The 72,089-nt window shown below is 36.4% G+C and overlaps 1 protein-coding gene across 1 annotated transcript; it reads left to right on the forward strand.

The window, feature by feature from the left end:
• The first annotated feature begins 20,812 nt into the window (after window positions 1–20,812).
• Window positions 20,813–22,885, forward strand: LOC142224592 (uncharacterized). The gene has a single exon (XM_075294375.1). It carries the CDS (start codon window positions 20,813–20,815, stop codon window positions 22,883–22,885), a length of 2,073 nt encoding a protein of 690 aa, XP_075150490.1.
• The last annotated feature ends 49,204 nt before the right edge of the window (window positions 22,886–72,089 follow it).

A 72,089-nucleotide genomic window follows, 5' to 3' on the forward strand; every position in this document is an offset into this window, starting at 1 on the left:
ACATTTTTGTCGAAAAAATAGTATTTTTTCGGTGAATATATACATGGTGAACGTCCAAAAATTGCATTTTGTTCTTGAAACTTGTTTGGGTTGACCATATTCCTTTTATAGGTATATAACGACAAAACGACTTCATTGAAAAGTTAATCGACTTTTGGATAAGGAAACAAAAACTTGCGTCTTCTACGCTAAGCAAAATTGGTGTTCGTATTTGCAGGACATGAAATCTTTGGTCTCACGACAATATTTTTTTCAGTGTAGAGAATGATTAAGAAAATAAAGTTAACATTTATTATACTTAGTCGTGTGTAAATAAAATGTCAATATTTTCAAATGCTAGTACACTCAAAGAAAAAGTTTTCTTGGATTCAAAGATTTTGACTTTGCCTTAAGGATTTTGGTATTGAAGCCAAAGCGGCTTCTTTAAAATAACGATATTTTTTGCGACCTATAAAGGTTTATATCTAGGATCAATAAAATTAAAATATGGATAGATATCTCATTGGATTGGATTTTTCATTCTCTTTTTGCGATATATTAATAAGCTATTCTCGTACAAATAGCCTTTAAATACCAGATTAAAAATCCAAATTATAACAGACACTTCAAAGTAAAAAATATTTTCGGAAAAAAGCATTAAGCCAAAGATGCAGAAACTTTAAAATAAGTCTTTGTCTATACTTGAAGGGTTTTTTATCTTAAATCTAAGGAGTCAATATTTCTGTTAATTTAAGAACGCCGTCTTTAAATCAAAAAGGTTTTTCTATGCTTTAATGAACGTTTTTCATAGCTCAAAGACAAACGACGATGAAATATTAGAAACTTTCTTTAATTAAACTTTCATTATATCAAAGAAATTTGTCCTTAAATTTGTGTAATTAGCTGATGGCCTCTGTAGCCAATGCTACTATTGTAATATTATTCTTATATTATACTATAAGTCTAATTTTGTAAATAAATAAATAAATAAATAAATTTGTGTAAATTGCTTGTCCTTAAATGTAGGTTGCGTAATCTTTAATATCACGTTAGTCATATCGTAATATTTAATATCACGTTATCATGTTAGCATATGTCGCTAACAACTATGCAAAAATTGGTCCATATTAGTCCATAGCTATATATCGATCCATATAGACCCAGATTTGACCTCAGAGCCTACGGTCCCGTTGAAATTTGGTGTGCGATGTTAGTACATGCCCTCTAAGGACCATACAAAAATTTGTCAACATCGGTCCAACTTTTGGCCGTACATACTTAATATCTTTTTATTTTTTGTAAAAAAATCAGTTCAAAAAAGGAATTTTTACGCCAAAAATGTGGTGGAAGTTTTACTTCAATAATTTGATAATATAATTGTCTTCATGATAGATTAGGTTAGGTTAAAGTGGCAGCCCGATTTATTGTCAGGCTCACATAGACTATATCTTCATAGTAACACAGTATCATAGTAGCACCCTCTATGTCACAGAAATCGGTGTGGTTTAATTTTGGGTGACTTTTATTGTAGTGAACGTATTTTGCTCCCCTCTCACTAGACCAATTTTTGCTTGTGTGACTGTAATGGTGCTTTCTCTTACCCAGCGGGAAAATTGCGAAGTACCGCAAAAATCATGCCTTCTTAACCCATGATTTTGGGATCCTTAACACCTTCCCATATGCCTTCTCCTATCATGCATGCTAAAATGCCTTGCACTTCCTTTCTAAAAAATGCCCGCAAACATTATTCTGTGCCTTCTTTTGGAATTGGAAAAAGAAGGCCCTACATTGTTGTTATAAGAACGAAAATTCAGTTTTTTTTATATAATCATCAAACAAACATTTATATCAACATTTTTAATAGGACACGGTTTTAATCCGATTTGCATCAAAACTAGAATTTGCTGTTATTTCGCAAGATGATTTATATTTAGATATAGTTCTTGATTTTAGTTCTAGAGCATGTAATGCGCTATTCTCATCCATTTGGCAGAAATTTGGAAATGAGTATCCCTCCCCGCCTTCCAGTGTATTTAAAATAAAATATATCTTTATACCCTCCACCATAGGAACAAAAAAAGCAGTAGAAAAGTGAAGTTTTGTATTCGAAACAGCATTTCTGACGATGTCTTAAAATTTACTTATTTTTGGGATTAAGTTGGACATATAGTTAGTTGTAGATCAATTTACCCACATATTTTCCATTGGTTTTACTTTATACGTTTGTTTTGATCGTGATATTTTTCTATTTGTCTTCTAACATATATTATTTGTTGTTGTTATATATTATAAAAAAAAATAAAAAGAATAGCACTTGTTGCATTACATATCAGCCATCCTGTACATATGGGTAGGTATATATAACTCCGATCACGTTTGAACTGAATATAGTAAAAGTGTTTGCCACTCAAAAAAAAGTTTGTTCAAAATTTCAAAAAATTGGCTGAGTAATATGGGATATAAACTCAAATCGGACGATTAAATATACAGGCGCTATATATATACCTGACACGATCTCTTTGAAAATTGACAGAGATACTACTATTAACAAGAGCAAACGTTTTGCCAAATTTCATGTAAATCGGTTGTTCCCTTGAATTAATACCAGTTTGGGGGTCAAATACCCCACTGTGCGACAGGATACTTTGTACAAGTAGCTACTATTTATGTAGGTCGGATGGTATTGCAAATGAGCTATATCGGACCATATTTAGGTGTAGCCCACGATCCTCTTGGAGTAGACAATTTTATCACATCCGTGGCCTGTAACAACCAGGCAAAAATTAGTCCTAACCGATCCCCCGATTTTATTTCCTGCGCTTTCTGGAGATGAAAAATTCATTCGATCCAGTTGAAATGTGGTACGTGGTGTTAGTAACTGGCCTCTAACAACGATGCAAAAGTGGCCCATATCGTTCCAAAGATATATATAGCCTCCATAAAAAGCAATTTACATTATTTATTTATTATTTAATTCATTATAATTACAAATTACAATAAACTTATTTATTCGGGCACTAGCAAGTAGAGGCTATCTGCCTAAGCAATTTCCATATTTGGTTTCCTGCGCTTCTGCAGGGGCATATTTCATACGATCCAATCGAAATTGTAAATTTTTATGTTAACCGATCAAGAACTGATTTAGCTTATATAGGTATTTAATCTACCTCCATGTACATTAAGGCAATGTTAAGAGGTTTTAAGATACCTTGTCTTTAGTAGAACTTTCTTCGTAATACATGGTGGATGGTCCATAAGACTCGGCCTGCCTGACATTCCGGTCGTATTTACTTATTTTTATAGTGCGGTTAAATAAATAAACATAAATCTTTCTAAATAATTAATAATTAAATTAATAATAACAAAAATCTATAACTTTGCCTATAGTAGAATCTGTTCGAACCCACCAATGATCCCATACTCATTATTTGTTGGCTGCCAAGCTATTAATTTGCTTATGTCTAGTTACTCCTAACTTTGGCCTTCTAGAAGTCATTCTCTGTAACATATAAAAGATCCGATACCCATTATACGTTCACTTCCAACAGAAGGGAACGCGGAATGACCTCACGTGTAGCTTAAGTTCACCTTTTGGCGCCCACATCACATAAATGTGTCGTAGGCCAGTGGATGAGTGTAGGACTACCAATAACGAGGACCCCGGTTCAAATCCCGACGGAGCAGAAAAATAAAAATACACTTGAGGTAAATATTAAAATCAAAAAAAGAAGATAAACTGTATAGGAAAAGTAAGTCAAATTAAATTCTAACGTAAAATGTATGAGGGCAAATGTTCAGTTCATAGACAACCTTGCCTTCAAAATATTTATTTTTACACGCTTTCTTTTACGCCTTCCTGGCCAGGCCTGTTTGAGGGCCTTCTTTGGAAGGCATGATTTTTGTACTTAGTATGAAGGCCTGATAACATGACATCGACGACACCACCTCTAGAAGGCATACGAATAGAAGCGAGAGGCAAGGCCTTGGTCTCCAATCCAATCCAATGTTATTTTGAAATGAACACGTAATGCAGCGCCCAGGCCTTATAGCTACCCGGACAGCACTTCCATCATCGATTCCACGTCGCTTCCATTTCCCGCTGGGTATGTATAACAAGTGCATGTTCTCTTAACGTAAACGTATTCTATCTTAATATTCTTTATGTTTCATATCACTGACACAATTGAGAATATTCCAAAGGCATCGGCAACATGCACATAGATAACTTCGGAACGTTTGCAGCATATAAACTTAAATACATGGCAGTATCATATTCAGCTATTTAAGTTATGCTGTTGGTGTTTCGTCAGTTAGAGTTTTTCGGAAGTGAGTGTGTGCGTTGAACCTTAACTGTGTAGTGTGTCCATTTATTTGCTTTGCGATTTGTATCAAAAGTTTAAGTGTGTTCATTGTTCCAAAACAACCCAGCATGACAATGGTTGAGTAAGAAATTTTTGAAAATGTCCTCCAAACCCAGGTCTCTTTGAAATACCATCCGACCAACATCCCAGCAAAAAAAGCGTCGCCAAAAAAGTAGTGAAAATGTTCTTTTTGGATCCGGAAGTGGTGCAAAATTGACGCAGAAGCGATGAATTTAACATGGGCTTGTCATAGGACGGATGCCCACCATTTCAATAGCCGTTGCACTGAATTTCCATCACTTCTTAAGGTGTGATGCGAATGCAGTGTTTTGGATGTGAATTAAGAAATTTTGTGATATTTTGACGAATAAATATTTTTAAAATTTTTTTATTATAACGTTTGTCTGGAACGTTTGACATCAAATATTTTCAAAAATTCGCAATTTTTCTAGAAAGGATTTCGTGTTTTTTCGGCAAAATTTAAATAATTTGCACTATTTTATTAATTCTCAATCTGTTTTTAACCTATTTGAAACAATAAAATTTTAAATTTCCCATTGAAAATATGACTCAAATGAACTTCCTGTGTAGTTAAAATATTAATGAATGTGCATGAGTAAAATTTCTTCCAAATCATGCTCATGACAAAACGCACGTTGGCGTCGAAAGTCACACTCACTTTAAAAATTCCCATTCCGGAAAAAAGATTGCGCTCACAATAAAATATCACGGTAAAATATAGGCACACAACAAATCACAATCACGAACAATATCCACTTTCACGATTAAAAACATGCTCTTGGTGAGGTTTTGATCATGCCTAAGAGTTCAATAGTGTCCATTGTTTGATGGTTCGCTGATGAACCATACGAGAATTATCGTGTCCCGAAAATTTTTGTGAATCACGCTAAATGTCTTGAATCGTGCTGCAGCGGTAGGCTAAACGTTGTTCGTTCGTGAGTATGAGTTTCTATTTCGTGAATAGGTGTGTGAATTCCTACCCACATTTCATACGTGAGTACAAATATTTTTTCGAGAATGTGCGTGAGTAATAAGTCACTCACGCGCCCTCCTCCATCATATATTGGTAGTGAAGCCCACAACCAAAGGGATTGGTCTAAAGCCATTGAAATTCCAAAAGTGTAATAGCTCACCGATGCATGAAACAGCCAATGAGTTGCTTCACTTGCATGAAAGTGGCTATTTACCAAATTTGGATTTCTTGGAAATTGAGCAGTTTGAGAAGAAACAAAATAATCGGGTTTACTTTCCAAAGATACATTTACACCTCCGATTGCACACCATAAGTGAAGCGCTGCCGAAGATAATGGTGTTGTCTACACCCAGAGAAGGAATATGATCACCTCAAACATGTTTCAAGAGCAAAATGTTATTTTTGGATGGTGACCATGTAACATTTTTATCGGAACCATGTCATTTTCTCGGAAATTATGTATCTGTTCTCGGAAAACATGTTATGTTTGGCGAGAAAACAAAATTTTTCCGATAAACATGTTACATGGTCACCGTTCAAAAATAAGATTTTGCTCTTGATACATGTTTGAGGTGATCATATTCCTTCTGTGTGTGTACCATAACTGCCGATTATGGCTCGCGGTGTCGATCATACCAAGACTAAGCTTCGACTGGAATAGGCCAAAGTACCGTAGAGCCACTTTCGTGTAGCTTGTAGTAGCTTTGCCAGCCTTTTGAAGGACATAATTCGTACCAAGTGTAGCCACCAATTCGAACAAATCCAAAATGATTATAGGATTTGAACCATTAAATTAAAAAAAAAAAAAACAAGTATATACAGCAGTAAGTTCAGCCGGGCCGAATCTTAACCTTTAACCGGTGAGGTGAAATTTTTTTGCGTAATTTGCGACGTGTGGTAAATTTTACCCCCTCTTTTACATTAATATTTTTTCTGTAAAAAAATGGTTTTTTTGTATCATTATTATATTTGTTGATTAGTAAACATTGTATTTAACGAAAATAAAACAATATTTCGAAATATTATATGTTCTTTCAATGATTAACATATACTTTATTTCACACGTCTTTTTTAAAATATATGTAAACGAGTGTTCGAGGTGGTAAATTTTACCACCACGTACCCAGTTAAAGGTTAAATACCCACCACCATGAATCAAATATAATAGTTTACTTTGACAACTCTTTGTCGAAGCGGGTTACTTGATAATATATAGAATTTCAGGGGGTTTGATGACAAATATTCTCCCTAGCAAATCAGTTCAACCAGTACGCTTCCCGAAGATAAATTTAAAGATTTTACCTACACTGAAAAAAAGCATGCCCGGTTCCAAAGATTTTATCTTTAATTTAAAAAATTTGGTATTGATTCCGAGCCAAAGAAGCGGAGAATACAAGTTAGGATACTTTTAAGACAAAATTCTCTTTTAAATTTGGGTTTTGTGTATTTGCTTCTAGGAAGCAAATTTTAATTTTTCGCTTTTTCAGCTTTTTTTTCTTCATATGCTATCAAATTCCTTTAAAAACTAGTTAACGACAACTTTATTTTCAAAATTAAGACTCGACTTCTAGTAGTAATTATGCTATGTTTCAAGTAAAAAGCGTCTTTAAAATGAAGTGTTGAAAAACATGTCTTATATTTGAACGATTTTTAGCTTTGGAGTCAAGATGCAAAAAGACAACAAATTTAAAGACAATTTCATTAAATTTAAAGAATTTTTCTGAATTATTAAAGTCAAGTTGACGTTAGCCCTAACGTTTTTTCTTTCATGTTATGATACCCATTTTTAAGTGAAATGACTTAATTATAAGGATAATACGACTTCATTGAAAAGTTTATCGACTTTTGGACAAGGAAAAAAACTTTATATTAGAGAAATGCGTCTTCTATGCTAAGCAAAATTTGCATTCGTATTTTAAAGACATGAAATCTTTGACCCCACGACAATATTTTTTTCAGTGTAGGAGGACTAGATCAGATTCTGGATTTGAAACAACCAATTTTGATTGAGTTTTAGAGAATTCATAAACATATCGTGTAAATGATGAAATAACGCATCGATTTGAAATCTTAAATCTGTAGATTTTTCCGCCATTATTTATTACGAGGAGTAAAATCTGGAAATTTAACTTACAGTTTAAAGCAATTTTCATAATCAGTGCGCCTGCTATACACTGAAAGAAGAGCTTTCTTTTCTGAGGAACGAAATTTTAGACAAGCAAAGTTTTCTTTTGACACAAGACAAAAATTCGGATTAATTTGCTGTAAACGAAAATACTTTATAGGAAAGGGCAATTTAGATAAAAACCATGATTTTTATAAGTCTAAGACCCCAAATCGGGAGGTAGGTTTATTTGGGGACTATATCAAACTTTGACCGATTTAGCCCATCTTTGAACTTGACCTGCCTGAAAACAAAAAACGAATCTGTGCCAAATTTCAGGATGATAGCGCCATTATTGAAGGCTGTAGCGAGACAGACAGACGGACATGGTTATATCATCTTAGAAATTTTCCCTTTTCAAGAATATATAAACTTTATATAGTCGGAAATCGATATTTCGATGTGTTACAAACGGAATTACAAACTTATTATACCCCCATCATGTAAATGGGGGTATTAAGAAAATAATTCGCATTATTTTGGTTATTACATATCAGAACGGAGACTATATTTATATAGCCTCCTTTCAAATTTATTTAAATGTTCTACACTTGAAGAGATGTATTCACTGTTTTGGTTTGCATGACATTGTGTCTACACTTAGCTGCTTTTTAAATTATCTCAACTGGAAAAGTTACTAAGGCAAAAAAACTCAATTTACACCACTGGCTGTGTCATTCAAGTATTCGTACACATATACGTTTCTCCCACACATACATACACTGTTCCAACGAATATATTCATGCGAATACAAGAACCATTCTTCACACAAGAGCAGTGACATTTTTATGATACAGTTTCGTATGTGTTCTCTTTTGTTTCGTTGGCTTTTTATGTCAAGTGCTTTGGTATGTCTTTCCGTTTCCTCTTTTTTACGAGAGTTCATCCTTGGCATCGGAATAACAAAATTTGAAGCAGAGCATCTACGTGGGAATGTGAATGTGGCTTTCCAAATTGAAATGAATTATTGTGGAAACACTTTTAGATTAGGTTTATCTCTGACTCAACTGATGAAGACAAAGAAACGAGCAACCGCACAATAATAACCCAAGTCAAAATGTTACCAACATTACAATCTTTCTTTCACCCCTCGCCCTCATAAACATATCCACAGTTTCATAGTACTATGAACAACAACAATTCGTATTAAAATGAAACATTTCTTTTTCTTCACACATAAACTTGATTTATTTTTTAAAATGAAATAAAACAAAGAACTCAAGAAATGGAATATTCCTACATTTTAACTGTTTTCTAAGCCAGTCTAAATAGGATTTGGCAGCAACAAAGTCCTGGTGTTAGAACTTTCAACACCAATGTTGTGATGGTGCCGGCATGGCAATAAATGGGCGTTGAAGTGGAAAAAAACTGGTGATTTGATTTTTATGTTTTTCCATGTGTGGGAGAACATAATTCTATCATGACAATTGACATTTAAAGGTTGTGAAGACTTCAAAGACGATGAAAGGTTTGGTGTTCTAGGAGTCCCTATTATATCATACGATGTTATGAAATAAGGTCTATACGAATATAATTCGTAAATGGAAAAGTTTTAAAATAATAATATTGTCATAGTTCTAAAATATAATATGTCTACATTTGAGGTCAAATCTATTTTAAAATCTGCCAGCAAACATAGAGCTTACAAAAAGTAGTTTGGATCCCAAACTTTTGATGCGAAAATTGTGCAAATTTGGATTATCATGGATTATCTTCCATGATTATCTTGACATTACTTCAGAAGCTGTGCCTTGGAAGTTCAATTGAATGAAGAAATCTTAAAAACTAAACAAGTAAGGATTAAGATGGACGGAAACATAAGTTTTATGGCGTAACTTTTAAGTGTAGAAAAAGAAGTAAGGACACAAACTGTGCACCCGGTCGCTATCAAATATCACAAAGTTCACGAGCATCTTTAAATCGTCACAGCGAAAAGTTCACGATTAACTCGAAATCGTTCAACACAACAACAAGAACCAGTACCCGAATCAGCACCCAACCGCCTTTGTTTTACGTTTTCCTTCACCACAATTACAAATTATAATAATTTTTTACCACCAATAAACGCTGTTTAATCATTTACCCTAATCTGGGAAACCAACTTGTATTCTTATTTAAGGTTTGTTGGTCCATAGATCGACCTTGGGAACGACTGAACGTACCTCAACCCACCACGTCACAAATTTCAAAAATTTTACTAATGTTAGTAAAGCTTAAATAAATTGTATAACAAACGCCGTATACAAGCAGATATCACAAAAATAACAAACTCTAGAAAATTTATTAGACTTAATAAATTATTTTCCTTTTTAAAGGAAACTTTGTAGTTTTAAGGAAAAAATTGGAGGTAAAAATTTTAAAAATGGCTTTGCGCTATATGAAGTTCACGATGGCTGCATTTGTGGAAAAATGTATAAGTTTTAAGAAACACATGAATTTAATAAATCTTTATCTTTCATTTGTGAATAATTTTTCCGCCTTTTTTGATTCATTAATTAACGTAGGCAAAAACTTATTAAAGTCAATGAAAATTTCTAAATTGGGCGAAAGATCTATATCTCCAATAAATATACATCTAAATCTTAAATTGCATAAATTTGGTTTGTATAGTTTGAATGTTAATTCAACTACCCCTTTGAAATTTCTTATAAGTCGGAGTAAAATTTTGGCTTCTGTCGACATAAAAGTGTAAATCGAGCGAAGGATATATAGGGAGCTATATAAAAATCCGCTCCGATTTAAACAAATTTTGGCACACCTAGACAACTAGAGTTGACCTATCGCAAACTGTGACATTTGCTACATACATTAACGACGATATATAGGTATGTTGCAAGAGTCGTAAACCTCCTGTAGAAAACATAATTTTGAATAAAAAAATTACGAACATGTTTTAACTTGAAATATGCTATTATATTGTATTTCATTTCATATATTTTTATTTGATAATCGAAAAGCCAGGTACAGGCCAAATATTATTATGCATAGCTACAATTTAGAAAGACACTATGGTATAACAAATTCAAATTCATATACAGTATACTTAGACATCTATTATTATATTAAAATGCAGTAAATAAATAAATGGCATCAACATGGGTAAATAATAAGAGAACATTTTAAATTGGACGACCATTAATGTCAGTGTATAAAATGGTTTCTCTTTCCTTTTTTCCAAAGCCGCGAAATTAGTATTTGCCTATATTCATGACAAAATGGGGAGAAATGATCTCTGCATCACTAAGGTCTGGTACCTTGGTACCACCAGACAGCGAGTTCTATTCGAGTCTCCAAATTCAAAAAGCGCAATAAAATAAGATGGATTACAATATTTCATTGTCTTGTAAAACAACATCATTAGCTTTAATTTAATAAAGTTCTCAAAGGTACACCCTAAAAGTTCCACAGAGCTGCTCGTCACATGCACTGGTAGAAGAAGTTTCTTTATATTAATGAAATGCGTCTTTAAAATTTAGCCAAAGAATTAAAATTTTCGTTTTTATAACGAATTTTCTGTTAGTCAACGAAACGTTTCGTACTATTAACGATCATTTTTATTGTCTAAACGAAAATGTTTCGTTGTATCAATGAAAAATTTTCGTTGGCTCAATTTTAATGAAATTTTCTTTGTGTGTGGTCATGTACCCTCAAATGGTACATATATCGAATAATTCGATTAAAACAAACCTTGAAGCGATGTAGGCTACTCGAACTGGTTCCTGAAAATACTGCCAGGCCATACATAATGTGTGGCATTAGAAGACCAAGTCCTATGCGCGTTCGTATAGCAAAAGGGAGACTTGATCCTGCTCTATAAATTCTGCGCAGTTGAAATGTAATATTCGAAATGACCTTCTTTATATGCCTGTCGAAATTAAGACGGTTATCAACGTAACATAAAATCCCGAAACCTTAATGCAATCAACATTGTCAATAACACTATTGTTAACAAAGAAATTCAAACTAGTACAATTCGAAAGTAATGCACCTGGATTTAGCAGCATTAACCTCAATAAAATTATCCCTACACCATGCAGACACCGCCACCAGTTCATCATTCATCCGATCCTGAAACTGGATGCACTCCACTCCACTACCAACTATTTGCAAATCATCAGCATATGGCCGAGCTCTTCCAAAGGATTAAACCTGATTAAACCTCATTGATATACATTGAGAAAAATAAAGGACCTAGAATTGAACCTTGCGGAACACCGCGTAAGCGGGAGGTGGAACCATTACACTCAACGTACTGAGTTCTACCTGAAAGAAAGGATTTGCATAGACGACAAAGAGGAATAGAAAAACATTGTGTTGAAGAGAAGTTCATGACTAATAGAGTCAAACGCCCGGCTAAAATCGAGGCTTACCAAAACCGTAAAAATTCCTGCAGTCTAAGTGTAGTGGTACTGTGCCCTTTCCTGAACCCGAATTGAAATTCCGAAATCAATCTATTCTCCGATAAGAAATCCGAGAGCTGGTTATTTATAATTACTTCCAACACTTTAGAGAATGCGGGGAGTATGCTAATAGGCCGAAAGTCGGAAGGCCCCCGCGGATATCAATCCTAGCACAAGTTCAATGACTCAGAAACGTTGAAGTGGTGATAATCGTGTTGAATATATGTGCGATATGATGTGATATTCCCGGAAATAGCATCCTAATAAATTTTAACGGAACTCCATCACTTCCGACGGCATTCGATTTTATGCTGCAGATAGCAGACCAGATCTCATCAACGTCTACAGTCCTCAAAGAGAACCCAGAATAGGACGAATCCAAATAATCTTCGAATGCAATAGATGGGGAGTGTTCTAAGTAGTAAAAAAATCATTACATAAATCAACATCCCCTTCAACTGCCCCTAAGGAATCATCCAAATAGCCCAGATGTCTCAACTCTCTCCACATATTTCTGGGCGACGATGCTAAGCCGTCTACAAAACTTTGCCCTGCATTTTCTTATAGTCGTCTTCAGCCGATTCCTATACCTGCAGTTCTATCGATCCTAAAGATACGATAGCCATTTATGCTGACCGCGGCATCCAAGATATCTACACGCAAAGGAAAAAAAAAACGTTTGGAAAACGTGTACCGAAAACGTTTCTATTTTGTTAGAGTTTTTTGAATTGCTTCGAAAAGTATACACTTTTATCACCAAAAAAATTCGTTTGTTACAAAGTGTTAATTTTTTTAATAAAAAAAGTTATTTTTGAACCAACAACACAGTCCATTTCGTTTATATCAAACACTGTTCTTTTCTGACTTTAGGTTTTTAATAAGGCACATTTTACAGTTCAAAATTTAATATACTACAAGTAATGTTGAACATTTTTTTCGGAATCTTCCTAACATATCTGGAATATATGTAAAAAAAAAAAACAAAAAAAACTTTGGTCGAAGCAAGGATCGAACCCACGACCCTTGGCATGCAAGTCAGACGTAGCAACCACTGCTCCATGGTGCCCAACTAAATGTATTTTTCTGTGAAATAAACTTTGTTTAATCGGCTCGCAAGCTATGCTATATAAATATAACTTATATGGATAATTATCTATTGATGACAATAACGGCTACATAGCTCAGTGGATAGTGTGTTGGCTTACAAATTGGATGGTCCGCGGTTCGATTCTCCGTCCAGGCGAAAGGTAAAAAAAAAAAATTTAAAAATGTATAAAATCATATAATTTATTTCTTCTACATTGTTTGTATTACAGAAAAAGGTGCTAAGAACTAAAAAACTTCGTGGAAGTGAGAAAGATGTGAGGGGAAAATGCAATTAGCCAGAAAAAAAATTTTTTGAGTTAGTCTTTATGAAATTGTTTTTACATCCTGGAAAAGAATATACGTTTATCACAAAAAGTATATACTTTTCTTCCAAATAAACTTCTTTTCAACGAACAGCAAATGATAAACGAACTTTATTTGTCTAAAATTTCGTTTGGGAGGAAAGAATTATTTTTTTGCGTGTATCTTCAGCCAAGACTACGATACCCCTATAACATAAAAAACTCCACTTGAAAAAATTAACCGAATTTCACCCATTTTACTCGAATTGTTTCCAGGCGCAATGCTCTGCGCATTAATATGTATAGTATTTAAGTGGTTTGAACTCAAGTGAAGGTCAGTAACAGAATTGACATTAATGATAGGTCCAAGGTTACTATCCAAACTCATTTTTCATGATAAATACCCATATAAGTGTCAATTTATTTACATACAGAATTATCTTAAGACTAAACTTAATATTAGGAAAAAAGGAAAAAAACTTGTAGAATATAATTGAAAATATCATTATCACGTAGAAAAAGTTAACGCTTCGTAATAAACTATCAAAAACAACAAAATGTTCTCAGAATTTAAGATATTCAAATCAAATTAATGATACCGTATTGAAGTTCACAATACCTCAACTGCAAGGAATGAAAAAGATAAAAAAACAAAGAAAAAAAATAATTAGTAGTTAATGTCACTGCCACAGTACCTAACCAAATTAAATGAACAAATAAAATGATCTGAATATAAGTATTACAAATGGAATGAACAACTATTTATATCCTAATCCTATGGAGGAGAGTGTATGAAGCGATAAAAAAAATAACAATGACCACATACTTACTGATCTTAATAGTTTAGTAAAAATTTTATTTCACATGCAGTTACCGTATAACATATGACATTAAAATAAAACTGGAGATCTCTTACACATTATTATGTTCTCTTAGTGCTTATCAAATGCTTACAACACTTTTATGATATGCAAAAATTAAGCGGTACTTTAAAGCCGGTGGTGTCCTTCAATATTGGAGAGTTTATAAAAAAAGTAACTATGTTCACAGATTTATGTACCAACATGCTTCACAATATTCACCTCAAAAAATCGTTATTATTTTGTGTGGTGAATATCGAGAACATTGTGCTGAGAGGGCCAGATTGACTATTATTTACAAACAGTAGATTCAAAGCAGAATAATTTATATGTAGAATGTTATGGTAAATATATTTCATAATAGGATGAGAAAAAATAGATATTTTTACCAAACACATGAATGCAACTGAAATATCGTGACTTTATGCTAAAATTTCAGAAATTTATTGGAATGAGAAGAAAATACTTTTATACTGAAATTAAAAATATATACACGCACAGAAAAAACATGTTTGGACATGGTTGCCGCATCCATTTAATGCTTATTTAGAGTATGTAATTGTCGCGAAAACCATGTATTTTGTCTTTGTAAAAATAATTTTCGAGCGGAGAAAAATATATGTTGGCAATAAGCATTTAAATGGTTCTCAAATGCCGCAAACATGTTCTATTATTTAAATGATAGAATTTGAGACCATTATATGGTCAGGAAAATCATGTATCTGACCATTCAATTTTTTTACTTTTTTGCAGAGAAAAAAATATTTTTATAGTTTACGTATAGACATGTCTACAACCATTACATGGCCATAAAGACCATGTACATTGTTTTCGTGACCATTTGATTTTTTAATTTTTTTGCAGCGACAAGAATTTTATAAAAACATTGAGCAGGTACACACGATTTTCATTTTGCGCGTCAGTCGTGTGTTGATTGTTTCTTGGAATGGACGGAGAATACGGAATTATTGTGTTTTGTGTTAATTTATTTATTAAGAAATGGCACGTGGTTTTATGTGAATACAAAAAAGGAAAGTGTAATTGAAAAAAAATATACCTGGTTTTTGTTCTGCATTTTGATGGTATAATTTATTTTTATTTGCAGTTATATGATGTCTGCGTTTGTACATTTGATGGGCACGAAGTAAATATGGAATGATTACTTATTGTTGAAATTGAACCAAACTAGAGTGTGTAAAAATATGTGAAGTTTGCTTGCACGACATTATAAATACAAATAAACAATGAATTAGTTTATAAATAAATAAAAACAAATAAATAAAGTTGATTTTGTGTTTTCTTTTCTCAAGTGGCGTCTTTTTTTCGACGACGAAAAAATTTTTTTCATAAAAATCAAAACATTTTAGGTTGTGACCATGTTCTTTTAACTAGAAGAAAAACATTTTTGACGAATAACATAACATTTTAGATCGTGACCATTGTCTTTTAATGGAAACAAAATTCTTTTTATCAATATAATAACATTTTAGATGATGACAATTGTATTTTTCTTAGAACCATGTTCACTGAGCCAAAATGGTTGCAGGTTAAAATGTTACATGGTCGCCGCAAAAATAGCTGCTATCATATTATTTTGCTCTTCGAATATGATTGTGGCAATCATGTTTCTTCTCTGCGTGTACATATCAATACCGTTACCAAATCAAAAATAAGTAAAGAATTTCTTACGAATACTTTAATTAATTGTTCCCAGGTTCTGATGTTTTTATATCTATTTTACACCAAATGAAATTAAATACAGAATTACTTAGGAATTTTTAAATTAATCTTTTCCAGGTTTTGAAGTTTGTTCTTTAAAAAATGTAAGCAATTTTTCGGAGTTCATCATTTCTTCTCTACCATCACTAAGATCCACCTTCACCTCCGGCTGATTTTTATTAATTGGCATAAACTTTTTGATTTTCTTGTCTCTCAGCAATCTCCTACAAATGTAGTTCATCTTTGAAGCCATTGGTGTTAAGTTGTCATATATAGAGATTCTATAGTTAATGTCAGAATCGATGACGTCACTCAATTTAAGGACTCTATTCGACATGTAGCGTTTAAAAAGTGAGTCTCGCTTATGAATACTATTAAATTTAGCAATCACCACCTTTTTGGTTTTTACGTAGGTGCATAAGTCACTATGATGAATTTCAATATCGTAAAGGCTGCCAATTTTAAGAACAGCCGTATGTAATGCCTCAGATGACAAATTAGAAGGCAATACGCTTATTATGACATCACTCCTATTCAACTGCCTCCTTAAAGTATTATTTTCGTCTTGCAGTTGTTTAATTTTAATGTTTACATAATTTTCCAATTTCTGGGTTCTTTCAACGCAATTGTGAACTTCATTTTTTTATATCATTGAGCTGCGACATCATATATCCAAGCTATGATCTTGGATAGATTATTTACACTGGCTTCTAACGCAGTAAGCCCAGCAGAGATATCTGCCGAGGTTGACTGCGACTGCTGGGCATTCATGCAGGTGTGAAATTTAAATACCACTCAACCTTTGCTTGCTTTGATTAATTCAACCATAGTGTCACTCAGGCCAGAATTTTTTGATGCGGCACATCTAAGATGGAACGACATTTTGCATGTCCCACAAGCAATAAACTTAGCACCCGCAACTTTATTTTAGCATGCCTCACACTCTGCAACCATTTTTACGCCAGCAACTTTAGCCTCTGCGATCAGCTTAACAATTAATTGGGGCATTAGAGGGTTAAACACAAAATAGTGATACCTTGCAAAGCAAAAATCAAAAGTATTGTCAATCCTGAGACGAATAACTCTTTTTCTTTTCTGTTTTATTTTAGCGATATTCTTAAACTCTCACTTCAGTATAGCAGTAAGCACATGACATCCAATTATTTAGAATCTTTTACATTTGAGAGAAGATTGTTTTTGACCACCTCTTAACACATTGTTTTGATCTTCACGTTTGGTATTGTTGTTCACAAAAGAAGAGACTGTTATATTTCTCTCATTTTTGTTTTAAGCACTCATATGTTAAGTTTCGAGTATAAGAGAGAGTTTTACTATTATTTTTATCACGTTTGGTCACAAAAGACAAATAATTGATTTAATTGTTAAAATACGAAGCAAAAATCATATGTCCAAACGACTGCAAACTAAATTACACTTCTTTGGCAAACAAGAATTTAGTGGGTACAATTTTTCTGAGAATTAGAATATTAAATTCACTACTTTTTCAGTTTGTGTCATTACTTTTATTGAAAACTCTGAGAGTTTTACAACTCTCATTCTATTCTGGGTTTTGGTGGTCGATAATATCCATCCAAAAAATGATTTTATAAAATTCTCTCCAAAGAGCAGTTTACTTATGCATTTCCTACAGGGAATGTTCCAAAGAGCAGTTCTCTCCAAAGAGCAGTTTACTTATCCAAAGAGCAGTTTACTTATGCAGGACTTAAGTAGTGGTGTTCCTTTCTGGAGAAATTTGTTTATTTGTGAAAGATTAATTCTGAGCGAGTACGGACCGGCACATTTACTGCACCATCAAGTAGTACATATGGATTTTGGCTTGGAGTTTCCCATTTTTTTACTTTGTTAATTTACTTTTTTTAAATTAGAACTGAAGACCCTATGCCAAATGTGGGGACGATCCGAATTAAACTGCGAGCTGTACTGTGCACACAAAAATACATAAATTATAATTATACCGAATCATAATATGATTCAATATAATTAGCGGGACTGAGACTGGTCCTTCTTGGAGTTACATACAAATGCACAAACTTATTATACCCTTTACCGCAGTAGTGGTGAAGGGTAGCATTACAATCCGTCTTTGGATGCATAACCAGACCTTTGCTCACACTCATTGACATAAACAAAATGAAAATCCTTACTGACACACACCAACAAGTGGAACATTCCCTGTAGGAAATGTCAATAGTGAAACAGTACTGATTTATTATTGACTGTGTCGCCAGTACTACTGACCAAATATACCCCAGACAATGTAAAATTCTATTGACATTAAACATGTACTTGTCATTGAGAATGGACTACTGACACAAGAACTACTGACTAGGTGGTACTTTTGGAACCATATGGAGACATTGACAATGGACTACTGAATCAGTAGTCCATTGTCACCATTTTGTCAACACTTGTTTACCAAATAAAAAGGCGTAAAATTAGATATTAAAATCATATTTATTATGTATCTTTAATTGAATTAAATTAAATTAATTATGTATATTTATTTAAATAAATTTAACGTCTAGGCCTTCCTCCTGCAATATACTGAACAGCTTCTCCAAACACTTTCTGGAAGGCGATGTTTCGATGTACCACTGCTTCAGTTTTTCCCTCAAATTCAGAGTTGGAGTGGGCAAATCAGCTAACTCAAAATCTTCAAAATTTTCACAATTTTCTTCTTGCAGCATAAAATCACTGAAAGTGCTCTCTCTAGAAATTAACTCCTCTTCAGCATTTGCTCTATCCTTGTACAATTTTAATTGCTTTTTCACAAGTCTTTTGTAATTTCTTTTATTCATTTTTTAATTCACTTATAAAAATTACTTTTGTCTGCGTGGGCAGCCCTGCATAATGGTATAAAATCATTGTTTGAATGAAATGATCCCTTCACACTCATTGTGAATGGATCATTTCATTTTGTTTTGTGGATTTGCCCTTGACCTATTTTCGGTGGTTGTTCTCTCTCTCCTTCGTTAATGGCCTCGACCTATGACAAAAGTGGTGACATAGAGACACATGTCCCCAGACTTCCTACAGGATTGTTATTCATGCATACTCACGATCAGAAGAAGGCAATAACACACAGAAATGCCATGACTTCTTACGTTCTAATAGCGTTTGTCCTTGTGTCAAAGAAAGCTTTGATTTCATGTAAATCTGTTCGAAGGTGTGGTGTGAATACAACCTTACCACTTTGTATCTTTGGGTAACCCAACTGTTCTTTTAGTATCATTTCACCAAACATTTAATTTAGACTCAAAGGAAATCGTTTTTTATATTATATTCATGAAATAAAAACTTTTCACTGGACCATGAATTGCGCTATGAGCCTACTCTAAAAGGTCATCTGTCGTTGTCTCATTGATTTATGCTATTGTATCAACACTAAAGTTAGCAACCAATTTTAAGTGAAAATTCATGTCCAGCGTAAAGCACAAGTTGCGTGGTGTCTTCGTGGAACCACAGATTTTTAATGTTAAGCGACCATCAATGTCCAAATCGATTTTACAGCTTGAGTGATTAACTTATGAACTTTACCGAAAAACATGTCACATTGATAAGTGTACAAAAATCAATAATGTCACTTAAAAGGAGGCCTTTTGGCAGGCAAAACATTCTGGTTTCTAAACAAAGTTTTTATGGCAACACGAAAGAGATCAGATCTTGTTGCTGACGTTGATGAATGATAGAATGGAGCTTCAAGAAGTTTGCTTATGCTGCTGTTATTTTTTTGTTTTACGTCTGTACTCGAGATGGGAAAACTGTTTCATGTAGCATTCAAGGAAGGTGATATCAAAATATTTTCATTTCAAGTTTTACTATATAATGGCGTAGTTATTGAACCAAATATTCGTCTGCAAATAAAATGAACAGGAGCGGTTTGTATTAAAAAATATTGTGTTTGCACCTTAACATACTCTCTGGAAATATGTGTAATAAATATATTATCAAACAATTTTCAGACTTTGTATTACATTTTATTTATTTTTTAAACTGCATCTTTTATTTGTCCACGACTTCTCTTGGTCTCCCTTGAATAAATGAAAATCTTTTTGATACCGGTTATTGAAACAGTTTTACACTATTTTACTTTGTACTTGATTTATTATAGTCATAACCTGTAATAAATTCTTGGACGCCATAACTGGAAAACGTTCCTCGACTACCGAAAATATTTCAATGAGATGGCTAAACAGTACAACATTCACCTAATATGGGGACTTGGCTACAGGAACATTCGAGGTAACAGCGAAACGGATGAGTTAGGAAGGCTAGGAACTACCTTACATATTCCAGGGGAACTATAAAATCTGCTGACTACCTGCAAGCTCATATAGCGGGAGAATTGCAAGGCTCTTATCATTGAGTGCTGCCCGATTGTATGTTAAGCTCAATGACAAGGGACCTTCTTTTTATAGACTAGTCTGAATGGCGTTCCACATCGCAGTTAAACTAGAAATGTCACCAGCATTACTGAGGTGGGATAATCCACCGCTGAAAAACTTTTTGGTGTCGAAACTGGGTTCGAACCCACGACCTTGTATATGCAAAACGGGCATGCTAACCATTGCACCACTGTGGGTCCATATTGGATATTGGAGAGCATTATATGAGCGATCTGTTGCCATTTTAAATACTTTCTCCAATTCGTTGTGCTATTATATTCTAAGCTCTAAATTCTCTAATATTAATATCACAAATTTTAATGTAAAGTGTAATTTACTTATAATTAATTTATTTACTTTCATAATAATGAACTGTGCTCTGAATCTTGTATAACTTCTGCATTTCTAATCGATGTTGAGTATACCCAATAACACTCAATCATGGTCCAGGGATGGAACTGCAAATATGATTAAAATTTTATCCAGTCAGCATAGTGGTCTCCACATATGTCATATTAACGCACAGAGCCTGTATAGGAAAATGGACGAGTTCAGACATATCTTCGAGGGATCCCCAGTTGATATATTCTGCATATCCGAGACCTGGTTTGATGACTCAATTACCGATATGATGGTGTCGGTGAAGGGTTATGAGATTTTTAGAGTAGATCGTAAAGGTTTTGCAGGAGGAGTAGCTATTTACGTGAAGAAGGGTTTAAACTGCAAGCCCAGGTTTACTTCCGACGGCATCGAATCAATAGAGTACATTTTCTTGGAGTTTTGCTTTCTCGATCGGACGGTTCTTATTGGGAGTGTATACCGACCCAGAAGTAATATCGAAATGGACCCTTTCATGAGGCAAGTGAAAATCTTTTCAACACAATTCGATGAAATTGTGATAGCAGGTGACTTTAACAGCAATCTTCTTGCAAACCAACAATTAGTAGGAGATATGAGAGCTCTTGGTCTATACGTGATAAATACTGACACTCCGACACATTTCACGCAATTTGCTAACACTTTACTGGATATCTTCGTAGTGTCTACTGAAGACAATATTCTCCACTATGATCAACTATCGGTACCTTGCTTCTCGAAGCATGATTTGATCTTTTTGACCTATAGAATATGTGTTCCATTTGGAACTGACAATTATTCTTACAGGGATTTTAGGAACATCGACTACTCGGCTCTGAGGCAACAATTTTTTCTTATAGATTGGTCATCTATATACCGCATCGATTCCCCCGATGATCAGTTAGCATTTTTGGAGGATAATGTAACATCGCTCTTTGACATGACCGTACCGATGATTACCAGGACAGTAAGGAGGAAAGGTAATGGCTGGTTCACTTCTCGTATCAGGGAACTGATCGATCAAAGGGATTTGAGGTTCGCCCAGTGGAAAATCTTCAAGACTACTGAAGCCCACGACGAGTTTCGTGCTGCTCGTAGGGCTGTGAATAGGGAGATGTCTCGGGATAAACGTAGGAGCTTCGAAAGAATGTTTGGGAATGCTCTAGGTTCGGGAAAGACATGGAAGACTCTAAAGGATGTTGGTATTGGCAAGTGTGGTGGAACTGTTGATCCATCTATCGATCTTGATTCCGTGAACGAAACGTTTTCCACCTTCCCAATTTTTTCTGCGGATCAATCATATTATGATACACCGAATACTCCGATCGAATCATCTTTCAATTTTGAATGTGTAAGTCGTTTTGATGTCATCAGAAGCTTCCTGTCTGTGAAGTCCAATGCAGTCGGCGCAGACAACATTGATCTGAGATTTATTAGGATTCTTCTGCCTGAACTGATACCTTACTTGACATACGTATTTAATCAATTTATTACTAGGAGTATCTTTCCTGATCGCTGGAAAATCGCCAGGATAATACCCATACCGAAGAAGAACTCCGAGTATAGACCAATTGCTATTCTGCCATTTTTATCGAAAGTGTTCGAACACCTACTGCATAGACAAATCACATCACACGTTAGCCGCAATGATCTTCTAGTATCAGATCGACAATCTGGTTTCAGAGCTCATCATAGCTGTACTTCAGCGTTGACGGATGTGGCTGAGGACATAAGAGAGAGTATAGACAATGGTGATATCGCACTACTTGCCCTGCTGGATCACTCGAAAGCTTTCGACACGGTTAATCATCACGTCCTGCAACAGAAACTGTCAGTATTTATGCACTTCTCGGTATTCTCTTCTAGCCTAATAGCATCATATCTCAGTGGCAGATCGCAATATGTTCAGGTTGGTCGGAATAGATCTGTGGCACTGCCAGTTTTACAAGGTGTTCCACAAGGTTCTATCTTAGGACCATTACTATTTTCTGTCTATGCGAATGACTTACCGGATGTCTTAACTCATTCCAAATCTCGGATGTGTGCGGATGATTTCCAAATCTACCTAAGCAGTAGCCCAGAGGAGTTTGATAGATGTGTAGAGAGATTTAATGAGGATTTGCGAGGGGTAAGCTTATGGTCGCAGAGAAACGGCTTGTCCCTCAATGCGACGAAATCCATGTGTCTGGTAATCCAAAAGCGTGTTAATCGCCTGTCACTAACTCCCTTCGTTCATATAAATGATGAACCTATTTAGATTGTCAGAAAGTATAGGAATCTTGGCATCATGTTTAATGATTCTTTAACGTGGTCAGACCATATAACCATGATCTGTGGCAGGACATTTGCCACTCTTAGAACTCTTTGGAAGACACAGAGATATCTACCACTGAGAATCAAACTGCTCTTGGCGAAGACCTAGTTAATTCCGGTATTGACGTATGGGTGCGAAATCTTTTCTAGTTGTGATGCTAGGAGCAAACGGAAATTGAATGTCTCCTTTAATGCATTATAAGAAACGTTTTCGGCCTCAACAGGTATGTCCATCTGACTCCGTTTTCAACCAGAATATTGGGGGTCCATTTTGAGAACTACCTGAAAATTCGTGTCTTAGTATTTCTACATAGGATTATTATGGACAAGGAACCTGATCATCTATTTAATAGATTACGCTTTAGTGCATCAGGTAGAACTGGTAATTTAATCCAACTACGCCACAGATATGTTGTATCGGAGTGACAATTCCTCATCCATACGATTCGTCTCTGGAACATGTTACCACTAAATATAAAGACAATTACAAGCAGAGCACAATTCAAAAACAAACTTTTTATATATTTTCTTTAATATTGACATGTTCCACAATAATAAGTAAACTACACTATCCATTCACTTCTTTTCATTGTACTTATCATAATTATATTTTGTATTTTAATTGTATTTTAATTGGCAATAAGATTCATATAATCTCTAGAAACGTTTATTAATTGACCCTGTTTAAGTTAACTTTCAATTTTGATATTTTATTTATTTATTTACGCTTTTTATTTTCGTAGCAAACAATCATTTCTTTTTACCTCATGTGTCACTCATTTATCTTATCTAAACGATAATTTTACATTTCGTTTTAGTTAAATTAATACAATCAAATGCCTGTACTGTAAATTATAGGACCTTGAGTCTTGTTGTGCAGGAACCAAACTCAATAAATACAAATACAAATAACTAAAATTTAATCCCGTAGTACACACAAAGAAAATTTCATTAAAATTGCGCCAATGAAAATTTTTCATTGATTGACAATGAAAATATTCGTTAATAGTACTACAACGTTACGTTGAGTAACAGAAAATTCATCATAATAACGAATTATTTCATTGTATTAACGAATTTGTTTCGTTGGCTCACTTTTAATGACACATTTCGTTAATATAACGAAACTTTTTCTATCAGTGTAATTGCACATCTGGTAGTATCAGAATTGCCAAGAAATATATTTGCAACGCACTCGATTTTAATCATGCTCATATTTTCAGAAGCGTCCCTAAGGTAAATTGTTCATAAAATTATTTGTGATTCACGATATGTTTCGTGAATCACGGCATTTTAGTGAGTCACGACATTTTCGTGCGTGAGTCCAAATTTTCCTTTCGGGAGTGTACGTGAGTAAAATATTACTCACCTGCACACCCCTAACATATATATGGGAGCTATATCTAAACTTAATCAGATTTCTTCCAATTCGTCCTTGTCTGAAAAAATCATGAACAAAATTCCATCAAAATCGTTTAATAAATGCGACCGGAATCCTGCGAACACCAAAAACATGGTCGGACGGACACCAAGGGCTAGACCGACTCAGGGGGTGATTCTGAGTCGATCGATATATAACAGGTTGGCTGATAAGTCCCCGGTCTAACAAAGAAAAACACATTTCTTTGTCAAAATTCGTTTTTATTATTCAACATAGTTCCCTTCAAGAGCGATACAACGATTATAACGACCTTCCAATTTTTTGATAACATTTTGGTAGTACTCCTTCGGTTTTGCCTCAAAATAGGCCTCAGAGTCGGCGATCACCTCTTCATTGAAGCCAAATTTTTTCCCTGCGAGCATCCTTTTAAGGTCTGAGAACAAGAAAAAGTCCCTGGGGCCAGATCTGGAGAATACGGTGGGTGGGGAAGCAATTCGAAGCCCAATTCATGAATTTTTGCCATCGTTCTCAATGAGTCCACAAGTCACGGTGCGTTGTCTTGATGGAACAACACTTTTTTCTTCTTCATATGGGGCCGTTTTGCCGCGATTTCGACCTTCAAACGCTCCAATAACGCCATATTATAGTCACTATTGATGGGTTTTCCCTTCTCAAGATAATCGATAAAAATTATTCCATGAGCATCCCAAAAAACAGAGTCCATTACTTTGGCAGCGGACTTTTAAGCTTCGTAGACGGTTCACCGGTCGCTGTATTACGAGTTAACAGCTGCAAACACCGCTCAGAATCATCAACACGTTGTTGTTTTTGGTCAAATGTGAGCTCGCGCGGCACCCATTTTGCACAGAGCTTCCGCATATCCAAATATTGATGAATGATATGACCAACACGTTCCTTTGATATCTTTAAGGCCTCTGCTATCTCGATCAACTTCATTTTACGGTCATTCAAAATCATTTTGTGGATTTTTTGATGTTTTCTTCGGTAACCATCTCTTTCGGGCGTCCACTGCGTTCACCGTCCTCCGTGCTCATTTCACCACACTTGCATTTTGCATACCAATCAATTATTGTTGATTACCCTTGGGCAGAGTCCGGAAACTCATTATCAAGCCAAGTTTTTGCTTCCACCCTATTTTTTCTCTTCAGAAAACAGTGTTTTATCAAAACACGAAATTCCTTTTTTCCACTATTTTCACAATAACAAAAGTTGCTTCATAAAAGACGCTCTATGTAATGTTCACGACCAAAAATTTGGAAGGAAGATGGATTTTTAAATAAACTTTCGAACCATCATAGAATAAAGAGAGAAGTAGGACTGAGGGAGCCTTTTTTCGGTAGCAACAGTCGGGTGGGGGGTTCGGGTCCTTTCCTCTCTAAACCTCTTATTCATTACGTGAATTATTGTTATAGACTCCCTTTTTATTTAGGAATGAAAACAAACTACAATGGGCAAAATATGATTGGAAACAAAAAAAAATAAGTACCGGTCCGACCCCAATCATAACAAAAATGTAGGTATGCAAAAGGCACTCTTTGAAACATTTGAAATGTGTTTTCCTAGATCGAATTGGAAAACTAGCCTCATTACCCTCACCAACCAATGTTTTGCTGGCTAAATATATTTCACGCAAAACCCCTAACATTACCCTTTACTCACGCTTCAAGGCCCCATCTCTTCAAAAGAAAACATCTGAATTTCAATTCAGCACATGATATAATATATATAATTACATTTATTTAAATAATCAAAAATACCTATATATATGATAAATTGCATATTAATCTATATATTTCATTATATGATATTTTCGTATAATTCACGGAAAAGCAATGAGTTCAAAATTTATGTGAATAATTCTCTACAATGGCCCCTAATGGGTTAAAATGGAATGTATCTCTAGTAATATTTTTAAGAAACATAAATGACAAAAATATCAACAAAAGCTGTATAGCATGAATATTTGAACACCTGTGACTACGACTTTGATAGAGAGATCACATGAGAAAACGAGTACAATGAACGTGAGAGTATATTTTCGTTGTTATTCATTCATCATAGCAAAAAGCAAAAACAAATATCATTCATGTTCTCTCACCAAATTATGAGTCAAAAGTGATGCAATTGAAAAACAAAATTTTGATGTTATTGCTAGCATTCAAAAGACTTGTTATTTCTCTGTTTACTCTTTCGACAAATTGAGAGTCATAAATGATAGAAAACAAATAAAAAAAAATCAAACATCAAAGCAAGTATAGTACACCGATCATATGATTTCACATTTTTTTAGATCATCATACCCAAAATTATATATTGTGTTTAAAGACTTACCAACAAATCGTTGTACATGGTGAAGGCCTTCCTCATGGGGACGATGTTGTTGCAAATGATGATGTGCTATTAAAATTAAAGGGTTTAGATTTTGGGATGATAGAAACTTGCTGTGATGCTATGTTGCTTATATAAATTTACGACGATTTTCTTGAAATTCGGGATGACTGCGTTATTTAAAACTTTAATAAAATCCATGGATTCTACCATGTAGATTGATGATTAAAAATGTATAGCTCATTCTCAAATTCGATGGTTTCAGCAAAAATTACGTGGACCTTCGTAAAAATTAGTTTTCTCATTCAGGTTTTTCGATACTTGTAGATTACCATCTTCATGGGCACATTTCGGAATTTAGCATAAAACTACTCTGCTTCTCATTTCAAAATCGCATACACAAACGAGGATTGGTCTAAAGCAATACGGAATACTTGATAACAAAACGCCTTCTTCAAAACTTGTACCTTCGGCCAATCCCACAAAATATATGTTTAATCGGAAATTTCTTTGTATTTCACGTCATCTTCAGTAATTCAGTGGTAAAACATTTTTAGTCGTTTAGTGGTAGAATATTTTTAGTGGTTTAGAACATGTATTTCCACATGTGCAAACAAAAAGATTGTCGGTGAAAATTCAAGCCACGACTACCCTGTGGGTAGTGTGCTTTGCCCAGATTTTCCGCAAAATATAGATTTCAAAATCTCGTTCGACTTTGTAGAAATAAGCGAATTTGAAGAATTTATGATGACACCAAGAAATGAAAAATTATATTTCCTGGCAGCACAGATATTTGCCTATTAAAATTTAATCTAATTTAGTAAGAGCTCATTTAATTTCGCTTTTGTTCAGAGCTTACCGATAAATTTCAGAAATACGCATATATTTCGGTATCAATTTGTAATTTATATTAAATTAATCTCGTAATTTAATAATTTTCTCCGATGATGAAATTGATAATTTAAAATTTTATTATCCACAAATTCACTTAGAAAGATCTGTTCTTAATGATGGCTCGAAGAAGAAGGAAGTATGTGATTTTGAAGTGGCAAAAGAAATATCGATCTTCTTGCCAGAATCGATAAGCCACAAGGAAAAGGAGAATGTCAAATAGTCATGAAAAGTGGTGCTACCAATTGTTTGATTGATAGAGGCCAAAATCGTAATCTCCTTTTATCGATTAGATATATTTTAAAAATCGACTTAGACATATCTTGTGATCTGAAAACCTTTGCCTTTTTAAATTCTCCTAAAGGATAATATGTCCCTTCTGTGCCATTTTGGAATATATTTATTTCAATTTCTTTATTTGTATGTGAAAAATTGTTAATAATAGAATTATATATGGAAATGGTATATAAGTATATTCCATTGGTACATACTACTACCTTCATAACAAAAAAGTACAAAAAATCGGGCCAACCATTAGTGTAAAAGCATATATGAAAAATTCACCACACAGAAAGATCATTGAAAAGTAAATAGACGGTGAGAATATTAATGGAAGATTATCTTTTGGTGTCAACGTCTGCGGACAAAAAGTAATTTGGATTGAAATAAATAATTGAAGAACAAAAAGTGGATTAAAAAAATAAAAAAAAAATAAATCGAGTGAGTGAGAAAAACTAAATACGCAAGAGAAAATGTTTAAAAAATATATTAATTTGTTTTATTTCTGTTTAGAATGGTTCATCAATGACAAATTTGTGAATGACATACCTCAGCTGAGAGAATGCAAAGAAGTTACAAGTGAATCACCAAAAAAAAAAAAAACAAAACCAATTATTTGACACTGAAGCGTAAAAGTATGGAGTATACAAATTTATGAAACATTCCTCTACCAAAATAACTATTTAATAATTATAATTTCAAGTGCATGATTTATTCCTTTGTATATAAAATAAATAAAGTTTTTTCTCTGATAATATTGGTCTATATTTATTTCTGAAATTATTTGTGAAATAATTCTTTAAGAAAAGAATGTTTTTGTGAAACGCCCATTACAAAACCAGGTTATTTTTCGACATTCGAGCAAAAATAAAATGGAAAAAGGACGTTTATGTTCGTATGTCCTTTCCATGGAATGTACCTACAATTTTGCCTTCCATGTCCTCTACCACGTAGTAATTCTTTCCTAATTTTTCGCGGATCCTCGCCATAACAAACACGGGTGCAAGTTTGGCATTAAATCCCTTCTCAAAATTACTTTGCACGAAGTTACGCCGAAAGACTACTTGGCCTACATCAAATGATTGTGGCCTAGTACGCAAATTATATTGATGTTGGTTTCTTTCAAATGCATTTTTGATATGTTTCCTTAAATTCAATCTCAAAAGTTGTAATTGGTCATCTCTACAGAGGCTGGTTGTCGGTTCATTGAGAATATCTAGGTTTCTGAGAAGCGCATATGTGGATGCATGGGTGACCATATCAAAACCAAACAAGGCATGGTATGGCGAGCAATTTATGGACTGGTGTATCGAGTTGCGAAGAGCACAACTGATAGAACTAAGGTCTTGGTCCCATCTTCGGTGGTCGCCTTTAAGAAACGCGCGAATTCCAGCTATGAGTGAACGGTTAACCCGTTCTGAGGCATTAGCCTGCGGGGAATAAAATGCCGTGTATACGTGATTGATTCCATAGCTAGTAAAAAACGCATTCAGGTCATTTGCCTTAAATTGGCTCCCATTATCGCTCACGATACTTTCGGGGACGCCATAGACGTGAAAAATTTGTGCTGTCAGGAAGTCCTGGATTGCCTTCGATGTAAATTTGCGGAGTGGACATAACCAATGAAATTTACTCATGTGGTCCAAAACAATTAAAAGTCCTATATAGCCAGAACTACTCCTGGGATAAGGTCCAAGAAGATCTATATATAGTCGCTGGAATGGCCGAATCGAGACAACATGGTTACCCATCGGAGGTTTCATGACCATGTTTGGAGCTTTTGTGGTTTTGCAAACCTCACAACTCCTAACATAGTCACGAACGTCTTTGACCATTCCAGGCCAAAAGAAATTCCTTTTCAACAAATCGAGGGTTTTACCCATCCCTCCGTGTGACGTAATGGAACTATCATGGGCCCTGGATATCAAATCCTGTCTAAGCCTATACGGAATCCAAAGTTTCCAGGCATGGTTCTCCTGATCACTGTCACCAGAATAATGTTCGGTTCTGTAATAAACAAACCCCTCCAACATTTTTATATCGGGGAATTTACTTTCATTTTCTTTTACTTTTGCCTTTAATTCAATATAGTCTTGGTCATTAAAATACGGGGAATTTAGATCCACTTCCGGCTGAATGTCATCTATTGCCGAAATTTCGCCACTGGGAATCCTAGATAGCGCATCCGGAACAATGTGTTCCTTTCCCTTGCGATGGCTTATCGTAAAGCGATAGGGCTGGAGTTTGAAAACCCATCGCGCTAAACGTCCACTAAGATCTGGTTGGCGCATTAGCCAAAGTAGACTTGAGTGGTCGGTGATTACCTCGAACTCTTGGAGTTCAAGATAACACCGAAACCTTTTTATAGCTTCTACGGCAGCGAGACATTCGCGTTCTGTTACGCTATAGTTTCGCTGTGCCGTAGAAAGCTTTTTACTCATAAATGCAATTGGCTTTTCATGACCCTCAGAATCTAATTGTACCAAGACGGCCCCAATTCCAGTATCACTGGCGTCGCAGTGTAAATAGAATTTTTCCGTAAAATCGGGGTTAGACAAAATCGGTGCGGTTGTTAAAATTTTCTTCATTCGCTCGAAGGCTAGTTGGGCCTCGGGGGTCCACTGAAATTTTTTCTTGCACTTCAAGACTTCCGTAATATGAAAAGTTTCACAAGAAAAATTTTTAACAAACCGCCGATACCAACCGGTTAATCCTAAGAAGCCTCGGACTTGCCTGAGGTTCTTTGGAGTTGGCCAATTCAAAATTGCGGCCACTTTCTCCGGGTCAGTAGTAATGCCTCCATTACCGATAATGTATCCCAAGTAATTTACTCTTGTAACACAAAATCGGCTCTTGGATACATTAAGAGTAAGATTCGCTTTTCGGAATTGCGAGGATAGCCTAGCCAATACCTCAATATGCGAATGGAAATCTTCTGACACGATGACGAGATCATCCAGATAACCAAAGACACAATGCCGTAAGTCTGGAGGGATGATCTCGTCCATTAGCCTGCACATCGTCTGAGGAGCATTACAGAGCCCGAAAGGCATAACCACAAACTGGTATAGAGGCCTTCCAGGCACTGTAAATGCTGTCAGATGCTTCGACCCTTCGTCCAGGCTAATCTGCCAAAAGGCATCCTTTAGATCTAACTTCGAGATCAAGTTAGCCTTTGGCAATCGTGCGAAGATTCCATCGATATTAGGTAAAGGATAGGCATCCTTTTTCGTCACCGAATTAAGTTTCCTCGCGTCTAAACATAATCTAACTTTGTTTGGCTTGATCACCAATCTCATCGGCGAACTCCAAGCTGAGGTGGATGGTTCGATCACACCCAGCTTGAGCATTCGATCGATTTCGCCAAACATCAGTTTCTCAACCGCAGGGGAAACCGGATAGAATCTTTGCTTAATAGGTGAAGCGTTTCCCACATCAATCGCATGTCGTATCAAGCTGGTTCTACCAAGCCCCTGGGTTTCGAAATTCGGAAACAAATCTATAACCGATTTCAATTGTCTTCGTTGGTCATCGGATAATGGAAAGAAATTTTCACCAGATTTCTCAAATCCTTTATCCATTTGGCAATCATTTTTCGATGGAGACAGGCTTGCAGAAATTTCCATAAGACTACTAGAATCAAATAAATCGGCAGATCCAATGAGATCTGGCATTAAGTTAAAAGATCTCCAGAAGTCGATACCAAGTATGAGCCTCTGTGATATGGATGGAATTATAAAAAGTTTTAAGGGTTTCGAAACTCCCTTAAAAGAGATCACTACATCAAGCCAGCCAGTCACTTTCTGGGCATTGCCATCCGCAGTTTTCACATGTGACTTACACTTTGAAAAATTTTCATATTTGGAAAAGTCTCTTAAGGCCAAATTGGACCCAATACAGCTTATACTCGCGCCTGTGTCTAGAAGACCGTATTCCGAGTATTCTAAAAATGACACTTTGGCGTAGTAACGCATATCGGTCGGATTCGAAATTATTGTGGATATAAGAAATTTCTTACATAATTTTCGCATTTTATAAAAACGTCTCAAACGAATTGTAGATCTCCTAGGAGATCTTTTTGTCTCCTGGTATAAAGAAAAAATTTCATTTCGTTTCCGTTCATATAAAGCCAGTCGTGTATGGTAAGGTAGTCTAGGGTACAACACTGTAGAATCCGTTTCTACTGACGATTCATTCAGTGTCTCCGGACGTTTCAAAATAGTAATGGGTTTAGTATGTGGTAATTGTGTGGTATGTGGTAATTCAGAGTGAACATTCTCTATGAATTGAGGAGAAGAAATTATATTTGGATCCACAATATTGTTTAATCCATCTGTGGATCCGCAGGTCCTAAGTTTTTTGAATTAACTGCTCTTCTGGTTTTACAATTGATACAGTTAGGCTTATATATGCCTTTGACTCCACAGCCATAACAAAAGATAGACCTATCCTTTAAGCAGTCTTGCCAATGATGCCCGAAATCGTCGCAATTCCAGCACTTGGAATTAGCACTTGCTTTATTAATTGCATCGACATTCCGCACATCACCCTCTAAATCATCTACAACATTCTGGTCGTCAATCTCGGCGACATATCTGCGTTGAGCAACTCCTGGTAAAGGATTACGAGAAACCAAATTTCGTCTTACATATTCATCGTTGAGGAAATTTTCTCTGGTTTGTACCAGCTGTCTGAGATGAGATATGGAATTTATCCCGACATACAAAAGGTCTTGCCTAACTTCAGGGCGAAGATTTCTTGGCAAAATTTCAATAAGCTCCTCTTCAGTCATAGGAGCAGGTAATCTGTCCATGATTGTAGAAATCGCCTCGAAAAACGTATCAAAAGACTCATTGGCCTTTTGCTTACGATTACGAATCTCTTCCCTAATATCATATGAAGTTTTCGAATCTTTATATTGGCCACGTATGGCATTACAAAAGTCATTCCAGTTCAAAGAGGGTACCTGTTTGTGGTATCGCCAGTACCACTCTTTGGCTTTACCCGTTAATAAAATATTCAAATTCTTACAAATGGCTGAAAAGTCACCATTGAAATTATCATTGGTCAAAGACCTAACACGATATAAAAATTCGTCCACACTTAAGCCCGATGTAGACCCGTCGAACTTTAAGTTCCAGCTCTGGACAATGGACGTAATCTTGTCCGATGGTAAATTACTTAAATTGGAATTAGTATATGAGTTTGGAGAAAGATTACAGAGATTCATACCGAAATTTTGCTGGTTAGCATGAGAACCATTCATATGACGGCTGTTGGCATTTCGAGAACCTGTAGATGGATTTCGATTGGAACTTTGATTATGAGAACCAATTCTAACAGCACTATTCGTAACCTGCGCACGATTACAATCTTGGGGCTGTATTCCAACAGTCTCCGAGTTCAAACTGTTCTGATTAAAAACACTCATATTTTGCAGAAGTCGAATTAGATTAGATTCGATCATATTGTTAATTCTGTCATAGTCAATATTCGTAGTTGCTGTCTGGTTTTGTATATTCTGGGTTGGCGAATTTGCAACCGGTTGACCAGTTGGAACCGTATCCCGATTAGGAGTGGCTAAATTAAAACCCTCGAAATTCGAACTTGTATTTAATTGCGAATTTTGCAATTCCTGCATGAGATTTCGATTACTCCTAGTATTATAATGTTTTGTCATTGCACCTCTACCCCTACCGCGGTCTCCATATTGTTTACCTGCAGGCAAAGATTTTGGTACAATCACTAAAGGCCTCAACTCACTTAGCTGGCATGGTCGCTTGCACACTGGACAATCGCCGGATGTCGCTAAGTGCTCTTCAATGCAGGACCGGTGAAATGGGTGTGAACATTCGTTCAAAATCAAACAATTCGAACCTTCTGTCATTGTTAAATGACAAATCTGGCAAGCAGAAGGCTCTATATTCACTGGTGCCGATGAAGGCAAAGACGGATTAGGTTGTGGCGGAGTTCGATCCATTTCATTGAATTCAAACTCTATTTAACCAAAAATTACTACTTCAAAGAGTATTTACCCCAACTTCAGAAATTTTTCATAAAGACAAAAAAAATGGATTTTTGTTTAAGAAACATAAACAGAACGATGTTTTTTTATCAGAGATGAGTTTCCTTTGTGAGTAAAAATTAACAATGTTTCGAAAAAGTACTTGATAACAAAACTGGGCTATGGTGCTTTTTATAAAGTCAAAATGAAGGATATGTTTAACAAACCAATACTGAGCTCATTTACTTATTACAACGCTCACATCCGAAAGTATATTGGTCCCTAAAATGCTACTCAATGCGAAATTAGCGAAAATCCTAAATATATATCGGGTATTGATAACTCAGCCTAACATAAACTTCAATCCTGAAATTACGCCAAGCAAAACTGAAGAAGAAATATTCTTGAATATATTCATTAAATTCTTGAAAAGGCTAACAAAAAGTAATCGGTTGACTTATTCGAAAGACCAATCAAATTGTCAAAAATTCCATAAAACCTTCGCTAACTATTCAAAGATAAAACTCCTACATACAATAAAATTTCCAAGTCAGTTAAAAAAAAATGAAATCTATATTTACTATCGGTTTTAGAGCCAAAAAGACAGCGTCATCTTTCGGGCCCCACGTTGGGCGCCAAATTCTTTAATGTTCACGACCAAAAATTTGGAAGGAAGATGGATTTTTAAATAAACTTTCGAACCATCATAGAATAAAGAGAGAAGTAGGACTGAGGGAGCCTTTTTTCGGTAGCAACAGTCGGGTGGGGGGTTCGGGTCCTTTCCTCTCTAAACCTCTTATTCATTACGTGAATTATTGTTATAGACTCCCTTTTTATTTAGGAATGAAAACAAACTACAATGGGCAAAATATGATTGGAAACAAAAAAAAATAAGTACCGGTCCGACCCCAATCATAACAAAAATGTAGGTATGCAAAAGGCACTCTTTGAAACATTTGAAATGTGTTTTCCTAGATCGAATTGGAAAACTAGCCTCATTACCCTCACCAACCAATGTTTTGCTGGCTAAATATATTTCACGCAAAACCCCTAACATTACCCTTTACTCACGCTTCAAGGCCCCATCTCTTCAAAAGAAAACATCTGAATTTCAATTCAGCACATGATATAATATATATAATTACATTTATTTAAATAATCAAAAATACCTATATATATGATAAATTGCATATTAATCTATATATTTCATTATATGATATTTTCGTATAATTCACGGAAAAGCAATGAGTTCAAAATTTATGTGAATAATTCTCTACAATGGCCCCTAATGGGTTAAAATGGAATGTATCTCTAGTAATATTTTTAAGAAACATAAATGACAAAAATATCAACAAAAGCTGTATAGCATGAATATTTGAACACCTGTGACTACGACTTTGATAGAGAGATCACATGAGAAAACGAGTACAATGAACGTGAGAGTATATTTTCGTTGTTATTCATTCATCATAGCAAAAAGCAAAAACAAATATCATTCATGTTCTCTCACCAAATTATGAGTCAAAAGTGATGCAATTGAAAAACAAAATTTTGATGTTATTGCTAGCATTCAAAAGACTTGTTATTTCTCTGTTTACTCTTTCGACAAATTGAGAGTCATAAATGATAGAAAACAAATAAAAAAAAATCAAACATCAAAGCAAGTATAGTACACCGATCATATGATTTCACATTTTTTTAGATCATCATACCCAAAATTATATATTGTGTTTAAAGACTTACCAACAAATCGTTGTACATGGTGAAGGCCTTCCTCATGGGGACGATGTTGTTGCAAATGATGATGTGCTATTAAAATTAAAGGGTTTAGATTTTGGGATGATAGAAACTTGCTGTGATGCTATGTTGCTTATATAAATTTACGACGATTTTCTTGAAATTCGGGATGACTGCGTTATTTAAAACTTTAATAAAATCCATGGATTCTACCATGTAGATTGATGATTAAAAATGTATAGCTCATTCTCAAATTCGATGGTTTCAGCAAAAATTACGTGGACCTTCGTAAAAATTAGTTTTCTCATTCAGGTTTTTCGATACTTGTAGATTACCATCTTCATGGGCACATTTCGGAATTTAGCATAAAACTACTCTGCTTCTCATTTCAAAATCGCATACACAAACGAGGATTGGTCTAAAGCAATACGGAATACTTGATAACAAAACGCCTTCTTCAAAACTTGTACCTTCGGCCAATCCCACAAAATATATGTTTAATCGGAAATTTCTTTGTATTTCACGTCATCTTCAGTAATTCAGTGGTAAAACATTTTTAGTCGTTTAGTGGTAGAATATTTTTAGTGGTTTAGAACATGTATTTCCACATGTGCAAACAAAAAGATTGTCGGTGAAAATTCAAGCCACGACTACCCTGTGGGTAGTGTGCTTTGCCCAGATTTTCCGCAAAATATAGATTTCAAAATCTCGTTCGACTTTGTAGAAATAAGCGAATTTGAAGAATTTATGATGACACCAAGAATTGCAATGAAAAATTATATTTCCTGGCAGCACAGATATTTGCCTATTAAAATTTAATCTAATTTAGTAAGAGCTCATTTAATTTCGCTTTTGTTCAGAGCTTACCGATAAATTTCAGAAATACGCATATATTTCGGTATCAATTTGTAATTTATATTAAATTAATCTCGTAATTTAATAATTTTCTCCGATGATGAAATTGATAATTTAAAATTTTATTATCCACAAATTCACTTAGAAAGATCTGTTCTTAATGATGGCTCGAAGAAGAAGGAAGTATGTGATTTTGAAGTGGCAAAAGAAATATCGATCTTCTTGCCAGAATCGATAAGCCACAAGGAAAAGGAGAATGTCAAATAGTCATGAAAAGTGGTGCTACCAATTGTTTGATTGATAGAGGCCAAAATCGTAATCTCCTTTTATCGATTAGATATATTTTAAAAATCGACTTAGACATATCTTGTGATCTGAAAACCTTTGCCTTTTTAAATTCTCCTAAAGGATAATATGTCCCTTCTGTGCCATTTTGGAATATATTTATTTCAATTTCTTTATTTGTATGTGAAAAATTGTTAATAATAGAATTATATATGGAAATGGTATATAAGTATATTCCATTGGTACATACTACTACCTTCATAACAAAAAAGTACAAAAAATCGGGCCAACCATTAGTGTAAAAGCATATATGAAAAATTCACCACACAGAAAGATCATTGAAAAGTAAATAGACGGTGAGAATATTAATGGAAGATTATCTTTTGGTGTCAACGTCTGCGGACAAAAAGTAATTTGGATTGAAATAAATAATTGAAGAACAAAAAGTGGATTAAAAAAATAAAAAAAAAATAAATCGAGTGAGTGAGAAAAACTAAATACGCAAGAGAAAATGTTTAAAAAATATATTAATTTGTTTTATTTCTGTTTAGAATGGTTCATCAATGACAAATTTGTGAATGACATACCTCAGCTGAGAGAATGCAAAGAAGTTACAAGTGAATCACCAAAAAAAAAAAAAACAAAACCAATTATTTGACACTGAAGCGTAAAAGTATGGAGTATACAAATTTATGAAACATTCCTCTACCAAAATAACTATTTAATAATTATAATTTCAAGTGCATGATTTATTCCTTTGTATATAAAATAAATAAAGTTTTTTCTCTGATAATATTGGTCTATATTTATTTCTGAAATTATTTGTGAAATAATTCTTTAAGAAAAGAATGTTTTTGTGAAACGCCCATTACATCTATCACACAAACTAATTGACTTACAGACGTCAAATTTTGACACGAATCATTTGAAGGTTGGTACTATATAAAAATAATATGCATTTAATACTAGCGACGCCATCTATGTGTCAGACCGGGGACTATCTGCCAACCTTTTATTTTATGGAGTCTTAAATTAATATTACTGGTAGGCATATTTTTGGCAGATCAAAGTTGTTATACCCTTACCACTATGTGGCTTAAGGTATAAATATCGCATTTATTTCGAAGTAAATTTTAAAGTGCTTTATGCGTTAACTATGTCAGTCATATCATCCACACAATATTTTGAAGGATAAAAAAATCTTCCCAAAAATATTTTGAAGATTTAACTTAATTTTTTTAAATTCAATAGAATTCGAATTTATTGGTGGGGTTGATCTCGTAACATGCAATTAGGGGTTTTCCCGGGATCCCGTTCCCGGAAATTCGATAATTTTTCGCTCCCGCTTTCCCGGGAATTAAGTGCGGGAATTCCCGGGAAGTTTTGTTTGCAGTATTTTATATAAAATGGAGGCATAAATACTACATAAACATTATTTTTATTACCATTGGGTAAATCATCATTCTATTAAACTTCCAAAATCTTCTTTTAGTATTTTCTTTATATTATTTACTTCAAATCCATTTTGAGTAGATATTGAGTCTCATGTGAATGGGGTATAATTTTGCCTAAGTAGAGAAGAATACCCAGCAAAAACTCTCGGTACCCTGTAATCTTGTAGGTACCCAGCGAAAACTAGGTAACCACATCTCATTATAATTTGCATTAAATGAGTAAAGCTGTCATTACACATTGCATTAAAGGTTAATACGGTCAAAATTTGGTCAATATAAACTTGACGTATTTCTTTCAATTTTGCATTTAAAAAGCCTGAACACCCCTCATTTTGAAGGGGTGTGTGTGTAGAATGTTGTTCCTATTTTGATTTTGGAATTCACTCTTCAGTTGTCAAAATGACGTCCAAGCAAGAAGAGCAGCGTATCAAAATTTTGCTCGCGCATCGCGAAAATCCGAGCTACTCGCACGCAAAGCTGGCAAAAACGCTAAAAGTTGCCAAATCAACCGTTACAAATGTAATTAAAGTGTTTGTGGAACGTTTGTCGACAGCCAGGAAGTCTGGATCGGGGGGAAATCGAAAACCGGAAGCCGCTGAGACGACAAAGAGAGTTGCCGGTAGTTTCAAGCGAAACCCTAACCTCTCTCTCCGAGATGCCGCAAATAAGCTGGGTGTATCGTCTACAACCGTGCATCGAGCCAAAAAATGAGCCGGACTATCGACTTACAAGAAGGTAGTGACTCCAAATCGCGATGATAAACAAAATACGACGGCCAAAGCGCGATCCCGGAGGCTGTACACGACGATGCTGACGAAGTTTGACTGCGTGGTAAAGGACGACGAAACTTACGAAACAAGCAGCTTCCGGGACAGGAGTTTTATACGGCAAAAGGAAGGGGAAAGGTAGCAGATATTTTCAAGCACATAAAACTGTCAAAGTTCGCAAAGAAATATCTGGTTTGGCAAGCCATCTGTACCTGTGGCTTGAAAAGTAGCATTTTCATAGCTTCCGGGACTGTCAACCAAGAAATTTACGTGAAAGAGTGTTTGAATAAACGTCTGCTGCCTTTCCTGAAGAAACACGGTTGTTCCGTACTTTTTTGGCCGGATTTGGCATCTTGCCATTACGATAAAAAGGCCATGGAGTGGTACGCCGCCAACAACGTGCAGGTGGTTCCCAAGGACAAGAACCCTCCCAACACGCCAGAGCTCCTCCCAATTGCGAAATACTGGGCTATTGTCAAGCGGAACCTAAAGAAGACCAAACAAGCTGCTAAGGACAAGCAGCAGTTCAAGGCAAACTGGCTTTCTGCGGCGAAGAAGGTGGACAAGGTGGCTGTACAAAATCTGATGGCATGTGTCAAGCGTGAGGCCGGCAATTCGGATTTGGAAAAGCGAAAGCCTAACTGAATATTTTTCCTGAATTTTATACTAATTGCACTTGAAAAAGAAATTTAATTTGATTTTTTGAATAAACGATTTCACCGATTTACACGCGTTTTCCCTTGACCAAATTTTGACCGTATCACCCTTTAAATTCTTCCTTTTTTGTCGAAGCAGTAAATTTCCCTTGTTGGTGCAAATTAAAATCGTTGAAAGATTTAAAATTCGACAAATTAACAATTAAAGAGATATTTATACACCTAATAAATTGCCGCTAATACGAGAGAGCATAATAAAAAATATAGTTAAATAGACATCTAAAATAAAATAATAAAACATTTCTTTCGAAGAAAATAACTTTTTTTTACTAATTACAACATTTTAATTAAAAATTTCATGGCTAAAATTTATTTATTTATTAATATATTTACAATCATAATGAATTATGAAAATAAACAGGAAATACAGGTGCTAACAGGGAGCCACCGTGGTGCAATGGTTAGCATGCCTTGCATACACAACGTCGTGGGTTCGATTCCTGCTTCGACCGAACACCAAAAAGTTTTTCAGCGGTGGATTATCCCACCTCAGTAATGCTGGTGACATTTCTGAGGGTTTAAAAGCTTCTTTAAGTGGTTTCACTCTAATGTGGAACGCCGTTCGGACTCGGCTATAAAAACGAGGTCCCTTGTCATTGAGCTAAACATGGAATCGGGCAGCACTCAGTGATAAGAGAGAAGTTCACCAATGTGGTATCACAATGGACTGAATAGTCTAAGTGAGCCTGATACATCGGGCTGCCAGCGAACCTAACCTAGGTGTAACAACATTGGTTTTCGACCTGAACATTCGTAAAAGATTTTTTTTTTTTGGTTGCGTATGGCAAGGTACATTAAAACTTCTTAACACGGACTTCTAAATTGCATAATTAAATACCCATATATGTATGATTAAATAAATTAAATATATAAATCAGTTCTCGATCGGTTTATATAGAGGAGTCTTTAGACAATTATGAAACTAAAGGGTGGTTAAAATTTCAAGGGCCGATGTTGATTTTGAATAAAACACAAACTATTTAGGAAATTAATGTAATTTTATTTTATTATGATATATTGGTATTACTCAATTATGTATGGAACAAAATATCGGCCAAATGGGCGCCGCGACCTCGGTGGCACACCTTCATCCGATGGTCCAAATTTTCGATGACGCTGAGGCATAATAGGGGTTCTATGCCGTTAATGTGCCGAATTATCTCATCCTTTAGCTCTAGAATTGATGCTGGCTTATCGACGTACACCTTTTCTCTCAAATAACCCCAAAAAAAAAGTCCAACGGTGTCAAATCACATGATCTTGGCGGCCAATTGACATCGCCATTACGTGAGATAACACGGCCATCGAATTTGTTGTGCAAAAGAGCCATTGTTTCGTTAGCTGTGTGGCAAGTGGCACCGTCCTGCTGAAACCACATATCGTCCATATCCATATCTTCCAATTCGGGCCATAAAAAGTTCGTTATCATCTCGCGATAGCGAACACCATTCACAGTAACATTTTGGAAAAAATACGGCCCAATGATGCCACCAGCCCATAAACCGCACCAAACAGTCACTCTTTGTGGGTGCATTGGTTTTTCGACAATCACTCTTGGATTCTCATTCGCCCAAATGCGGCAATTCTGTTTATTGACGAATTCACTGAGGTGAAAATGTGCCTCATCACTCAAGATGATTTTCTTCGATAATTGATCATCCACTGGTGCTATTTCTTGGAAACATTCTGCTCATTCACGACGTTCATGGTTCAAATTGAGTAAGTGTGATATAGAGAAATGTCAAATAAAATTCGGAAAAAACTTGGCGTTTAGGTGTGGTTCGCATTCAACATCGGCCCTTACAATTTAACCACCCTTTATATGAACCAATTTTCGTACAGAAATTAGAGAGCCAAATTTCAACTGGATCGGATTCTTTCAGATCTAAAATTTGGGGGGTCGGTTTATATTTGGGGCTATATATAATTATGAACCGATATGGATCAATTTTTGCATGATTAGTAGATTAGCATATACTGACATCATACTCAAAAAACAAAACATTACACTATAGGACACTAAAGCCAATTTAATTATATTTTAGTTCAGGGAATTCTTATTTTAGAGAAAGTTTTCTTGACATAACAATTTTTTGTGCACGTTAGTTAAATGAACTCAATAAAAGGGGAAAATTATACATAAATGAATCATAACAATTTTGGGCTTCCCACCATATAGTTCAGAATTTCTTAAAATTTGTAAATTTTACCAATAATGCCGCAAATCATGAACTTCGTATGGCATTAAAGACATTTTTGGAATTTTGAACTTTCAAACTACGAAATGTTCTTTAACAAGTGCAAAAAAAATTGTGGCTAATAAATTTTCTTGAATTTGTAGAAAAATATTAACCTATTTTCATGACATCTGCGTTTGTAATACAGTTTAGTTAAATATTTCTCAAATTAATCTAAATTTTCTAAAATTATCGAAAAATTTTCGAAAAATCTGATGGCAGGTGTCAAGCGTGAGGCCCGGCAAATCGGATTTGGAAAAGCGAAAGCCTAACTGAATATTTTTCCTGAATTTTATACTAATTGAACTTGAAAAAGAAATTTTAGTTGATTTTTTAAATAAACGATTTCACCGATTTACACGCGTTTTCCCTTGACCAAATTTTGACCGTATCACCCTTTATTATGAAAATTTCGTGAACGGAAAAATTTTCAGAATTGCCGTTACATTACATATTTTTTGAGTGTTTTTTTAAGTAAATGCTCAATTATGTGAATAATTATTCCTAATGGTACCATAATTTTTTCTATTTTTTAAGTCATTAACAGCCAACTGCATACAAATTTGAGAATAACAATTCGAAAATTACCGAGAATTATTTATTGTTGTCGTTACAAGTTAGTCATTATAACTCACCGCAATGTAGCGCAATGTGTAATGACAGCATTACTCCTGGTAATGCAAATTGTAATCAAATGTGTTTACCTAGTTTTTGCTAGGTTTATAATATAATGTAATTGCTTTTGGTATTTTTGTTTAGATGAAATAACTATGAATTGAAATAATTTAAGTACAAATTTTCAATTACTTTGGAAATTTCATTCTCCTATTTGAATATGGTACCAAGTAGTAATAGTTGCCTTGTCCGACATATATAGTCGTGGGTTCTAGGCCAGGTTCTAATGGCCTACCAATTAGTTACAAGAAAGTTGCTCTTTCTATTCTTTTATCGTCATATTTCTGGAAATAATTAGTTTACAATAGACTTGTAAACTAATTATTTTAGTATAATATAGATAATATACCTTGCTAGTTGTCCAGACAGCCCCTTATAACCGTAGCTTTAGGCGATTTCTAATTTATTTAAATGTCTAAATATATGCCACATCGAAGCAAGTTTTACTTTGATCACGAGAATTTAACAAAAAAAAATGCCGCTTTGCCTGAAATGGAAAAAGTCAGGAAAAACCCTACATATAATGGTTCCGGGCGAACAAAACATTTTTTGCAGCTGTGTCTTATTTCTCTTCAAGTATTTAGCATTATTAGTCGACAAGATAAATCGAGCGCTACTTATTTTTAAGAGTGAGAGAATTCACTTATGGTAGAGTTTTATGAATTGTGTTTTTCAATTTCTTCGATCAACATTTGGTAAAATTTTGATAAAATGTGAATTCAGATATTCGAAGTAAAATTGCTCCGACACACAGTGGTTCCAAATCGTTTGTTTTTGGAAATAATTCGACAATTCTTGAACGGATAAAGATATCAACATAATTCTGTGTGTGAAAGCCGAGGTGTTTTCCTTTAAGTTTATAAATTTTTGGGTCCCTAATGGGTCCACGGGCTGACCTGTAGGCGTTGAAAGCTGGTCACCTCGGTGGTATGAAATTTTGTTTTAGCTGTCAACTCCGCAATGATTTTTCGATTTCGATGATTCTTTGCTGGGTAGAAATTGTAAAGCTCTACAAAAAAGTTCATGTGCGTGTTCAATTATCTATTACCGTTCGCAAGATATTGGCAATTTTTATTTTTTTTGCAAAATTTCGATTTCGACAGTATTTTGAATCTGGAAGTTCCGCTTTTGAGTGGATTCGTAATTTTTCTTAACTGCATTCCCTACAAAATTCTACGAATTCTAGAAGAAAACCATGTGTACCCATGTGCTTTAGATTAGGTTAGGTTAGGTTAAAGTGGCAGCCCGATTAAGATTCAGGCTCACTTAGACTATTCAGTCCATTGTGACATTAACTAAAAGTACCTATTACATATGGGCACTTCTAGTTTTAACCGCTGAACCTTCTTGATTATTTTTCTTTGTTGAACCAACCAGATTGTTTCAAAAACATTAGCAGACTGCTTAAGTTAACGTTTTCCAGATCCGCCAGTAATCTGTATGTTCCTATGGCCAGGCACCCATATTAGGTGAATATTGTACTGCTCAGCCATCTCATTGACAGATTTGCGGCAGTCGATGGCCGTTTTCGAGTTGAGGAACACAGAGTCCAAGGATTTTATTGCAGGTTGACTGTCTGAGTATATATTAATGCCCACATTTTTTGGAACATTACTTCTCCAATTCGCCAATTCGCCACCTCTCTTATTGCTAATATTTCAGCCTGAAAAACACTACAGTGATTAGGTAATCTTTTCGCTATTCGAAGTTCCAGATCATTAGTATATTCTCCGAAACCCAATTGTCCATCCAATTAGGAGCCTCAGTGTAGAAATCTATATATTCTTTATTCTCCGGGGTCTGTGTGCACCACGCCTCACTGTTGGGGATTAGAATCTCAAATTTTTTGTCGAAAAGACTCGCCAAAGTGTAATCCACTACTTTAGGCACATCTGGCATTATTTTGAGGACCGAACTGTGACCGTAACTTTTTTCCGACCACAGTGATAGCTCGCGCAACCGCAAAGCCGTTGTTGCAGCTGACTGTTTGGCCAAAATGTCTAAAGGCAATAGATGCAGCATGACATTAAGGGAATTTGTTCCCGCCTTGCTGAATGCGCCTGAGATACACAAACACGCCATACGCTGAACTTTGTCCAAACTTGTTGGCTGGTGAAGTGCCGACCACCAGACTACAACACCATATAGCATTGTAGGTCTAACACTGCCGTGTATAGCCAATGCACAATTTTTGGTTTTAGTACTCACTTTTTTCCTATTGCCTTTTTGCACGAGTACAAAGCTACCGTTGCTTTTCTCGCCCTTTCTTCAATATTAAGCTTAAAGTTCAGCTTCCTGTCCAAATTAACGCCAAGGTATTTTGCACACTCACCAAAGGGAATTTCAATACCCCCTAAGGAAATGGGCCTAACCGTGGGAGTTTTGCGATCTTTGGAGTACATGACTAGTTCTGTCATTGCAGGATTTACCCCAAGACCATTGTCTTTCGCCCATTTCTCAGTCATCCGGAGGGCCCTCTGAATAATATCTCTGATTGTGGATGGGAATTTTCCCCTGACTGCTAGAGCCACATCATCTGCGTATGCCCCCACTTTTATCCTTTCTTTTTCTAGGGTAACCAGAAGGTTATTTATAGCAACATTCCAAAGAAGAGGTGATAGAACTCCTCCTTCGGGAGTGCCTCTGTTCACATACCTTTGTATGTTTGCTTGTCCTAGTGTGGCTGAAATACGTCTCTTCATTAGAAGTTCGTCTAATAGCCTAAGTATACCTGGATCACCATTCAGAGTTGTCAGTCCATTTAATATCGAGCTCGGATGGACGTTATTGAACGCCCCTTCGATGTCTAGAAACGCCACGATTGTGTATTCTTTGACAGATAGTGAGCTTTCAATAAAGCTGACTAGTTCATGTAATGCGGTCTCAGTAGACCTGCCCTTTGAGTATGCATGTTGTCGTTTCGAGAGCAAACTTGAATCGACGCTAGTTCTAAGATAAATTCTATCATCCTCTTCAGTCTTAAGTAGGAATGATGATAAGCTGATTGGTCGGAAATCCTTCGCATTCGAGTGAGAGGCTTTTCCCGCTTTAGGTATGAAAACGACTTTTGATTCCCTCCACTTTCGTGGAATATATGCTAAGTTGATACATCCTATATATATCGCCGACAACCAGGGGATAATTCTGTCAGCCACCGCTTGTAACTCCGCCGGAGTAATTCCATCAGGTCCGGGGGATTTGAATGATCCAAAGCTATTTAACGCCCATTTTATTCTAGATTCTGATACAATTTCCTCGATAGGAAACGACCGCTGAGCCACTGTGGCACCGCCAGTGCATGGTTCAACCGCATGGTGCATGGTGTGTCCAATAGTACCTCCAGCGTCTCCTCACTGGGCGTTGTCCAATTGCCCTCCGATGTTTTAATGAAACCTGGAGCAGACTTCGTGGATGCTGGCACCTTCCGTAGTCTGGAAGCCTCGGACATATTCTCAATGCTGCTGCAGTAATCATTTCAAGAGTTATGCTGATCCTTTCTCAGTTCTCGCTTGTATCCTAACAGATTCTTCTTGTAATCGTCCCAATCCTCCGGAGCTCTGGTGGACTTTGCTTTGTTAAAGAGCTTCCTGCACGATTTCCTCATATTACCTAACTCCGTAGACCACCACGGTGGTCGATTTTTCCCCCTGTGCTTCCCTTTAGGGCATGCAGCTTTCAGTGAAATGTTGAAGGCCTTAGTAATCCTCTCCACTGCGTGTTCGATAACTTGCACAGTGCTCATATTTGTCTCTGGTATTTCCGGTATCATCATATTGAACGATTCCCTATACCTATTCCAGTCAGCTTTCCTAACATTTGGCGGAAATATGGTCTTGGTGGTATGAACATCAAATTTGAAACTGATGTAGCGATGATCTGAGAAGCTGTGTTCACTTAAAACCTGCCACTCAGATATCATTTCATTCAGTTCTTGCGAGGCCAAGGTGATGTCCAAAACCTCTTGCCTGTTTTTAGTGACAAAGGTTGGGGCATCTCCCTTGTTGCAAACTACCAGATTAGTACGCAAAATAAACTCTATTAGCGACTCTCCCCTTGCATTAGTATCACTACTTCCCCATATACTATGATGCGCATTCGCATCTCATCCCATAATGAGTTTCGTCTTTGTTTTCAGTGACTCCTCAACTAAGGTCTTAACGGCACATGGAGGCATCTCCGTGTCAAGATACCCAATATTTGCATTTGGCTATTTCTAAAATGGCAACGACAGTGTCTCCATTGCACATTGAAGGAAGCAGAAACAAGTTAAGCTCGTTTTTAGCAGTTATACAGGCTCGAATTACAACCCCGGAGTACTTAATTCACATATTTTGTTTCTATAAACATATGGTTCTTGAATAAGAACTATGTCTATGTCCCCTTTCATCAGGAGAACTTTTAAGGCAGCACATGCAGCCTTACAATGATGAAGATTTATCTGGAGGATCCGTACTACCATCGAGATTTTCAACAACCGTCACATCAGCCGCTTCAATCGAGTCATCAAGAATGTCCTCTTCAGAGATCTCGGTGACTCGCAATAACCGTAGGTTCAACTTTGGTGAGTTCTGAGGCAGTAGAAGCCTCCTCACGCATACGGTAACTATCCATGTCATCAACTTTGGTATCTCCCTCGACTTCGCAAGAGGTTCCGCTTACTTCTGATTCAGACAGAGGCTTGTCCATTTCTGAATCCTTTAGCTGATCGTTTTTATACACCTTCATATAATGAAAGCCATAACATACACGGCCCTGAGACTTTGCTAGATGTGGCAAAGACTGAGTGTTCAATATAAACACTGCATGCCGTCTTGGTCCATCCACTTCATCCAAACGGCCAACATTCCAATCAGCTGTTGGAAGATCTGAATTGCATTGTTTCAGTCTATTTAAAATAGATTCAGGGTCAGGAGGGTTTGCAGGTATCCACGCATGTACTCTAGGTATAGCCGGTATGTCTTTCTTCTCGACTAACTCTAGAGCAGCTCCTTCCCAAACTTCGCCAATTAGTATCAGAGCAGCTTTAAAACATTCTATAGACCTCTGGTCCTCAAATGCGACTAGCTTAAATCGTCCTTGATACCAACCAGCCTCTTGGTGTTGAGGATCTGGGCCGGGAAACTTTTCCAGCACCTGTGAGTAGAGCCAGACAAAGCATTCTCAATTTCCCCCATTTTTGCTTTGGAACCATACCGTCCAATGCTCCTTTATTTATGATAGCCATCACAAGGCTGTCTTTAGCAAATGAGGCAAAAGATCGTTGATCCCTTTTGGAGGATGGCAGCTCATCCGGTGATCGTTCCCTTTTTCCAGCCTCAAGAATTCCTTGAGCCTATTTTAAGGAATTGCTTTGTTTAGCCGACAACGTGATTGGGTCGACTGATCCTAATTTCTTTAGGATAAAAAAAACATTTCTGCGTTCCTTGAATCCCTTTCGTGAGGGATTACCTCCTTTTGATGCCGCTACCTTGGAAAAGGTTCGACTTGTTAAATTGTCGCCACCTGTCGACCCGTCTACAGGTCGACTAATTGGGCCTAACTCTTGGTCATTGCCCAAATTTATAACTCCAGTCGATACCCGTCCACTGGGCCCTGAAGTTAGCAACCCAGTGGATGTCTTTGAATTTCTCTACATGGTGGCCTAATATCCCACCACACTTGAAATTCGTAGTAGGTACTTATTACGATGATTTTATCCGCTATTAAAAAACACGTCCGTTCCGTTCGACGGTTGAACAGCCAATGAATGACAGCATCCCAAGGAAAAGACCAAGAACCGGCAGGATGTCTCAACTCCCAGGAGACATAATTCATTTGATGTCCCAGAAGAAAAGCCTCAGAAGGCGAATGTTTAGGATCCACGACCATCAGGAAGTAAGTGAAATTAGGAAGCAGATTCGCCTATCGGAGAGAATAATAAGGGAGAGAATAACATTATTCGGGGAGGAACAATGTATTAAGAAGCTGTCGTCGATAAGAAGTGGTAATAATCTTTTCAAAGATGTGAAAAGACTCACATGCTCTAAGGCAGGTAGGACGACTGGTGATCTCGTACGCGATGGTGGCCAAATTATTAGCTCCGATAGGGAGAAGACAGAGGTTTTGGCGTCAACTTTTGCTGATATCCAAGTACGGGTGAATGCAGCCGATCCGGAGAATTCTGGTAGTCCCCCGCCCCCTTTGGTGACTTTTGGAACCCAAATATTCGCAAATGGAGACCGAAATGGAGATGCAGCTGCAACCCCCTTAGATTCATCAAACCCGAAGAGATAGGTGCTAGGTTGAGATGTCTGAATAATAAGAAAAGATCTGGGGAAGATAGTATACCAAATTTTGTTATAAGAAGGATTGATCGTAGGATCTGGACATACCATCTTGTATAACCACTGCCTGAACTATGCGTATTTCCCATCTAAGTGGAAAAGGGCTATTATTGTGCCAATATTGAAGCCGGGGAAGGATCCATCGCATCCTATGTCTTACAGGCCAATATCATTGTTATCGAACCTAGGCAAGCTGTTTGAAGCTTTGATTTTAGAGAGATTGAATGATCAAATTGAGGATAATCATGTACTCGGCGATTTTCAATTTGGATTCAGATAAGGTGTCCAATGGCTTCCTGAACCGTAGTGTGACGGTGGCGGTCAGCCTTGATTTCGAGAAAGCGTTTGATACGGTATGGCACGAGGGCCTTCTTGGAGTCTTATGGGATCAATTCACACCTGATTAAGTTGATCGGAAATAACATCACGGGAAGATCGTTCTCGGTGAAGATTCAGTTAGACCGGTTATATCATATGGTTTAATGTTTCCTCTGCACAAATGGAAAGGATAAGGATTCTGGAGAGGAAAATTTTGAGACATTGCCTTGGCCTTCGGGGCACTTTTAGAGATGGACAATATCGTCTGCCTTCGAACGAGTTGGTATATGAATCAAGCGGAATGCCAACGATGGACGCCTTCATGGTGGGGTCTGCGTTGGCCAGGATTGGGAGGAATAGGACGCACCCAAATGGGTTGGTCAGGGGCAGTTGTACTTTAAGGGAGGTATATGATAGAATTGTTGAGATGGGCGGCCATCTCACCCCTATATGCCTCCAATATCTCAATGAGGACGATCTGTTGTTCGATTGCGATGGTAAGTTAGTCTTTTTCAATAGGATGCTCGGGTCACTGGACTCTTTGAGTAACACATTCAGCCTGGCACAATGACATTGTCGTAATCTACATGGTCAGACAATCTTTATTTTCAGTTTCTTCTTTTCTTATTAGTATCTTTATTTCTCTTTTTGTAAATATTTCAGACTTTTTTCATTTTATCTTTATTTTATTTCATTTATTTTGTAAATAGTGTAAATATTATAATTAAACAAACAATCAAAAGTGTTCCCGATTTTTTAGTCCTTTTTAACGGGAAATTATAATATATCTAAATGACATAAATAATAAATGAAGTATATATTAGAAACAGAAGATACAAATTAAATATTGTAAAACTAGATTTAAGATTAAATGGGTAAATAAAACAAAATTCAAAAAAAAAAAACAATAGATTTGTATTTGAGGTATAGGTAATTTGTGTACAGTGTTTGTATGCATACCTCGTAAAGTGAAATAATAAGTCAAAAAGTGTCTACTAAGAAAATTGCCGTCGGTTTTTTAGTTTGGCGGACTGGTAATTTTACCGACGGCTTTTTAAAAAGCTTATCAGTTTTTGTGTTTTGCCGACTTTATTCACACTTCACAATTAACACTGAGCTGAAATAAAATTTAATCTCTGGGCAGTTTGAAACAGAGAACTTAATCTCTAAATTCTTGGTTTTTGCTTTTAAAATAGACATTTTTATTCCATAAAGTCCTATATAATTTATAAGAGTCTTGAGCTTATATAATAAATATATAAATATACATATGTAGATCAGTCTACTACATTTTCAACATACAATATACATTTTGTTGCAGTCTTGCCACAAACACATCATCGAACGAAAAGATTAAATAGATAATTTAAATTCATTTTTCTTGTCTTAAAAAAATTGGAAATTAAAAAATAGACGAAAGTTTTCATGTTTGATTAAAATTACTAAATCTACTTATAACTACTACGTAAAACTAATACTTATAACTACTATATACAATATTTACAAAGTTGGTAAGGGTCACTGCGTAGTCTGATAAACTCAATGTCATAATAGCCATATCTCCTGTGATAGAACAAAAGCAGTCCGTCTCTATACAGTAAACCAATGAAATCACCACCAAACACTCGCTGACAGGCGTTGAACATGTCAGTTTTGCGATTTGAGGCACCCGCAGGAGATGCCCCCTTCGCAATCCTAACGCCACCTCTGCCAGTCAGAGCTGGATTAGAATTAGAATGTGCACCAAAGGCCGCCGCATATGACGGGAGCACACATCTCGGGGTATGGGTATAACCCATATATCCCCGCTCTCTAAAAAGAGAAGTCACCTTCTCAAAGTTGGAAAAACCCTTAACCTTCACATTCAAAACATTTTTTCTTACCATCGTAATATTATATTCGCCAGTCCTAAGCGTCCGGTTCTAAATATTCGCTATCTCTCTAACGCCTACATCATAAATCGATTTTATTGCCGACTTCTTCTTCTTGTTTTTGCAGCTTCAAGTGTTGGAAACTGCTCTGACACTTTCACTTGTTTGGGGACTGCGCCCGTTGATACCGTTGGCAATACCGGCGGTATATTGCTTTCATCTAATATAACATCTATCGCCATGTTAGAATCTTCGGCTATTCTATTTCACTTCCGTAATCTTCACAGGTTGTGAGGAAACTTTTTTCTGAGTGTACATTTTGTTTTGCACACTGGCACCATTTGCTGGTGAAATGTTATTTTTGATGATAACATTTGGGTACAAATTTACTTGGCAGTATATTTTGCCAACCATGTCCATATTTTCGTTCTGTGCAATTACATTTGCATTGCTTACTTGAATTTCTTTGTCATCGCTCGGTAAACTTTTCGAGTATTTCATACTCGACGGTATTAGGGAGACGCTAGACGATAGGTCGATCTTGTCTGATAGCCAATTCGGCTTTAGACAAGGGCTCTCCACGACACATGCTCTGACAGTGCTCGGAGATCATGTGGTTAGATCGCTCAATAGACGTCGCGTGACTATCGCCGTTAGTCTCGACTTCTCTAGGGCATTTGATAGTGTCTGGCATGATGCTCTCATATTCAAAATGAGAGTATTAGGCTTATACTAGTTTATGTAGAATCGTCGCGGACTTTCTTAGGGACAGAACATTTAGGGTTAGAGTAGGCGATGACTACTCTAGTGATAGGGTTGTAAGGACTGGTGTACCCCAGGGCTCTTTACTGGGTCCGGTCTTGTACAACATTTTTGTTAGTGACATACCGCAACCACCATCTGGAGATTTACTCCTGATATATGCTGACGACATATTTGTTGCAGCATCAGGAGCAGATGCTGCGGTTGTTAATGACAGGTTAAATCATTACTTAGGGGAACTATCTACATATTTTGATATGTGGCGACTAAGGCTTAATGTGGACAAGTGTGAGGGTGTGATCTTCAAAGGCAATAGGCGAAACTTGTATCCTCGCTCTAGAAGATACGAGCCAACCATTGCAATTTGTGATCGCACTATCCGCACTTGCGAAAACATTAAATACTTAGGCGTGTCTTCTTGACAATGTTAAGAGGATGTTCTTCGGCTATTTGAGCGTCTTTCGACGGCCTGAGTAAGGAGGTGAAACTACTGAGTAAGGAGGTGAAACTATTGATTTATCGACAAATCATTAGGTCAATCATCGCCAACGCCTTTCCAATTTGGTAAGGAATTTCTTCCCACCAAATGGAATTGCTCAGAGTATAGGAGAGGAAGATTTTAGCTTCTTGTGTAGATGTGATATGGCGGAGACCTTCTAACCAATCCATCTACGACTCTGCAGGAATTGATAGGATTGATGTATTTCTGACTAGAAATGCATTAAATTTTCTAGATATGGCATCTTTTGTAGATAGAGGACATCAGTCCAGCCAATCTTCCTCATTTGACATATCCACCACCGATATGTTTGTTACAGTTAGATAGACAGGGACTTCTCTTTAGGGATGAGAGGCTTGTTTTCTATCATAGACGTTATGGTACGCTAGACGTGGACGACACAGTTTAGCACAGTAGTAACTCTAAGGTGAATTGTAAATATCTTTTTTTGGATTTTTAGTTTTAAGCACTAGTTTTAAGTAAACCAATAATAAAGGTTATGGACCCTGTTTTTATTAGTCATTTTTCAGGGATATTATGTTTAGTGTAGAAAATTTTGAAATAGAGACTAGCTTAAATAAATAGTTTAAGCCGTATAATGTATTAAATAGATAAATTTAGAAAAGTATTATATATACGCTAAATATAAGACACTATATATGTATGTAGTAGAAAATTGTAGTTGTAAGGTTTCAACTGTATTATGTAAGGAAGAAATCCTCTAGATCCTTTAGAGGGTTTCACCTTAAAGTGTTTTTTTATTTTATATTTATTTAATTTTGTATTTTATTTCCTAGACAGGGATAAGTCGACAAGGCTCGGTATCCGTCTTAGGAATCGCTTGCTACAGTAGCTAAACTTCCTGAGTCTTAGCGATATTATAAATTTTAATAATGTTTTGTTTTTTTTAGTTTCCTTCTGAAATGAAACTCAGCGCTTTCGTTTTGAATGCGTCTTTATTCTGTTATTTCTCGATCAGAATGAATTTACATTTTGTTTACATCTTACCACTAAGCTTTTCTCCAAATTATTTATGTTATCTAGAGTATTTCAATGTAGGGATCACTCAATGCTTCTTGCATAGTGATTGGTCAAATGAACTGAGTATTTGAGAGTGATACAAAAAAAAAATTACAATTGAGAATAAGAAAAACAGTTATACTTTGTATAAGTGATTACCACAAGCGATCTAACATTACTAATGAGAGCAAGAGTTAATGCTTTTGTTGTTGTAACTTATCACTAGCATAGCAATGACTACTTACCGCTGTTATGAGTTTTGTTTATTAACATGAGTCATTTCTGTTATTGAAATTTAGCATTAGAAATAAATTAACATAAATTGGTAGATGCAAAATGAGCAAATACGAAAAAGTAATATATAAATGAAATTATATGTATGATGTTGTATTGGCCTGTTACAATTAGTTTAAGAAAAAATTGCCAATAAAACCTAAATTTGAAAATTTTTGATGCCTACTATCACTGCTGCCGCTTCTCAAATTTACACTTAAGAAACCACTTTTCAGCCACTTCTCGATTAAATTTTGTTTCAAACTAAGTGTTTAGTGTTCAAACAAACAAATTCTAAATTCTTGGCTAAACTGGTTAGCTTACCAGCATTTATGAGAAGAAATAGTAGGCAGCTGAAAAATTTCAAACTTTTACCTTAAGCATAGTAAGCAGTGGAAAAAATTTCAAAATTTACCATAGTAGTAAACGTGAGATTTACATAGAAGGCGGAATTTTCAATAATTTGAAAACTCAACCGGTGACTTTATTGAATGGTGGACGTGAGAAAGCCATTCAATTAGTGACAATGGATGGTAATGGTGGCCATTGACAAAAAAATTTCTACGACATCAACGGCTGGTGATCAGGCTAGTAGCCAACTGTCTGATACCAGCATTATTAATGAAGAGACTCGCCGTATTGATTATGAGCGGCGTAAACGCAAGAAAAAGTCAAGTGGTCGTGAGTCACCGTATGAAAATTTACGACTTCAACTTGCTGTTGAACAACTCAAAGGAACGATAAGCGAATTGAACAACACAATCGCTAAATTAGTGGAGGAGAATAATCGTCTTCGTGACGAAATTCGAACTTTGAATAGTTCTGAGAAGGAGAAAATTTCATTCGCTGCTGAGAATGAAAATTTTGAGATTGAAGTAGTCTCAGGTGAGACAGAAAAATCTTTGTCGGTCGGGGCAGCCGAAGTCCCCGACAATGCGTTGAAGGATCTTGTTGCACTGCCGGCAACTGTGGCTCCAATAGCGTTTGGAGCAGTAAATAAGACCTCAACAGGCGCTATACCAAAAGTGCCGAAACCAAAGCCGATTGATGGTAATGAGCAATTCCCCAACTTGGAAGCCTCGAAATCCAAGAAGAAGAAGAATGCAATACCAAAACCCAAAGAAGATGTTCCCAAAGAAAGAATAATTAATACCAATGGAATGATGCCAGTTATTACACTGTACGAAGCAAGTGTAAAGGAGATTGCCAACATTTTAAACCGTATTTTGAAGACAGGAGAATTCAGCATATTGATGGTGAGAAAAGGGGTCTTGAATGTAAAAATTAAGGATTTGCAAAATTTTGAAAAAGTTATTGGGATTTTTAAGGAACGCGGGTATATGGGCCACACGCATACGTCGAAGTGTGTTTTCCCCTTTTCCATTGTCCTCCACGGACTGTCGAAGGAATATAGTGAAAACGAGGTTCTAGATTTCTTTTCAAGTGAGAAAATCACTTTTAAAATTAACGTCTTAGGTGTTAGGAATGTCGCCGACGACAAATGGTCCTGCGAGTGAATCGGACTAGCGACGTCGAGGAGCTGTACTATTAAGGACAGTCCTCGACTGCGTGGTCCGGTTCGCTAAAGACAAGTCGAGGGGTAATTCTCAATGCTTCCGCTGCCAGCCGTTTGGGCATGTCTCCGAGAATTGCAGCGTGCCTCTACGCTGTGTGTAGTGTGGAGGCCCTCATTGTCCCCCCTAAGGAGATCGCCGCCCAAGTCGTTATTGACCCGATAATTGGCGTGGTTACTGAGTGTCCACCGGTAAGATGCGTGAACTGCGATATTGTGGGGCATTCGACCAGCTCCTTGGAGTGCCGACGTAGAGTGGCTATTATGGCAGCGCTTGCAAAGCGTAAACAAGAAGCTAAGGCGAAAGTGTAGCAGATTATTAAATTTTTACATACAATAAAAAAATAGACTTTTTAAATTAGTAAATTAATAAATTTTTAAAAATAACAGAAATCGAGTTTTTGCCTAGTGAATTACAAAATTTTCAAAAATAACAGAAATCGAGTTTTTGATTAGTGAATTATTAAATTTCCAGAATAACGCAAATCGAATTTCTGATTATCAATTCTCTATAAATGTAATCGATAGCCACCCAATATCCATGCTTGAATGTTAAAAGAGAGAAAAATCATAGACAGGCAAGAAAAGAAAAAAAAAGCGCGCAGTACGCTACGAGGCGAATCAAGAAACTCTAAGTCGTTCTTTTGTAAATTGACTTCTGCCGGTGAAATATATTTAACCTGTGTTTTAACAAGCCTATATATAATATATGAGGTCCAGGTAGTGATATAAAACTAGTATATACGGCCGTAAGTTCGGCCAGGCCGAAGCTTATGTACCCTCCATCATGGATTGCGTAGAAACTTCTTCTAAACACTGCCATCCACAATCGAATTACTTAAGTTGCGGTAACGCTTGCCGATGGCAAGGTATCTTAAAACCTCCTAACACCATCTTCTAAATTGTATGTAAGTCCATACGTGGTATATATTAAATCAAAAAAGATCGATCCAATACGTATATAATTCAGTTTGACAAAGTAGACATAAAATTTTGACAAAATTTTTTTACAGAAATAAAATTTTACCAAAATTTTCCATAGAAATAAAATTTTCACAAAATTTTCTATAGAAATAAAAATTTTGACAATATATTCTATAGAAAGAAAATTTTGACAAAAATTTCTAAGAAATAAAATTTTAACAAAATTTTCTATAGAAATAAACTTTTGACAAAGTTTTCTATAGAAATAAAATCTTGGTAGATTATTTGTGGCCCGAGTGGCAACCATGATTATGAACCGAATAAAATTTGAACAACATTTTCTATAGAAATAAAATTTTGAAAATGATGAAAATTTTATTATGAACCGAATAAAATTTTAACAAAATTTTCTATAGAAATAAAATTTTGACAAAATTTTCTATAGAAATAAAATTTTGGTAGATTATTTTTGGCTCTAGTGGCAACCATGATTATGAACCGATATGGACCAATGTTTGTGTGATTGGACCAATTTTGGTATGGTTGTTAGCGACCACACTGAAACAAATATTGTCGTGAGGTCAAAGATTTCATGTCTTTAAAATACGAATACAAATTTTGCTTAGCATAGAAGACGCATTTCTCTAAAATAAAGTTATTTTCCTTTTCCAAAAGCCGATAAACTTTTCAATGAAGTCGTATTGTCCTTATAATTAATTGATTTGACTTAAAAATGGGTATCTTAACACGAAAGAAAAAATTTATAGGCTAAGGTCAACTTGACTTTAATAATTAAGAAAAATTCTTTAAATTTAATGAAATTGTCTTTAAATTTGTTGTCTTTTTGCATCTTGTCTACAAAGCAAAAAATCGTTCAAATATAAGACATGTTTTTCAAAACTTTATTTTAAAGAAGTTTTTTACTTCAAACATAGCATAATTTCTACTGGAAGTCGAGTTCTAATTTGGAAAATAAAGTTGCCGTTAACTCGTTTTTAAAGGACTTTGATAGCATATGAAGAAAGAAAGCTGAGAAAGCGAAAAATTAAAATTTGCTTCCTAGAAGCAAGTACACAAAACCCAAATTTAAAAGAGAATTGTGTCTTAAAAGTATCCTTACTTGTATTCTCCGCTTCTTTAGCTCAGAATCAATACCAAATTTTTTAAAGTAAAGACAAAATCTTTGGAACCGAGTATACTTTTTTTTTCATTCCATATACTAACACCACGTTCCTAATTTGAACCGGATCGGATGAATTTTGCTCCTTCAAGAGGCTCCAGAGGTCAAATCTGGAGAACGTTTATATACTAACACCATGTTCCAAATTACAACCGGCTTGGATGAAATTTTCTTCTCTTGGAGACTTCGCAAGCCAAATCTGGGGATCGGTTTATATGGGGGCTATATATAATTATGAACCGATGTGGACCAATTTTTACATGGTTGTTAGAGACCATATACCAACACCATGTACCAAATTTCAGCCGGATCGGATGAAATTTGCTTCTCTTTGAGGCTCCGCAAGTCAAATCTGGGGATCGGTTTATATGGGGGCTATATATAATTATGGACCGATGTGGACCAATTTTTGCATGGTTATTAGAGACCATATACCAACACCATGTACCAAATTTCAGCAGGATCGGATGAAATATGCTTTACTTAGAGGCTCCACAAGCCAAATCTGGGGATCGGTTTATATGGGGGCTATATATAATTAAAGACCGATATGGACCAATTTTTGCATGGTTGTTAGAGACCATATACCAACACCATGTACCAAATTTCAGCCGGATCGGATGAAATTTGCTTCTCTTGGAGACTTCGCAAGCCAAATCTGGGGATCGGTTTATATGGGGGCTATATATAATTATGAACCGATGTGGACCAATTTTTACATGGTTGTTAGAGACCACATACCAACACCATGTACCAAATTTCAGCCGGATTGGATGAAATTTGCTTCTCTTTGAGGCTCCGCAAGCCAAATCTGGGGATCGGTTTATATGGGGGTTATATATAATTATGGATCGATGTGGACCAATTTTTGCATGATTGTTAGAGACCATATACCAACACCATGTACCAAATTTCAGCAGGATCGGATGAAATATGCTTCACTTAGAGGCTCCACAAGCCAAATCTGGTGATCGGTTTATATGGGGGCTATATATAATTAAAGACCGATATGGACCAATTTTTGCATGGTTATTAGAGACCATATACCAACATCATGTACCAAATTTCAGCCGGATCGGATGAAATTTTCTTCTCTTTGAGGCTCCGCAAGTCAAATCTGGGGATCGGTTTATATGGGGGCTATATATAATTATGGACCGATGTGGACCAATTTTTGCATGGTTATTAGAGACCATATACCAACACCATGTACCAAATTTCAGCCGGATCGGATGAAATTTGCTTCTCTTTTAGGCCTCGCAAGCCAAATCTGGGGATCGATTTATATGGGGGCTATATATAATTAAAGACCGATGTGGTCCAATTTTTGCATGGTTGTTACATACCATATACCAACACCATGTACCAAATTTCAGCCGGATCGGATGAAATATGCTTCTGTTAGAGGCTCCACAAGCCAAATCTAAGGGTCCCTTTATATGGGGGCTATACGTAAAAGTGGACCGATATGGCCCATTTTCAATACCATCTGACCTACATCGATAACAACTACTTGTGCCAAGTTTCAAGTCGATAGCTTGTTTCGTTCGGAAGTTAGCGTGATTTCAACAGACGGACGGACGGACATGCTTAGATCGATTTATGGGGTCTTAGAGTATGGGGTCTTAGAGTAATATTTCGATGTGTTACAAACGGAATGACAAAGTTAATATACCCCCATCCTATGATGGAGGGTATAAAAATAAATTAGCAGTGCCAATTTCTTTTAAAGTATAAATTCCAATTTTTTTAATTCATATAGTGCAAAAAGAAAAGCTTTTGATTGCACCACGTTCCCAATTTTAATCATTAAAACGCGGGGATTGGGGTTAATGGCAAAACCATTAAAACTCCAATCCCAATTACTTAAAGTGCGCATTTGCCTCACCGAAGAAGTTGTCTCTTAGTAATGTGGATGTAGCCAGAGAAGAATTGTTTTAATCATCACCTAAAACAAAATCCTGATTTAAAATAATTATATCAACGAGCCTGACTATAAGCATGGCGAAATCAGATGATGGTGGTGTTATTATAGAATTGGAAAAAAATTGAGCAGAAGATTTTTTACGTGGATGTATTTGGCTATCCTAATAAAAATAAAAAAAAATTGAAAACGAAAATGGACTTAACCTTCTTCTAAAATTATTGGCTCCCTCACAATGTGGTTTGTGACGTCATAAACATATTATGAGTATGCTGCTCTCTTTGAAGTTCCCCTCATTATAGTGAACATACACACATACCTGTGTCATGTCGTAACCATAAATATCGTAAGATCTCCCACTGTACTGACAAACTTACATTTGATGAACATAAGACATAAAAAAAAAAATAACATCAAACAAACATATGTATATACATACTAATCATAATATTTCTTTGTTAAAACTCTTGCAAACAAAATGAATTAACATTACAGTATTTATTAATATTGAATTTGTTTCTATAAAAATTTTTTTTTAAGTTATTGTAATTATTAGATTAAAACAAAATTTAGCATATTTGAATTTATTTGATGGTAAATTCTCTACATTGCGCGGACAGACATATGTCGTGAACAAATCATTTGGATGTTCTGATTAACATTCCAATGTAAAGAATTTACATGCTTACCATTTATATGAATGAAATGTCAGATATTTGTTAAATCTCATATTAATGTAAAGAAATTCTATACATTTTATAGATCTCAGCTGCACCGCATGAATTGAGCTCAGTCCATCGGATATTTGCAGGGATGTAAAATAATGATCAGTTTTTGGCAATTTTCAGATCATCGATATCCATTACGGATTTCTTTATGTAAGTAATCATTCAAATAAAATTATACATGCGTTCGATTTGTAGATATACATGAATTATTGAAACAAAAAAAAAATATATTCAAAAATATTCGCTTCCATAGTATGTATTTAATTTTGAAGTACTACTGTAACGATTTTCTTTAACTGAAGAATTATAAGTATAGAGTTATGAAATTAGACTTTTCGTTTTATATTAATAAAGGAATTTTGATATTATGAACATGATGTGGTAAAGTTTTAAATTGGAATTGCTGGCAGCGAAAACAAAAGTGGGTACATGGGTAGATATTGATATTTATTGTATCACAGGGTGTTCAACTTACTTTTGTCTTTCACCAAATATATTTGCAAATAGTATTAAATTGAAAATGAATTAAATAATTGAAACAATGATCTATACATATGAATTTATATATAGTGCATAAGTTTCTTTCAGTTACGTACATTATGAATTACTTAAACGTATCTTAAACTAGTTGTAAGCAAAACTCCTATTTTCAACAGAAGAGTGGCAACTCGATTTGGCCGTTTCTCCACACCTCCTTTTCAAAGGCCACCTGTCATTTAAGACAGGAACTCTCGTTCTTCTTTTTTTTTCTGCTGACCATCAGTGCGACCAGATCGAACAGCCACCCTTTTGCGTTCTGCACTCTCGTTGTATACATACACACATATCCCTATATATAATAAATGTAAGTTCAACGAAACTTTGTTGTGTTGATATTGTCTTTGGGTTGCCGGTTTGTTGGACACAAAATTGAAGCAGAGTTGGAAACATTCACAGATTTCCACTCTCTTACAAATCTCTCGGAACATAAGCTCCATTTTGCCATACGTGTACTTCGGTATACGTCTGAACCTAAGTTGAAATTTATAAATTATAGTCTACTTATATTAAAGACAAGTAGTCAAATAAACACAGGGATTTGGCCATAGAAATTAAATTGGACACGGGTCATTTCAGGTAATGAAGGGTGGGGTACATAATGTGTCCAGGCAATAACAACATCTATTGCAGAACACCAACGGCTCTAAATAAATCGTAGAAACATGTCTGTATTTAGTCTTGGAAAGGTAGAAGTTTCTTTCTCAAGTAATAGTTTATGATATTTTTGCGCCAAGCAAGGACTCTCCCCTATCCGGCGAGCTCAGCCTATTTCAACATCTTCCAAGCATCGCTTGGCGAAATATCGATTATATGAATTTTCAAATTTAAAAAAAAAACTGACTGTTACAAAAGCTAAAGCTAAAACTGACTGTGTTGCTAGCATGTCATATGCTGCCGCTCTAGGTGTGCGCCCAAATCCCTCCCTCGCTGTCAGAAGTAGCGTTGGAACTACGAAGGGGGTACCCTCACCAGGTCCCTCAAATCGTAAGCCCGACATGTTCGACGTCTGTTAGCGTGTCGTCGGTGGGGATTTCGTTGGAGTTTTTGCCAGAATGAGGGAGTTTGCTCCACAATATGATAGATTGGTGAGAGAGAAAGGTGAGAATGAGGCCCTTTTGCCATGATGCCTGTGCTTGTAAATGTGTGAACATAAGCTTTCGGCCTCTCATACATTTGCCATCGATGGTTATCGGGGGTTTCGCCGGGATAGACAGGGTCGGTGTGGTGGAGGGACGGCTGTCTTAGTAAGAGATGCGTTCAGATGTGATGAGATTGTGATTGATACTGGTGCAGTTGAATCGTGTGTTGTGAGACTTTGCATCAGTGATGGGTCTCTAATTTCATTTGTTTCGTTATACTTACCTCCTCCTTGTGTTTTGAACGTGAGTGATTTTAGATCTGTTTTTTCATTGTATAATGTGGGTGAGGTGGTCATTGGGGCTGACCTCAATGCAAAGCATCCATCCTGGGGTGGCGATATTGCGGATACCAAGGGTAGGAGATTTGCTGAATTCCTTCTGGATTCTCCAAATTTTGTGGCATGCGCTGCAAATAGACAAACCAGACCAAATGGCGACTTTGGTTCATTTATTGATTTATTTTTAATTTCCCCTGGACTTCCTGTGCTTAACCCTGGGGGTCTTGCGGATGCTTTAGATTTTGAATCAGACCATAGGAATATTCGTTTATTTTTTAGAGTGAATGAAATTACTAGACGTGAGAATGTTGGATATTTGGATTTTCGACGTATGAATGTGAGGAGATTCCGGTCTCATATTATGAATGGTTTGAATGATCACTTGCTGCCTGTTGACAGAAATGTGTCTATGAATGAAATTGATGATTGCGTGGATGGATTGGTGAATGTGGTTCGTGAGGCTGTGGACATTTCTGTGCCCAGAATTAGGAATGGGAGAACTTTTCCTGAACTTCCGCCTCCTATAGTGGGGCTTATTCACGATCTGAGATTAGGGCTGTGGTTAATGAGCTTAATGTTGTTATCAGTGTTTATATACGGCAGTTTAAAGAGGGGCGCTCAAGGCGTTATTTACGAGGCATTAGAGTGAATAATCGGACGTACAGTCGGATGAAAAGGGCTGCGGGATTGTCGTCTGAAATCTCTGTGGGGTCTTTGCATTGTCCTAGCAGACTTTCTACAGTCTTCGGCACCTGTTAGCACGAATGACGATGATTTCGGTAATAATGTCATGGTGGTAGCTGGAGGCATTTGGCGTGGGCCTCCGGTAACAACATTTAGAGAGACATTTTCGGCAGACGGTGCTGTGATATCAGATCGATCTCTCTGAACTGACGGAGGGTTTGCTAAACCTGAGGACATCGGACAGGCCTTATTGTTAAGACCTGCTAGAAAGTCTTCTGGGTTGGACGGTATCCCGAATATTGTCATCAAGAAATCGGGGGCTTTGATTTCTGGATTTCTGACTATTCTCTTCAACCACTGCCTTAATTTGGGATATTTTCCCAAAGCGTGGAAGAAGGTATTTGTTATTCCAATACCGAAACCTGGAGGATCTCGTGAGGAGTGTTCGGGCTACAGAACGATTTCGCTGTTGTCATCGTTTGGCAAACTTCTTGAGTTTTTCATCTTGGAAAGAATTAGGTCGTTTGCTGAGGATAATGGGGTCTTTAAACATTTTCAGTTTGGTTTCAGGCGTAGATTGTCCACATCCCATGCTTTGGGTGTTTTTTGGACGCATGTTGTGAGATCTTTTAAGAAGAGGTATGGTACGATTGCTGTTGGTTGGGACTTCGCCAAGGCATTTGATTCAATCTGGTACAACGGGATCTTGTATAAGGTGACCAGCTTCGGTTTCAGCGAACATCTGTGTGGGATGGTAGCAATTTTCTTGCGGGTTCGCTCCTTTGCTGCAAGAGTAGGTGATGGGATATAAAGTTGGAGACCGATTTTATACAGTATTTTTACCAGTGACATCCCTGAACCACTTGTGTGTTATGGTTGCTTTCTCTGGTCCTACGGCGTCTACGGACAACGTAGTCTGAATCACTATTTGGAGGAATTACACAGCTATTTCCAGGTGGAGACTTAGAATAAATGTTGAGAAGTGCTCGGCGGTTTTGATTAGTGGGCGACCTGGTACGTTTTTCCGAATTTCGTGACATTTCGCCCAGCGGTTTCGATCGCTGGAACCCCTGTTGTTGCGATGGACTCACAGAGGTACCTTGGCGTGGTTTTTGAGAGCAATTTCACATTTTGCAGACATTTGGATCATGTCTTGGCGAAGGCCAAACGTGTGTATTTTGCGTATCGACGTTTGATTTGTATGAGGGGAGGCTCTCTCAGCGGGTCAAACTTCTGATATATAATCAGATAGTTCATCCCGTCATGACCTATGCTTTCCCCGTCTGGTCTGGCATTTCGTCAGCACAGATGAATAGGCTTAGGTTGTGGGAGAGAGGTATTCCTCCTTGACTTAGAGGAAGGGGGACTGCTGTACGGACAATTGCTTTTCTATCATAGGAGGTATGGCACATACGATATTGAGGATACGGTGTACTTAACGTCCCAATAGCCCGGACCACGTAGGTAAAAATTTGTAAATATTGTACATAGCTTTAGTTTTAAGTCATAGTATTTAAGCTTCTTATTGTTACTTTTTACTTTAATATTATTTATTATACTAACTTGTCTCCTCTTTTAATCCAACAAGTTGTTTGAGACGTTAACGTAGATGAACATTGATTTTTAGTTATGTCAGGATGTGGGAATCGTGGTATATCTGCGACGAGAATTTACTTTAGTTTGAAAATGTAGGAAACCAAAGTACTACATATGTTTAATTATATAAGATTATATAAGTTAAGTTCTACTTGTAATTATATAAGCGAATATTTGGAATAAAATGAACTTCTTTGAAAACTAAAGAAACTGAAAAATGTGTCATTTTTTTTACTTAGCAGTGGTGATTTTACAAGGATAACGTGGTTAGTTTGACCATAATTGCCCAAATCGGAAGAACATATGTATGAAGGCTTTATCTAAATCTGAGCCCGTTTTGATCGAATGTGGCATGCATAGCTGGATACAGTTCCACTCTCTGTGTACAATTTTAAGTAAGTGTTTATCGAGCGAAAGATATATATGGTAGGTTAGATTAGGTTAAAGTGGCAGCCTGATTTAATTTAAGGCTCACTTAGACTATTCAGTCCATTGTGATACCACATGTAACTAAAAGTACCTATTACATATGGGCACTTCTAGTCTTAACCACTGAACCTTCTCTATTATTTACTTTTGTGGAACCAACCAGATTGCTCCAAAAACATTAACAAACTGCTTAAGTTAAAGTGAATATTGTACTTCTCAGTCATCTCGTTGAGAGATTTGCGGCAGTCTATGGCCGTTTTCGAGTTAAGGAACACAGAGTCCAAGAATTTTATTGCAGGTTGACTGTCTGAGTATATATTAATGCCAATATTTGTTGGAACATTACTTCTCAGCCAATTCACCACCTCTCTTATTGCCAATATTTCAGCCTGAAAAACACTACGGTGATTAGGTAATCTTTTTGCTATTCGAATTTCCAGATCTTTAGAATATACTCCGAACCTCACTTGTCCATACAATTTGGACCCATCAGTATAGAAATCTATATATCTTTTATTCCCCGGGGTCTGTGTACACCACGCCTTACTGTTGGGTATAAGAGTTTCAAACTTTTTTGTCGAAAAGTGGTTGTGACAGGGTGTAATCCACTACGTTAGGCACATCCGGCATTACTTTGAGGACCGAACTATGACCGTACATTTTTTCCGACCACAGCGATAGCTCGCGTAACCGCACAGCCGTTGTTGCAGCCGTTGTTGCAATCAGTTTGGCCAAAATGTCTAAAGGCAATAGATTTAACATGACATTAAGGGAGTCTGTTCCTATCTTACTAAATGCGCCTGAGATACATAAGCTCGCCATACGCTGAACTTTATCTAAACAAGTCGGTTTCTGAAGTGCCGGCCACCAGACTACAACACCATATAGCATTATAGGTCTAACTACTGCCGTGTATAGCCAATGCACAATTCTTGGTCAACAAGGGGATAATTCTTTCAGCCACTGCTTATAATTCCGCCGGAGTAATTCCATCAGGTCCGGGGGATTTGAATGGTCCAAAGCTATTTAAAGCCCATTTTATTCTAGATTCCGATACAATTTCCTCGATAGGAAATGACCGCTGAGCCTCTGTTACACCATCAGAACATGGTTCAACCGTCTGATTTCCAGGCAAGTGTGTGTCCAAAAGTGCCTCCAACGTCTCCTCACTGGACGTTGTCCAATTTCCCTCCGATGTTTTAATGAAACCTGGAGCAGTGTTAGTGGATGCTAGTACCTTCCTTAGTCTGGAAGTCTCTGACGTATTCTCAATACTGCAACAGTAATCATCCCAAGAGTTTTGTTGAGACCTTCTCAGTTCTCGTTTATATGCTATCAGATTCATCTTGTAAGTGTCCCAATCCTCCGGAGCTCTTGTGGACTTTGTTTTGTTAAAGAGCTTCCTGCAGGATTTCCTCACATTACTTAACTCCGTAGTCCACCATGGTGGCCGATTTTTTCCCCTTGGCTTTCCCCTAGGGCAAGCAGCTTTCAGTGAGATGTTGAAGGCCTTAGTAATCCGCTCCACTGCGTGTTCGATATCTTGCACAGTGCTCATATTTGTCTCTGGCATTTCCGGTGTCATCATATCGAACGATTCCCTATACCTATTCCAATCAGCTTTCCTAACATTTGGCGGAAATATGGTCTTTGAAGTACGAACAGCCAATCTGAAACTGATGTAGCGATGATCTGAGAAGCTATGTTCCCTCAAAACTTACCACTCAGATATCTTATCATTCAGTTCCGGAGAGGTCAACGTTACGTCCAATACCTCTTGCCTGTTTCTGGTGACGAAGGTTGGTGCATCTCCCTTATTGCAAGCTACCAGGTTAGTACACAAAATAAACTCTATTAGCGACTCTCCCCTTGCATTAGTATCACTAATTCCCCAAATACTATGATGTGCATTTGCATCGCATTCCATAATGAGTTTTGTCTTTGTTTTCAGTGACTCCTCAACTAAGGTCTTAACGGCACAGGGTGACATCTCCCTATCATGTCCCATGTAGACCGAAGATACCGATACCGACCGAAGATGTCTCCTTTCATCAGGAGAACTTTTAAGACAGGACAAGCGGCCTTACAATGGTTAAGATTTATCTGGAGGAACCGTAGAACCATCCAAATTTTCAACCACCGTCACATCAGCCGCTTCAATTGAGTCATCAAGGGCTTCCTCTTCCCCGATCTCGGTGACTCTCGCAACAACCCGCGGTTCAGTTTTGGTGAGGTTTGAGCCTGTAGGGACTTCCCGCCTACGATGTTCGTCAATGTCTGCAGTTTTTATCTCCTTCGGCTTCGCAAGATTTTTCTTCTTCTGACTCTACCGGAGGCTTGTCCGTTTCGGAATCCTTTGGCTGATCGCTTTTGTATACCTTCATATGGATATCCTTGGGTCTGGGCTAGATGTTGCAGCGCCACTATGTTTAATATAAACACCGCATGTCGTCTTGGTCCATCCACCTCATCCAAACGACCAACCTTCCAATCGGCGGTTGGAAGATCTGGGTTACATTCTTTTAGTCTCTCTAGTATTGACTCAGGATCAGGAGGGTTTGCCGGTATCCATGCATGTGCTCTGGGTTTAGCCGGTATGTCTTTTTTATCGACTAACTCCAAAGCGGCTCCTTCCCAAACTTCACCAATTAGCATCAATGCAGCTTTAAAGCACTCCATAGACCTCTGGTCCGCAAAAGCTATTAACTTATATCGTCCTTGATACCATCCAGCATCTTGCCGTCGAGGACTTGGTCCGGGAAACTTTTTTCGCACCTCTGAGTAGACACCAGACATTGCGTTCTCAATTTCCTCCCATTTTTGCCTTGCAATCATACCGTCCAATGCTCCTTTATTAATAATAGCCATCACAAGGCTGTCTTTTGCAACTGAGGCAAACGATCTTTGATCCCGTTTAGAGGATGGCAGCTCATCCGGTGATCGTTCCCTTTTTCCAGCTTCAAGAATTCCTTGAGCCCATTTTAAGGAATCGCTTTGCTTAGCCGATAACGTGCTTGGGTCGACTGATCCTAATTTCTTTAGGATAAACAAAGCATTTCTTCGTTCCTTGAATCTCCTTCGAGAGGGATTGCCTCCTTTTGATGTCGTCACCTTAGAAAAGGTTCGACTTGCCAAAGTGTCACCGCCAGTCGACCCGTCTACAGGTCGACTAATTGGGTCTGACTCTTGGTCGCTGCCCAAATTTATAACTTCAGTCGTTACCCGTCCACTGGGCCGTGAAGTTAGCAACCCAGTGGATGACTTTGAATTTCGCTGCATGGTGGTTTATTATTTCCACCACACGTGAAATTCGTAATAAGTACTTATTACGATGAAATACTGCGCTATTAGAAAACACGTCCGTTCAGTTCGACGGTTGAATATGAATATATATGGTAGCTATATCTAAATCTGAACCGATTTCTTCAAGGATCAATAGGGTTCTTGTCTGAACCACAACACATACTAGTGCCAAATTTTTGGACTAAAACTACGACTTTGATCACAAAAAATGTGTTCACAGACAGACGGACAGACTGGCATGGCTAAATCGACTCGTCTCCATCTGGGTGTTGCAAAAACTAAACAGGTTTTGTCAATATTCTTAACAAAACGTATGCGTGAGGGTGGTCCCTTCCTACGAAATTTGTTAAAAGTTATGTAATGTATTCAAGCCATTGGACCATCATATACATTTTTTAAGGGCAGTCTTTTCAACATACCAGTAAACTAAGTACCCTGTTTTTCCTGTTGAGTAGTCAGAGAACGTAAATATTTAGAAGATGCCTTTCTCGAACGTATATCGAACTTCCAGTTTTAAAAAAATTGGGCAAATAGGAAGTGTCACCAGATATCGAAAAATTACGCAAACTATATTCACTGCCTAACCTCCTTGTACATTTCAAGTAAATCGGTGAAGTTTAAATTTAACGTTATTCTTTTAAAATAGGGACGTCTCTTCCCTGATCAAATACCGACAAATGTTTGTCTAGACTCCACCTCAACCTTTCCTACAAATTTCAAGAAAATCGGAGAACTTTTCTTCAAGCATCAAAATATCTGCCAAAGTCGAGATCCTCTTCCCGCCCAAATATCGAAAAAAAATTTGGGGAATATTTTCTACCCCAAACTCCCATATATACGCAGTTTTTGGGGAAATACCATATGCTAGAAAATTGCACACCTAAAAATTTCCGTAGTTAAGCCTACGCTATATTGAACTTATTTTTATTGCAAAAAAATATAATATAAATATTTTTTTTCACAATTTTCCACAGCTCTATGAAAATTCCATTTATATTTCAACCCATAAGTTTTCTAGAGGAACTAGAAAAATTTGCAACATTTTCAGCTCTTTGTCCTCAAAACCAATTTAGTTAATCATTGGCACTAGAAAATATTCCAAAGTACCAAATTGTACAATGTATAATCCATATCAAGGCTGGCAGATGCTTCAGATTTTCCTAGTTCATAGCTGTACACTTGACAAGGCACTCAGTTAAACACTTTGAAGCCACTCGAAACAAATTTTCTTATTTTCGCAAATTAAGTGTTGCCAAACATTTAATATCCTTCCAAGTATGCTAAACACAACTGAGCCAACAACTTCACAAACCTGTGGTAATCCTGTAAGGCTTACGTGTTGTAATGAGATGAGAGTGGCATGATGGTCCGTGCCTTTCGTGCCCCTGTTGTTGGGATAGAAAGAGGTAACTTGATATTTTCTGTGGCAAAACAGTAATAAACAAACATCAACGTTAAGCACTATACCTGAGTTCTCGTTGTTCATAATACTGCTGGTATCAACCGGCTGGCACTACTCATCATGTTGTCATTAAATGAGGCACACACTTTGGCTAAAGACATAGGTCCGCGGCAAAATGCTAGCTAGCACGGTTAAAAGTGATGACGAAAAGCCACTGAATGCTGTTCTGCTTAAATAAGTGATAACACTTCAGATGAAGCTTAAGTCAGTCGCCATTTATGGTCATTTTCATGAAAATATACCTGCTGTTGGCTGAATCACTCTCAACAGAAACTCCAGTAACCATTTGTAGTGGTATTATCCGTAAGAGTGTTGAAAGACGGACTCGGACTCGTTTCATCTTTGAACGTGAATCACTAATCACCCTTAATAGGGCCACCACAACATCCCTCTTCTAGAGGATTTTCAGTTCTGTGGTGTTGGCTTCTTATCATTGCAGTTAGTATGTAGACCGGTTAGCGGCAGCCGCAGCTCATTACGGCACAGTATGATATTAATTGTGCCCTTTATCAGACCACAAAACGAGGATACTGCAGTCAGTGGAGTGAAAGCGGTCATGGGTTTATTTTAAATCACAAATTTTACAAACCACAGAGAAAACCCTTAAATAAATAATCAGAGAAGAAATAGCATATTAAATAAAGGGTGATTTGTTAAGAGCTTGATAACTTTTTTTTAAAAAAAAACGCATAAAATTTGCAAAATCTCATCGGTTCTTTATTTGAAACGTTAGATTGGTCCATGACATTTACTTTTTGAAGATAATTTCATTTAAATGTTGACCGCGGCTGCGTCTTAGGTGGTCCATTCGGAAAGTCCAATTTTGGGCAACTTTTTCGAGCATTTCGGCCGGAATAGCCCGAATTTCTTCGGAAATGTTGTCTTCCAAAGCTGGAATAGTTGCTGGCTTATTTCTGTAGACTTTAGACTTGACGTAGCCCCACAAAAAATGGTCTAAAGGCGTCAAATCGCATGATCTTGGTGGCCAACTTACCGGTCCATTTCTTGAGATGAATTGTTCTCCGAAGTTTTCCCTCAAAATGGCCATAGAATCGCGAGCTGTGTGGCATGTAGCGCCATCTTGTTGAAACCACATGTCAACCAAGTTCAGTTCTTCCATTTTTGGCAACAAAAAGTTTGTTAGCATCGAACGATAGCGATCGCCATTCACCGTAACGTTGCGTCCAACAGCATCTTTGAAAAAATACGGTCCAATGATTCCACCAGCGTACAAACCACACCAAACAGTGCATTTTTCGGGATGCATGGGCAGTTCTTGAACGGCTTCTGGTTGCTCTTCACTCCAAATGCGGCAATTTTGCTTATTTACGTAGCCATTCAACCAGAAATGAGCCTCATCGCTGAACAAAATTTGTCGATAAAAAAGCGGATTTTCTGCCAACTTTTCTAGGGCCCATTCACTGAAAATTCGACGTTGTGGCAGATCGTTCGGCTTCAGTTCTTGCACGAGCTGTATTTTATACGGTTCTACACCAAGATCTTTGCGTAAAATCTTCCATGTGGTCGAATAACACAAACCCAATTGCTGCGAACGGCGACGAATCGACATTTCACGGTCTTCAGCAACACTCTCAGAAACAGACGCAATATTCTCTTCTGTACGCACTGTACGCATTCGTGTGGTTGGTTTAATGTCCAATAAAGTAAACTGAGTGCGAAACTTGGTCACAATCGCATTAATTGTTTGCTCACTTGGTCGATTATGTAGACCATAAATCGGACGTAAAGCGCGAAACACATTTCGAACCGAACACTGATTTTGGTAATAAAATTCAATTATTTGCAAGCGTTGCTCGTTAGTAAGTCTATTCATGATGAAATGTCAAAGCATACTGAGCATCTTTCTCTTTGACACCATGTCTGAAATCCCACGTGATCTGTCAAATACTAATGCATGAAAATCCTAACCTCAAAAGAATCACCCTTTATATACATGTTAATATTTTGGGAGATACCAGGCATACACTGAAAAAGAAATATTGTCTTAAGCACAAATATTTCTTGTCCTTAAAATGCTATTTTTGCTTCACAGGAGCCGAATTTCTCTGATACAAAGCTATTTTCCTTCACCAAAAAACGAAATTTTTTTCAATATTTATACATTTTGTCCTTAGATTAACGAGATTGGCTTTTAAAATTGATATCTTTACGAAATGGTTCAGAGTCATTACCAAAGTCAATGCAAAGACGAAATCTTTGGAACCCTTTAAGATTTGCATTATTTTCTTCATTTTGGATAAAAATTAATCATTACACTCAAAAAACAGTGAACCCACCAGAAAGGAAAATGTTGGTTACTTTTAGAAAAATTCGGTCAATTTTAGAAAATTTCAAAGCAAATATCACGCCGATTTCACACAAATTAGTAAATATTTTTCGACATATTAAAGAAAATTCATTAAATATAAATATAATTTTTTTACTTCTAAAAGAAAGTTTCGTAGTATGAAGGAAAAAATTAGAGTTAAAAATTGGAAAGAATCTTTAGTGCCATACAAAGTTCAAGATAGGTTTTTGGTAAAATTTACAAATTTTAGGATATTTGGAAATATTTTGTGGGAGACACGAATTTAGTAAATGTTTATTCTTCATTGTGTATAATTTTTATACCCTCCGCCATAGGATGTGGGGTATATTAACTTTGTCATTCCGTTTGTAACACATCGAAATG

The sequence above is a fragment of the Haematobia irritans genome, chromosome 2 (genome assembly GCF_050003625.1).
Source record: "Haematobia irritans isolate KBUSLIRL chromosome 2, ASM5000362v1, whole genome shotgun sequence".
NCBI lineage: Eukaryota > Metazoa > Arthropoda > Insecta > Diptera > Muscidae > Haematobia > Haematobia irritans.

Bases quoted from the DNA above. Each gene is read 5' to 3' on its own strand.
- LOC142224592 (XM_075294375.1), top strand. From the start codon at position 20,813: ATGGACGAGTTCAGACATATCTTCGAGGGATCCCCAGTTGATATATTC.